At 51.5% G+C, this 69850-nt stretch overlaps 3 protein-coding genes across 4 annotated transcripts; 2 read left to right on the top strand and 1 right to left on the bottom strand.

Annotated features, from left to right (window-relative positions):
* Positions 1–1355: 1355 nt before the first annotated feature.
* On the top strand, positions 1356–20542 carry PLIN3 (perilipin 3). Its single transcript, XM_037505133.1, has 8 exons — positions 1356–1403; positions 4300–4381; positions 8453–8651; positions 8817–8899; positions 12517–12814; positions 17767–17966; positions 19056–19181; positions 19727–20542. Exons 2-8 carry the CDS (start codon positions 4316–4318, stop codon positions 20069–20071), a joined length of 1317 nt encoding a protein of 438 aa, XP_037361030.1. The 5' UTR covers positions 1356–1403; positions 4300–4315; the 3' UTR covers positions 20072–20542.
* Positions 20543–26692: 6150 nt separating this feature from the next.
* TICAM1 (TIR domain containing adaptor molecule 1) lies at positions 26693–38163 on the top strand. 2 transcript variants are annotated; one of them, XM_037505131.2, is made up of 3 exons: positions 26693–26772; positions 32966–33061; positions 35003–38163. In XM_037505131.2, the coding sequence occupies exon 3, from the start codon at positions 35139–35141 to the stop codon at positions 37194–37196; it is 2058 nt and encodes a 685-aa protein (XP_037361028.1). In that variant the 5' UTR covers positions 26693–26772; positions 32966–33061; positions 35003–35138; the 3' UTR covers positions 37197–38163. The 2 variants fall into 2 exon arrangements, with proteins under 2 accessions (XP_037361028.1, XP_037361029.1); XM_037505132.2 differs by lacking the exons at positions 26693–26772; positions 32966–33061 and adding an exon at positions 33579–34117.
* Positions 38164–42932: 4769 nt separating this feature from the next.
* On the bottom strand, positions 42933–51467 carry FEM1A (fem-1 homolog A). The gene has a single exon (XM_037505130.2). The coding sequence runs from the start codon at positions 51104–51106 to the stop codon at positions 49112–49114; it is 1995 nt and encodes a 664-aa protein (XP_037361027.1). The 5' UTR covers positions 51107–51467; the 3' UTR covers positions 42933–49111.
* Between the last annotated feature and the right edge of the window lie 18383 nt (positions 51468–69850).

Below are 69850 nucleotides of genomic sequence, written 5' to 3'. Positions count from 1 at the left end.
CAACAAGACTGGGGCAGAGAAAAGGACAGGGGTTTTTGGGGTAAGGTCATCATCAGATTGAGCAAAAACAAAAATAACCAAAGAAAAGAATGTCCAATTCAATTTAAATTTCAGATCAACAGAATCGTTTTCCAGTATATCCCAAATATTGCATGGAATACATTTATTAGCCAAAAATTAAATTCAAATTTAATTAAGCATCCTGTATTTTATTTGGCAACCTTAGCCTGGGTGACAAACAGGTGATGCCACTTCACCCCAAGGGTTAGATACAGTCCTAGTTGGGTTTTATTTGGTCCAATAGTTTTCTAACAGGTTACTTCCACACTCTGGAATCCCCTTAGATCTGGGAATCTCTGAGGTTTTGGTTTATAGACCAAGAATATAAAGAATACTTGAGGGGGATGGGGGATTACAAGTAGTAGCAGCTTCAGGAAGAGGTTGATCCAGGAGTCAGAGAGTCTGAGGGTTAGTCCCTGCACTGCCCCTGGCTGACCATCTCTGGGTCTCAGTTTTCTTTTTTTTTAATTTAAGATTTATTTATTTATGTATACAAGAGCTGGGGTACAGGCCAGATGTGTGGGAGGGTGAGAGGATCCACCAGAGACAGAGCGGGGAACAGAACAGGCAGACTGATGAAATACACTGCTGAGGGGAGCAGCGGGGGGAGACAGGAGAGGTCTGCTGTGCCATGTGGGTTTCTCCCTGGCTGGCCGGGAATCGAACTCGTGCTGCAGAGGCTGCGGATAGCTTCATAGTGCTGTGCTTAACCCCTTAACCCCGGGTCTCAGTTCTCACGTGTAACATGGGGATGGTAAAGGTAGATGTAGTGTTGGGAAGGTTAAGTGGCCCAAAGTGGGCCATGAGGGCAGAAGGCACCCTGGATATCACTGCACTTCGGTGATTAAAGTTACTCATAACGCTGGGTCAGGTTTGGCTCCAGCAACCCCAGGCCGGGGGCGCAGAGGCACAGGCCTCCGACGCCCCGGGGCCGACATCAAGCGACCATGTCTGTTCTGGCAAATTCAGTTTGGCCACTACAGAAAGGGGGGCCAGGGAAACCCAGATCTCATATCGTATTCCCCTCCAGGACCGCACTGCTGGGGCCCCTAGATGGGGAGGGGAGTCCTAGGCTGGATTAGGGGTCGTCCAGGGGTCCCCCTCGTGGGCGCGAGGGGGGAGCGCGGGGCCCCGGGTCCCGCCCTCTTTGGACTCTCTGGCTGCTGCACGTCCCGAGCCCGGGGGGCGGGGCCCGGGGCGGCACCCCCACCCCCGGGATTGGCCTTCCGGTTAGTCACGACCACGTGCCGGTCCCCGGCGCATAAAACCCGCCCTCGCCCCGCCCGGAGGTTCCCAAGTTGTCCTGAGGCTCTGCGCGCGCGCCCGGAGCGTCCCGTCCTGCGGTGAGAGCCCGGGGTGTCCGCTGGCCGTGTCGGGGCGGGGCCGACTAGTCCTGAGCCCCCCACCCCGGGGAGGGCCTTCGGGGGGTTTCGACTGGGGTCTGCGGCCTGGGGGTGGGTCTTCAGCCCGGGCTGTACCCCGCTTTCTGCACCGCCCCTGGCCCCTGCCAGCCGCCTGCCCAACTTCTGAATCAGGCTCAGACTTTCACACCCAATTCCTGGGACTTTCGCGGCTGGGCGGGGGTCGGGGCCGGGGTGGGGGTAGGGGGTCGGGGTCGGGGGGCAGGGGAGGGGGGTGGGGGGCTGGAATCGGCAGGGGGCGCCAAAGAGCCCGTCGGAACTGATAGTCTCCAGGGTTGAGGGCTGTATCCTTCATCCCAAGTCACAGCCCTTTGAATGGGAAGTGTGCGGCTTTGCCAGCGCAGTTGGGAGGCTGGAAACCTTCCTTCCATCCGTACAGGATTCCACCTCCTTGAGCCTTCGGAGAAAAGACCCCCTTCCCGCTCCGACCAGGGGCCGCCCCTTCTGCCCAGCAAAGCCATCCTCCTCCAAGGGGTCTTGCCCCCGGGATCCTGGTCCTCCCCTCCTCACCTTCGGGCCCCCTGGCTGACTCTGGAGAGGTCATGGGCAAACCCCGCCCCTTCCCTTTGGCGGGTGTGGCCAGGGGATTGCACAAGGCTGGCAATGTAAGGTCTACCCTTTATCTGAGTCCTTGGGACCTTTGTCAGGACTAGATGAGGGGCCTCGGTCCCCAGGAACTTTGGAAGTTGGATCTCAGCAAGCCCTGGCCGCAGCTGGGTGATTGCTGGTGCCACCCAGCCCCAGCTAGCTCTCGCTGCGCTAGCAGCAGGCTGCCCACCCTAAGGATTTTAATGGAGTGCTGAAATCTGCAGTGGCCACTCTTGGTTAAGCTAGTTCCAGGAGGAGTTGATGGACACAGGGGTGGGAGGAAGGGCCTCCATGTCCTGCCCAAGCAAGCTCAGACTCCAAGGAAGGTGAGAAGAATAATAGGACTCAGGTGATGATCCCCAGGGCAGGTGTGCCTCCTGGACCCATATCCCAGTTGGGGGGGTCTCTGTAACAAGCAGGAAGCTCATCCCTGGGTGACTTCACATGTCTGCTACAGTGAAGTGTTCTCTTTGTTAAGCATCCGCTATGTGCTAGGCATGACGCTGAACACCACACTTGAGCTTCTTTAATCTGCAGGATTCTGCCTGGAATAGTTACCCCCATTTTACAGATGCAGCAGTTAGACTCCGGGGTGGGGGACCTGTCTTCCCAGGCTCCCCCTCCTAGTGAATTGCAAACTCAGGGGTAAAAAAACCTGCTTTGAACTCGAGAACCAGTTCTCTCACAACATCAGTTTGCTTGGATCCACTTGGAAATTGCAACACCACCGCCAGGAGCCGGACTCCCTTTCTCTGGAAGGAAATGCTCAGAATCAAGGACGGAGGGTCTGTATAGGCTCACCCCAGAATTGTGTGAGGAACCAGCCTTCGAGGCAGGTTCTTTAGCCTTAGGCTAAGCACCACCTTTAGCCTTGTTTTACAGGTGAGAGGAAGCTCTTTGCACATTGCATGGGTATGGAATCCAGTCTGATCATGCCAGGCTGATCTCACCTCACCTGGCCAGGAAATGGAGTATACTGGTGACTCCCATCTCACCTGAGCCTTAGATTTGCTCACACCTGCATTCGATTCACCCAAACAACCTCCTGAGCTCTTTGGGCTCTGAGTCAGACGAGACCCCTAGTCTGACTTGATTGGGGCCAGGTATGGTAAGCTCAGCGTTTTTGGGGGGAACAGGTAATATTATCTACCTGATTGAAAAATCAGAGACCTGCCCTAGCCACCTGATCTTTCTCCCTGAAAGGTGGGCACTGTTCAGTTTCCTGTTTCTTTAACAATTCTATGCAAATACAAGCAAAAACTTCCTATTCATACTTTTGGCTCTTTTTTTTTTTTTTTAAAGATTTATTTATTGATTGATTGATACATACATACATACAAGCACTGGGTACAGTCAGAAGCGCGGGAGGGTGAGAGAATTCACCAGAGCCAGAGCGGGGAGCAGAGCAGGCAGAAGGACCGAAGTACACTGCTGAGGGCAGCAGCGGGCAGCAGGAGAGGTCTGCGCGCCATGTGGGACCCTCCTCAGGTGGCCGGGGAGCAGCCGGGGATCGAACCGGTGCTCTAGAGGCTGCGGGCAGCTTCGCAACCCAGCGCTCAACCGCTGCGCCACCGGGGAGGCCCTATAGAGGACAGGTTTACTAGGAAAGGAAGGAGGAAGAAAAAGGAGTGGCACCAGCCTGTCACAGGCAGGCAGGAGATTCATACCTTTTGTCTCTTATCAGTGTCTTGGTCTTGTCGATTACATTAACTTTCTATACTTTAGACACCTCTGTCGGCTACACTGTTATCCCCTTCTGTTGGGGCAAACAGGTTGTTTCCAGTGCCTTGTGACACATGTATGCACATCCCTGCCACGTGGCAGCATAGGTGTGGGGTGGCTCCCCGAGGGAGCTTTCTGGGTCAAAGGGGAGATGCCTCTTTGGTAGCTTATTGGCAAACTGCTCGCCACAGAGGTTTTGTACCAAACATAGGTGACTCCCCTGACGGCTGATTGGGTGAACGGTTGGAGGGCTGTGCTCAGACTTTGCCCCTCAAGTGTGACCCTAGAATCAGCTGCTTCAGCTCCACCTGGGAGCGTGATAGAGCTGCACGCTCTGCCTGGCCCCTCTGCCACATCAGCCCCCGCCCTGGAACAGCCCTCCGGTGCATGTCAATGGTTGAGCGGCCCAACTCTAGGAAACGGGGGTTCAGCAGGCAGGTGTGGGCCCTGGCTTCTGCTGGAGGGTGGGACAAGAGTGGTCTACCCTGACGAGTCCATCTATCCGCAGTGCCTGCTTCTGAGAAATGTCTTCCAACGAGGCAGAGGCCACTGCCAGCGCTCATGTGACAGCCGAAGAACCGGCACAGCAGGTGAGGGAGCTGTGGGATCTGTGGAATGAAGCCTGCATGCCAGGGTGCCCTGGCAGGGGGCCAGGGAGCTGCTGGCAGCCTTTGGAGGTCAAAGGTATCTTTTTAAATAGTTGGGGGAAGAGCCATCATACGAACCGCTAACAGGGACCCCACCAGCAGATAGGGATGTGAGAATTGGGAACCTCGAAGGCTCTTCGACTGCAGGGGCACAGCTCTGTGAAACTGCCTGTCTGCCCCCCAGCCAGATGTTCAGTGTCTGAAGTTTCCTTTGGGGTCCTCCTAGGAAGTTGGTCCCTAGTCTCCCTCCCCATTTAAATAAAGGCCCCTTTTAATAAATAAATTTATGCAGGCACATGTCATTCATATACCATAAAATGTACATGATAAAGGGTAAGGCTTTAGGAAGCTTTACCAAGTTGTGCCCCCACCATACAGCTGTGAGCTATTTTTCACCTACATAGAGGGAGGCCCACCCGTCCCCATTACTGCCTCTCCCCAACCTGCACCCTGCCACTGCTCTTGCTCTCTGTCACTGTGGATTTGCCTGTTCTGGGCATCTCACATGAATAGAGACACATGATGTAGCTGGCTTCTTTCACCAAGCACAGTTTTGAGGTTTATCCACCCTATAGCAGGTGTCAGTGCTTCACTCCTTTTTAAAAAATACAGCAAAAATTTTATCCATTTTGAAATGTACATTTCAGCAACACTAATAGGGTCCATTCACAATGATGTGCCACCATCCCACCAAGTCTAGAACTTTTTTACCAACCCAAATGGAAACCCCATAATCCTTGATAGCTACTCCCTTCTCCCTGCAACCACCAATAAGTAGAACCATAAAATAATTTTATAAAAGTGGAACCTTCTACTGTGGGGACCTCTGGTGAGTGGACTCACATGGTATTTGTCCTTTGTGTCTGGCTTCTTTCTTTCTTTTTTTCATTCTTTTTTTTAATTTAAAGATTTATTTATTTATATAAGAACCGGGGTACAGGCCAGATTCACAGGAGAGTGAGAGGATCCACCAGAGACAGAGTGGGGAACAGAACAGGCAGACTGACAAAATACACTGCTGAGGGGAGCAGCGGGCATGACAGGAGAGGTCTGCTGCGCCATGTGAGACCCTCGCAGGCTGGCTGGGATTGAACTGGCGCTGCAGAGGCTGCGGACAGCTCCACAGCGCTGCGCCCAACTGCCTGCGCTACCAGGGGAGGCCCTGGCTTCTTTATTTAAAAAAAAAATATTTTTTATTTGTTTATGCATACAAGAGCTGGGGTGTAGGCCAGAGGTGCAGGAGGTGAGAGGATTCACCATAAACAGTGGGGAGCAGAACAGGCAGATCTACTGAAATACACTGCTGAGGGGAGTAGCAGGCAAGACAGGAGAGGTCTGCCTGCACCATGAGGGTCACCTCCCTGGCAGGGGATCAAACTCATGCCTCGGTGGCTGGGATAGCTTGATAATGCTGAGACTTTAACCCCTGTGCCACCAGGGAGGCCCTGTGTGTGGTTTCTTTCACTCAGCACATTGTCCTCAGGTCCAACTGTCAGATTTTCCTTCCTCTTTAAGGCTGAATAATATTTTACTGTTGCACCACATTTTGCTTATTCATTCATCCATTGATGGACACTTAGGTGGCTTCTACATTTTAGCTACTGTGAATCATGCTTTGTGAACATGGGTGTGCAAATATCATTTCAAGACTCTGCTTTCAATTATTTTGGCTTTCTACCCACAAGGGAAATTGCTGGATCTTATGATAATTCTATTTTTAACTTTTTGAGCAAGCACCATGCTGTTTTCCACCACAGCTGCACCATTGAACCTTCCTTCCAGCCCTTGCACTGGTCTTCCCTTTTCTCCATCTTTACTCTTGTTAATTCTGGTTTTTGATGGTTGTCTAAAGGGCATGACGTGATGTATCACTGTGGTTTTATCCACATTTCCAGAAGGACTGGTGATGTGGCATCTTTTCACGTACCTATTGGCTTCTTGGAGGCTGTGTTTTTTCAATATAGTGATACCCCTTTTTCTTTATCCATTCACTAGTTGATGAACTGTTCCCACTTTGGCATTATGAAAAGGCTGCCACAGACAAACGCTTTTACACTAATGTCGTGCAGACATTGGTCTTTCTGTCTGCAGGGTAGATTCCTAGGAGTGAAATTGCTGGATCATATGTCAACTTATGATTAACTTCTGAAGAGACCATGTAACTTTATGGATAAACCCTGGAGGCACAGTCCAAATCTGTCACTTGCTGGTTGTGTGACCTTGGGTGACTTCCTTAAATCACTCTATACCTCAGTTTACCTCCCATAAAATTGGACTAACTCTCTTCCAGGACTGGAGATTAAGCAACTTAAAATAAATTCTGATAACAGTGAAGTTAACTCTTTTGCCAGGGTTTCTGCGCACATCATCTTTAAAATGGGTAGGAAGAAAGATTTCCCCGTCTACGGAGGAGGGAATGAGGCTCCAAAGGGTTGCCTGGTCATTCAGCAACTCTCCCGTGCAGTGAGAGCCGCCTTTTTCAATATGTAAATGAGCAGGTGTGGCCGTGTGTCAGGAAAACTTTATTTACAAGATCAGGTGTCTGGAATATAGTTTAGTCATATAAAGGAATGAAGTTCCCACACACGCTGCAACCTCAGTGCACTCAGGACTGATGCTCGTGAAACAAGCCAGACACAGAAGAACACACAGAGTGTGACCCACTCCCTGGAGGCCCCTGGAGTCACATCCATAGAGACAGGAGTAGATGGCGGGTGCCAGGGGCGGGGGGGAGGGGAGGGGAGTTGAGTTAGTGTTTAATGGAAACAGAGCTCCACTTGGGCAAGAGGAGAAAGTTCTGGAGCTGGAGGGTGGGGAGGGTCGCACAACGGTGGGAATGTGCTTGATGCCACTGAGCTGTGCCCCTGAAAATAGTGAAAATGGTAAATTTTGTTATGTGGATTTTACCAAAATTAAAACAAATGAAGCACTGGCACATGTGACCGGATGGATGAAACCAGGGAGGGGAGCCGGGTGCAGGGGACCACGTGGGCGACGCTGTTGGCGTGAAATGTCCAGAAAAGAAAATCCATAGGCACAGGCAGCAGATTAGTAGTTCCCGGGGTCGGCGGGAGGGGAGAAACAGATGTGGGGTTTCTTTCTGGGGTGATGCAGAAGTCCTGGAACTTCTGCAGGGGGTGTCTGCACAGCTCTGTGACTACAGACACACCTCAGCTCTTTCGGGTCCGGACCTGTGAAATGAACACCCCCATAAAGTGGGTCACGAATACCAGGGATTCGCAGTCTATGTAGAAGTTAGGTTTCTGCTGGAGTCTATGACGTGTGCAGTAGCATATGTCTAAAAAGCGACGTACACCCTAATTAAGGATGACATGGATGTGAAGCGGACAAGGGCTGTCACGATTAGGGCGCCACCGGCTTGCTGGATGCAGGGTTGCACAAGCCTTCAATTTGTGGAAAAAAAAAAAAAAAAAAAAAGGCCTTGATATCTGCAAAGTGTAACAAAATGAGGTCTGGTCATACACTGAAAACCATTTGGCTGCCTTTCAATTTTTTCCCTTATATTTTTCTTTTTAAAAATGTTAGGATTTTAAAATTTTCTGATTTTTGTTATTCTAAAATTTAAAAAAAACTTTTCTGTCCTTTTCTGAATTTTTTTTTTTTTTTGGAACTATGCGCTTTAAAAATGATGACGTTTTGAATGCATGAGCTGTATCGCCAAGCTGTTAGGGAAAATAAGGATAGAAAAAAATCAGGTGACCTGGGCTGCTGGCTCTAGAGTGCTGCCCCAGTTTGAGCCCTGAGCTTGTGGTGGGGAGTGGGGATGGATTGGGGCTGAGGATGGGTCCTTGTCTCTTGCCCTGCCTGGTGCTCTGTGGCTGTGCAAAATAAATGAAATGCAGGAAGTATGTGACCAAACCTTGGAGTTCCTAACTTGTGCAATTGTGTGGGTGCAGAGTAAGAGTGAGCCGAGCTTTCTTCAGTCTGGAAAGGGACCAAAACTGTGGGGCACCCCAAGTTTCGGTCCCAAGCCTGAGCTGCTTCTTCCTGCAGCCCAGCGTGGTGGACCGCGTGGCCAACATGCCCCTGATTAGCTCCACCTGCAACATGGTGTCCGCTGCCTACACCTCCACCAAGGAGAGCTACCCCCACGTCAAGACTGTCTGCGATGTGGCAGAGAAAGGGGTGAAGACACTCACAGCAGCTGCTGTCAGTGGGGCACAGCCCATCCTCTCCAAGCTGGAACCCCAGAGTGAGTAAAGACCTTCCATGGCTGTTTCAGGGGGTCTGCCCCAACCTCAACCCCTGGCCCTGTTCTCCCAAACCAATACTAGCTAGCTTTCCCTGAGGGATACTCATGGGCAGGGGTGCATACCGGGTAATAATGGCCAGTTTCTGTCTTGCCCGTCTCCTGCAGTTACTTCAGCCAGTGGATATGCCCACAGGGGGCTGGACAAGCTGGAAGAGAATCTGCCCATCCTGCAGCAGCAATCAGAGAAGGTAACTGACAGCCCCAGTTAGGAGCCCTGGGGTGGCGGCTCAGCTGAGCCGGGACCATCCTAGTCCACTTTCACTCTAGTGGACGAGTGTGATAGCTTCCTTCCTGACCCGCTCTGTCTGTCCCTACCCTCCCTGAACCTACTCCCCTCTGGGCAGCCCTATGAATTGTCAAAGTGCTAACCAGATCTTCTCCAACCCCCCTTGTGTTTCCTGCCTTGCCCAGAACAAAAGCCAAAGCACTCCGCCTTGATTGTCCACTCCAGCCACGCTGGCCTCTGTCCTCTTTGCTCATAAGTACCAATCACGGTGATGAAAGCAGAGTCCTTGCCCTTGTGGGACTTTCATTCCAGGAAGTCAGGGAAGCAAAGATAACTAACAGTCCTACCCCAGGACCTTTGCACAGGTGGTTCTTTCTTGGAGAGTCAGTCTTTCAGGTCTGTTTTAACCTCGCCTCCTTAGAGGCCTTCCCTTCTCACTGAAAGAGGTCCCTCTAGCTCAGTCCTGTTCAGGAGGACTTTCTCTGGTGCACATGTTCTTCCTGTGCATCTTCCACTATGGAAACCACTAGCCACATGTGGCTACTGTGCCCTTTAGAATGTGACCAAGGGGCCTCCCTTGTGGCACAAGGGGTTAAAACATAACCTATGAAGCTATCCACAGCCACTGCATCACGAGTTCAATCCCTGGGCAGGGAGATACCCACATGGCACAGCAGACCTCTTCTGGCTCGCCTGCTGCTCCCCTTAGCAGTTCTTGTATGCATAAATAAATCTTTAAAAAAAGAATAGAATGTGACCAAGAAACTCAGTTACTAATTTTAATTATTTTAAATAGCTAACATATTTTTTTAAGATTTATTTTATTTATTTATGCATACAAGAGCTGGAGTGTAGGCCAGAGCTGCAGGGATGAGAGGACTCACCAGAGACAGAATGGGGAGCAGAACAGGTGGATTGACTGAAATACACTACTGAAGGGAACAGCGGGGAGACAGGAGAGGTCTGCTGCACCATGTGGGTATCTCCCTGGCCTGGGATCGAACTTGTGCTGCAGTGGCTGTGGACAGCTTCGTAGTGCTGAGACTTAACCCCTTGCGCTACCAGGGAGGCCCAGCTAACTAATGTATTTTATTTTATTTTATTTTTTTTTAAGAGGCATGTATTTTATTCATTTATTTGTTTGTTTGTTTGTTTATACATACACTGGGTACAGTCAGAAGCGCGGGAGGGTGAGAGAATTCACCAGAGCCAGAGCGGGGAGCAGAGCAGGCAGAAGGACCGAAGTACACTGCTGAGGGGAGCAGCGGGCGGCAGGAGAGGTCTGCGCGCCATGCGGGACCCTCCTCCGGTGGCCGGGGAGCAGCCGGGGATCGAACCGGCGCTGCAGAGGCCGCGGGCAGCTTCGCAACCCAGATCTCAACCGCTGCGCCACCGGGGAGGCCCTAACTAATGTATTTTAAATAGCTAATTTTAACTATTTCAAATGAAATAGCCAAATGTAACAGTGGCTCCTGTGTTAGGCAGCACGCTGCTAGCCTGCCACGTCAGATGTTTTGCTCAATAGCCTCACTGAGCTGTGATTCACATGTATTTAGGGTCTACAGTTCAGTGCTTTAGTATATTCAGATTGCATAACTATCACATTAATTTTAGAACCTCTCATCACCCCAAAATGAGGCCCCAGACCTCTTCGCTATTATTCTCCTTCCCACCAAATACCCCCGCCCCTGACAACCACTCATCTCCTTCCTGTCTGTCTGCGCCTGTCCTGGACATGTCTCCTCAGTGGACTCACACCCCGTGTGGCCTCGTGTGTCTGGCTTTGTTCCCTGAACATTGTGTGCTCTGGGCCAGTCACACTGTAGCTGTGACAGCATTTCTCGCCCCTTTTTTTTTTTTTTTTTTTGGTGGGACCCTCACCGGCAGCAGGGGAATAAACCGGCGCTGCAGAGGCTGTGGGCAGCCTCGCAGCCCAGTGCTCAACCGCCGCGCCACCAGGGGAGGCCCATTTCTCGCCTTTTTAAGGCTGGATGTTACCCCAGTGTCTGGAGGGGCCACCTTCTGCTTATTCATTCGTCATGGACACCTGGGTTGTGCCTTCCTCTGACCACTGTGAATCACGCTGCAGTGAGCAGGGCATACAGGTCACACTGGCTTTTCAGGAACACTGCAGATAGCAGGGGGCTTGGCTGCTTGTCTCCCTGCTGGGGTGAGACTCTGCTATGTGCTCTGTCTGGCCCCCCTCATGCAGCCTGGCCCAGTGAGACAGACGGCCATGCTAGATATGCCTACTCATGTTCCCTAGACGGGGAAAGGCCAGCCGCCACTGCTGTTCCCCCAGGCTTTCCGCTGAGACCACCAGGCGGTGGTGGCCCTGTTGGCCGAGGACATCCAGGCATGTCCCCTGGCAGCATCCTGTCTATGCAGAGACAGACTCAGCTAGAAAGAGTGGAGCAGGATTTGAACCCAGAGTCTCCAGGGTGGGGGTGTGTCCTGGCACTATGGGGTGTTGGGCAGTATCCCTGGTCCCACCCACTCAATGCCAAGAGCACCCCCAATGAAAGAAATGTCTCCCAACATTGTCAAGTATTCTCTGGGGGAAAACCCTCGCCCTGTTGGAAACCATTGTTCTAATTGACTTCATGATTAATGTGCTCCCAGGTTACTGACTTGCCAGGAGTGGGCCCTCATTCTGCCGTCACGATGCAGTGCTTGGGCCAAACCTTGTCCTACGCCGTGTCTTAGTCAGCTCGGCTGTTGTAACCAAGTGCCACACGCGGGTGGCCTCGGCAGCAGACATTTATTTCTTGCAGTTCTGGAGACTGAGAGTCCAAGGTCAAGGTGTGGGCGGGGCTGGCTTCTCCTGAGGCCTCCCCCTTGCTGGCTGTCTTCCCGTGTCCACTCTTGGTTGTCCCTGTGCGCCCGTGTCCTCACTTCTTTTTTTTTTAAAGATTTATTTATTTATGCATACAAGAACTGGGGTGTAGGCCAGAGGTGGGAGGGCTGAGAGGATTCACCAGAGACAGAGTGGGGAGCAGAACAGGCGGACTGACCGCAGTACACTGCTGAGGGGAGCAGCGGGCTAGTCAGAAGAGGTCTGCTGTGCCATGGGGGTAGCTCCCTAGCTGGGGATCAAACTCATGCTGCAGTGGCTGGTAATAGCTTGATAGTGCTGTGTCTTTAACCCCTGCACCACCAGGAAAGCCCCATGTCCTCACTTCTTATCAGGACACCAGTCACACTGGATTAGTATGACCTCATTGAGCCTTACTAGCCCCTTTAAAGACCTCATTACCAAATGAAGTCACATCCTATGCTCCTGGACTTGGGGTTTCAACATGGCTTAGCCCACAGTGGTACCAACAGCTGGAGGCACAGAGAGGGGGTGGCCTGGTTGCCCAAGACATGCAGCCAGAAGATTCAAGCCAGGGGTTGGACCCAGACCATAAGCTCCGGAGGGCTTGGTCTTAACTGAGACACCAGACTTGATCTTGATCCTTGGGGTCACTCTGGAGCTGGAATCCCTCCCTTCAGCCGTCCTGGACGAAGGGGTGTGAGGCCAGGGCACCCGGTGCAAAGGGAGGGCAGAGATGCTAAAGCTGCCTCCCCTTCCTGCAGGTCCTGGCAGACACCAAGGAGCTTGTGTCATCCAAGGTGTTGGGGGCCCGAGAGGCGGTGTCCAGCACAGTGTCCAGTGCCAAGGACACTGTGGCCACCCGCATGACAGAAGCAGTGGACATGACGCGGAGCACGGTGCAGAGTGGTGTGGACATGACCAAGTCCGTGGTGACCAGTGGTGTCCACTCGGTCATGGGCTCCCGCATGGGCCAGATGGTGCTGAGCGGAGTGGACACAGTTCTGGGCAAGTCTGAGACATGGGTGGACAACCACCTGCCCATGACAGACGCCGAGCTGGGTGAGTGTGGCCCGTGGGCCTGGGTCCCCTCTCCGCGCTTTCCAACTTGGGGGTTCTCCCAGTGGCCACCGGGAGGCTGTCACTGGCTGCCCTCTTGTGCCTGTCAGCTGTCCTGGTGTCTAGCCCACAGGGACCAGTTCAGTCTCCTCCCCTTGGGGGCCCCCAAGTCTGTCCTTCCCACAGATGCCATTAGAGGGCACCTGGGAGCTTCTTCACAGTCAGTCTTCCCTGCAACAGCCACCAGAGGGCACCTGCCAGCTCCTGAGTCAGGACCCCCCCCACCTCTGACCACAGCCTCCCAGGGGTCCCACCTACCTCCTGGTAAAAGCCCAAGTGTTCCAGGAGATCCTCTTATATTTGTGGGACTCCCCTCGTTCATCCAGCCTCACTGGCCTCCTTACAGACCCTTGACCCTGCTTCTGCCCCAAGACCTTTACACTAGCTGGTCCCTCTACCAGCAACATTTTTCTCCTAGACATCCAGAGGGGCTTCCTCCCTTCTGCTCTAGCTCTGTGCTCAAATGCCCCTCCCACTGAGGCCTTTGTTCTCTAAAATTATCGCCTCCCTCATGTGTGTGTATCCATCCATACTGTGCACTGACCCTGAATCCCCCCCTCCGCTCCTGCCCAGCTCTCTCTTCTCTTCACTCTCATCAGTGACTTTGCAAAGCGAAGCTTCCGTCTTGGTCACTGCTGTGTCCCCAAGTCTAGAGCGGGGCCCGGCTCTTAGCAGGTGCTCACGTTCTTGAATAAAATCACACAAACCACCACCTTTCTATACCCCTCACCCCCAGAAACCTATTTGTTCATTCAGATGCCCTCACCGAACTCAGGCTGAAATATATGGAAGTCAGGATGCAGGAGAGAATTCAAGGGGAGAACTGGGTAGATGTGTCTGAGGTGAGGTGACTGGAACGCCAGTGGAGGGAGGAGGGACTGAGTCATGCAGGAGTCAGGGAAACAGGAGTCAGCCCTGGGTGACGGGGGTCTTGTGAGGAGGGAGGAGGTGAGGGCGGGGTGGGTGGGCAGGTGCTGCAGGGGCGTGCTGACCAGGCGTGATGTGGGTGCTCACCCTGGGGAGATGGGCGTGGGGGAGGCCTGTGGGCAGCAGAGGGGCAGGACCCCACTCGGTGCTCTCTGGAGGCTGCTGTGGGAGGCACAGACTTGGGGTGGGGGGCGAATGTGAGCAGGGGGACCATGGTGGAGGGGTTCCTGTGCTCCAGGTAAGCAAAGGTGGGGACTGGGCAGGGTGTGGCAGCAGCGAAGAGAGGTTGACAGACTGGGAAGTACTAAAACAAAAGCGGCCGGCCCTCCTCGGGTCTGGCCAGCGGCCTTGACTCCACCTGTGCAGCTGCCCCCAGCTCGCGTGCGATGACTTCCTGCTGGACTTGCAGCTCCAGTCTGCACGTCAGCCAGCCCGAGGGGCCGTGTTACTAGACATGCACTTCTCCCATGGGGGGGTGCACCAGGGCTCCAGCCGGCTTTGGCCAGAGCTGGTTGATTTGAACTAAACATTTGGGACAACTGGGAAAAGTTGAAAACAGATGAGGTCAAGGTTCCCAGCAGCAGCACTGCTGACAGTCAGGGCTGGGTGTCCTTAGCGGGCGTCCCAGCCTCTGTTGGGGGAGGGTTGTGAAGCAGGCTCCTTGCCCCCCCCAATTCCTGGAGCACTTCCACTTGGGACAACCACAGATGTCCCCAGATGCCCCCCAGTGTTCCCCCATGTCCCCCAGGCGGGAGAGAACCACCGCTTTGCCTGTTCTAGAACCTCATCTAAATGGGATCTGCAGGCCCCTGTGCTGGGAGCAGAGCTGATCGTGAGCCCCCACTCATTCCGTGCGCTGCTTAGTACTAAGGATCATTTCTTCCTGTGTTAGCTGGAAAACTTCCCTGGAGAAAGTTTTCTGCAATTTTGATAACTCTGAGTACAGCTTGTGGTGGTTAAATGGCTCACTTCCTCTTTCAATTTTTTTTTTTTTTTTTGGCATGGGGGAGTGATTAGCCCCCTCCAGGGGTTAATGGTGAGGTTTTCCCCACATCCTAGGTTTGAGTGTGTGGCTTAACACAACATATTCCAATTGGGTGCATTTATTTCATTGACACATCATTTGCCCCATCATTTTTCACTGCCTGGAGCTACCTTAGAGTTGACTCTCAAGCCGCATGATTCTCCTTGGGACTTCGCGAGGAAAGTGGTGGTCCGTTGCTGTCTGGAGAAACTCGATGTTCCAGGGCTGAAGGTCTTAGGCCCTGCAGTGGTCACTGGCGCGTACATGTCACTTGTCCTTTGAGTTTGCAAAACATAACTCTGAACCTCTTGCTAGAAGGGACCTGGCTGATGTGTTCCCTGCCTTACCCCAAGTTCAGTGTCTGCTGGCCCGTAGCAGGCGCTGAGACCGAGTGAGACTCAGTGTGGGGTCTAAGCCCCTGAAGGCAGGAGGAGAAGCAGGGTTGCTGGCAGCCATGGCAGAGAACAGACCCGCCTGCCAGCTGACTTTCTGTGCTTGTCCGTTGTGTTCTTAGTCTAGATGAGATCACTCTGCACAGGGTGGCCTGTGGGTAAAGGGATGATGAGCTGTTGTAGGGCTGTGTTAGAATTAGGCCAGGCCTGCTGCTTCCTGGCTCAGAGGGGAGCAGGTCTCTTCCCCCTCCCTCCAGGCTCTGCCCTCTGCATGGGCCATGGGGCCCTGCCACCTTGCTCAGACACGCCCAGACTCTCCGGGACATCCTTGGCCGAAATAACTGGGCTGCTTTCACTTCCATGGGCAGAGCTCAGAATGTCACTGCTTTTGGGTTAGGCTTTGCAAACTTGCCTGTGGTGGGAGAATGGGGTAGAATCTTTTTTTCTCAAAATGGAGGTTTTCATTTTTGCTCTATCTAAATGCCCCCCATTTTGCTTTTTTGGTTCAGTTTTTTAAATGTCAGGGTCAAGTGACTCTTTCCTGACATCTTCCCTGGCCCAATGATTTTGTAAATAAAGTTTTATTGGTACACAGCCACACCCATTCATTTACTTATCACTACAGCCCAAGTCTGAGCTGCCCAAAGTGTGAAGTTTAGACAGCTTTGTTCTGGAAAAGGTATCCAAAGGAGCTTTTAGTTATTTTTATTATCTATTTGTAGCAGATTATGCAGCCTTCTGTAGTAAAGTTTGCTTTCTAAACAAATCTGGAAAAGTTGATTTAAAAGAGATCAAGCAGGACAGGGAACACAAGCATATGCCCAAGATAACTTGAAGATACCCAGAACAGCAGAGGCATTCTGCTGATTGAGTGAGCTCCCCATTTTAGTCACATATCTGGGCATCTGCTCAGGGTTAGACACTGCCCCAAGAACCAAAGGCAGCAGAGTCCTTCATCTAGTCTTCGGCCTTTGCTTGGTCAAGGCAAACCTTTGATCAAGGGAATACAGTTGTTTTTACAAACATTACACAATTCTGGGATTTCAGAGGTTGGTGAACTTGTCCTGTGCAGAGCCAGGCAGTCAATTTTTGGGGCTCTGCAGGACTTACACCCCTGCTGATGTAACAGGAAAGCACAGGCAGTAGGGAATGCCTGGGCGTGACTGTGTGTCAATAAAGCTTTAGAAAGGCAGGTGACATTTCATCCAGAGGCCGCTGTTTGCTCCCCTGCCGCAGAGCACTGGAGAGCCCGTGAGTTCGTAGGTTGGGATTCAAACCCAGATCAGGTTGCTTGCAGAGCTCAACCTATTACTGCTATATTCATGTTTAAATGCAACAGGATAAAATTGTCAGGACAGGAGTTTTCTGTCCCGCTGCCTTGTAATTTTCTGAGCACTTTCCTGGGCCACGTCGTCCTGACTTTTCTTTGCTCCTGGTTAAAATGGTTCTTGTATGATTCAGACTTCTCCCATCGAGTCTCAAGGTTAAGAACCTCATGGGGTCCGAGGGTCTGGCTGCAAATCCTGATTTGTGACCCTGGGCAAATCATTCAGCTACTCTGAGCTCCAGTTTCCTCATCTGTAAAGATGGGGTGATGATGCCTCTTTTGTAGTGTTAAGATCTAATAAGGACACATGTGAAGCACCTAGAACATTGTGGAAGATTGTGCCAGCTGCTAATACAGGATCAGCCATTTTTCTCTTAAGGACCAGATAATGAATACTTGAGTCTCTGGAGACTGAGGGTCATTATATAGATCTTCCTCACCTTACTGTGGGGGTGCATCCCAAATGTAAGTTCAAAAATTGAAAATGCTTTTAGCACTCCTAACCTACCTAGTGTCATAGGTCAGCCTAGGTCAGCCTAGCCCCCTTCAACCTGTTCCATACACTTAACTTTTACCTACAGTTGGGCAGAATCACCTAAAACAGGGCCTATATGAAGTTGTGAACATGTCAAGTCCAGAGGGCTGTTTTGTAGACATGATGGAAGGTGAAGACCTAAAACACAACATCCAAAGCACCCCACCACCACCACCACCACAGTGTGCTGTAGAGTATTGCTTGTTTATGTGCCTAATCATTTGACTGGTTCCGGTGATTTACCATGTTGCTTACCCAGAAAACAATCAAAATATAAAAGCTGAAGTAAGGTTTCTATTGAATGCATATTGGGTTCCCTTCATTGCAAAGCTGAAAGATTGTAAGTTTTGAGTCATCCTAAGTCAGATATTTATACTTTGAAAGCTGTCCTATTTAACAGACATGCTTGGATGTATTAGTGTTTCGTACAAAACTGGAGGGGGGTCGAATGTGGCCTAAGGGCCATAGTTTGTGAACCCTCGCGCTAGCCTAAGGCTTCCTAATTCTGGAAGGCTTGGGCCCTGTTATACCCATTTTGCAGATAGGGAAAACCAAGGCAGGGACAGCCTTTTCTCTGAGGCCTCACAGCTTGCATGAAGGGCCACGAGCTCTGGCAGGAGCCCCCCATGCCGCAGTCCACTCCGCTCTGCTCCAGGCCTGGCCCTCACGTGCCCCTGCCTCCCTCCGCAGCCCGCCTCGCCACGTCCCTGGAGGGCTTCGACATGGCCACCGTGCAGCAGCAGCGGCAGGAGCAGAGCTACTTCGTGCGTCTGGGCTCCTTGTCAGAGCGGCTGCGGCAACGGGCCTACGAACACTCGCTGGGGAAGCTGCAGCACACGAGGCAGCGGGCCCAGGAGGCCCTGATGCAGCTGACGCAGGCCCTCAGCCTGGTGAGCCTGGGCTCGTGGGGTCCCTCCTGCAGCTTCACTAACCAACCCCCCACACCCAGGGGCTTATCCTTCGTGTGCCGCAGGCCTGCCCAGACCGGCCTGGGGCACTGTGGTCAGGTGACTGCTGGGACTGCTAGAATAAACATAGTCTGAGCTACAGGAACTTACAGTCTCCTAGTGCCTGAGGCTGAGAGCCCAAGATGATGCTGTCAGTGGGGTTGGCCTTTCCTGAGGCCTCTCCCCTTGGCCTGCAGGCGACTGCCTTCTCCCTGTGTCCCTCATGGTGTCCTCTGTGCCCATGTGCCCTCATCTCTTCTTAGAAGGAAACTGATCAGATGGGATTAGGGTCCATCCCAGTGGCCCTGTTTTAACTTAAACACTCCTTAAAGACCCTCTACCAATAGCTCCAACCGAAGGTCCCGGGTTTCGGCTCCACTATAGGACTTAGCAGAGGACACATCTGGCCTGTGGGGTGGGGGCTGGAGGCTGGGCTCTTGCTTGGTGCCTCCCCCCCACCCCCTCCACCCCTGCCATGAGCTGGCTTTGCTCTTCCCTACCCTGGTCATCCTGCGGGGTCCCCTGCACAGCACACAAAGCTCAAGTGGAGAAGGCGCTGAAGCACTTGAGTTTTTGTTTAAAGCCAGTTTTATTGAGGTATAATTTATACTCAATAAAAATTACCCTTTTTAAAGTGTGCTGGGGGGTCAGGGGGTTGTCAATATAGACATGTAACTACTCCCAACATCAAGATAGGGGGATTTTCTATTCTCTAAAAAGTTAACTGTTTATTTTTTCCCTCTTTGCTTAGCTTCCTTCTTAGTACTGTCTCCTCCATCTATTTTTGTAAATTGTTTTACTGATGATAAATCCACATGAGATCAGATGTACCGCCCTAACCATTTTTAAGTGTATAGCTCAGTGGCATTAGCTACAACCATCCTCACCCTCATCTCCAGCACTTTCTCATCTTCCCAAACTGAAACTCTATTCCCACTAAACAGTAAACCCCTCCCCTCGGGGTGTGTGGGGGCACCAGGGGTCAAATGCCCAGGCAGCTTGGTTCTCTCTCACGGCACTCTCTTGCCCTAGATGGAAACTGTCAAGCAGGGAGTTGACCAGAAGCTGATAGAGGGTCAGGAGAAACTACACCAGATGTGGCTCAGCTGGAACCAGAAGGAGCTCCTGGGCAAGGAGAAGGATGCAGCCAAGCCAGAGGTACCCCCAGAGAGTGGCAGGAGGTGTTGGGACCCTGAGCGCCATGAACCTAACTGCCTGGAGTGTTTTCTCCTCTCACCTCCCATTATTGCTGTCAGGATGCTAAGACACCTCCTCCAGGAAGCCTGACTTGTTTTCTGCTGTTGGGTGTGTTGGGTGTGTTGCTGCTGAATCTGGAACGCAGGGCAGTCTCAGCCTGCTAAATTCTATGCCTACATGTCGTTTACCTCGAGTCATTTTATTCTAGCTGTCCTAGTGGGGAGCAGTGGTGGATCTTTGTGGGTCTGTATTTCCCTGATGGCTAGTGAGGCTGAGTGTCTTGCACCTGCCATCTGCTTATCTACTTGAGAGATGTCTCTGCCTTTTTTTCACTTTGACTGTAGTGTATCTCACACAGTTCAAAACTCAAAGAGCAGGTGTTCCAAGCTACCCTTCTAGGCGGTCTCACCCACGGAAAGGTTTTTCTGAAGGTGAACGGTAAATCCCCATTTGCTTTTATAAATAAGATCCCTTACACCCACAACAAATGGCCCCTCCCCTCTCAGCAGGTGGAGTCCCAGGCGCTCACCATGGTCCGTGACATCGCCCAGCAGCTGCAGGCCACCTGCGCCTCCCTGGGCTCCAGCATTCAGGGGCTGCCCGCCCACGTGAAAGACCAGGCCCAGCAGGCGCGCCGCCAGGTGGAGGATCTCCAGGCCACCTTTTCCGGCATCCACTCCTTCCAGGACCTGTCCAGCAGCGTCCTGACGCAAAGCCGCGAACGGGCGGCCAAGGCCCGAGAGGCCCTGGACCACATGGTGGAATATGTGGCCCAGAACACACCCGTCACGTGGCTGGTGGGGCCCTTTGCCCCAGGAGTTACTGAGAAAAAACCAGAAGAGAAGAAGTAGGATAGACAGGGAACTCGGGGTTCCCAGCCCTGCCTGACTGGCCACATTATGTCCCAGCCTCCCTTGGAGCAAACATTTCTAACCACTTCTCCCCGTTTGTCTCACCTTGGGAACCCAAGGTCCTCAAACCCAACCTGTCCTCACCTCCTGAGCTGGGGGAAGTGTGTTCTCAAGCCCTGCAGTCACTTGGGCAGTTTCCAGAAAAGTATTCTCTAAAAGTTTCCCAAGTATTTTTCTTACAATCAGGGATATTGTCCTTATGTCCCTCTTCCTTTTGTACGTCATGGCCTCGAGTGTTAGCCTTTTGCAAATGAACTTGGACCCAAGGTCTGCAAGGTGGGGTGGAGACGGAGCTGCTGAAACTCTAGAGCAGAAGGGGCCACGCCTTGGGGGCCTGCCTGGCAAGCCTTGGGGACCTTGGTGTTTCATTGTTGCCTTAATAAATTTTACCTGCAGCCAAGTACAGGCTGTGTGCGCGTGTGTGTGGGGTGGGGGGTGTGTGGGTGTGTTTGTTTCCTAGCAGCTGAGCAGCTGTCTGTGCGGCTTTGTCAGCTGCTGTGACTGCGGCAGGACCAGACCTGCTAATGGGCCTGAAGTGCCTTCAAAGGGCCCATCTTGATTGTCAGACATGCTCACTGCACTTGCTTGGTCTCTAGTCTTCAAATTAGATCCTGGACGTTGCAGAGAAGAGCCAAGCATGAAGGACCTTTCATTCCTGCCCCAGGTACCACGGCCTCACCTTGTGGGTATCCGGCAGAGCCAAGGAGACGGCTGCTCTCCCGCACCCAGCTGCCTCGGTGCGTGGGATGGGACGGCAAGCAGCAACGATCCCTTCAGAAATGTGGCCATTCTACTCCTGGGGCCTAGAGCTGCTTGCCTCCATGGTGAGGGCCCTTGCAAATGGGATATGGTCAGGCATCTGGAGACGGGAGTGATCTGGGATCATTGGGGGCTCTAAAAGTCATCACAAGAGTCCTCAGAAGAGGGGGAACCAGTTGGAGGGGACAGAGATTACAAAGTTATATTGATGGGCAGGTGCTATTCTCTCTGGAGGTGGAGAATGGGGCCAGGAAGCCGGGGATGCAGGCAACGAGCAAAGATAAATCACTGGCCTCTGCAGCAATGGGGTGCGCTAGGCATGACGTTGACTAAAAGAACCAGACAGAAAAGAAGCCAGACTCTGACTGCATCTAGATGAAGCTTCAACACAGGAGAAGCGATGGTGGGAGAAATCTGAAAAGAGGTTGCTTGGTGGGTAATGATGGAAAGGACCTGGACCTTGACCTGGGTGTGTTAACTCCAGGAGCATGTGCCTGTGTAACAGTCCCCTGAGTCATCCATTGAAGATTTGCATGCAGTAGACCCATGAATGACAGGGTTGGAGCTGTGCGGGTGCACTTCTATTTGCGGGTTCCACATTCTCAGATTCAACCAAACCGGGTGTGGCCTCAGTGACTCGGCAGATCTGCAGTATTAAATTTGGAGGACTGATTCCAAGCTGGATGGGGGTCTGCGACATGGCAGGGGTTGGTGCCCCTAACCCTCTTGTTGCTCAAGGGTTCACTGTGCTTTAGTGCCTATGAAGTCTACTTCCACTAAGAAAGAGAAAGTGGTAGGTGGGGCCGAGAGGGGAATTGAACCCCTGTTCTCTTCTGGTGGGAGCACAGACAGACCATTAATTTGGAGAACAATTTAGTAAAAGTGAGACTACTACTCTATCTCTTAGGAGAAGTCCCAGAAGTTCCCCTTCCTTGCAGCTACCCTAGAAAAATACTTATTAAGTCACGTTATCCTATGGCAGTCCCAGAAGGTACATGCCGTCTCCAGGTTACAAGGGAGAGAAACTGAGGCTCAGCTCAGCAGGCTCACCTTGGGCTCCACAACTAGTAAATGTCACAGTGAGGATTTGAACCCAGAACTCAGGTTTCCCCCCACTGTGTTCATATCACCATGATGTAAGGTGGCGATGCCTGTTTTGAGGGTAATAGCATCCAGTACGACCAGCGATAGGGGGCTTGTTAAATCGTGATCCAGCCACGCTTGGAGAGACAGTAACATTTACAGTGATGAAGCTGGGCTACCTGCGTCAGCTTAGAAAATGTCAAAGACACGTTGTCCATGGGCTAAAGGTAAATATCGGTACGATTTGTGTCTGGGGTCAATGAACTACTGGCTTCACGCCAGCTCAGGGCCACAGCCTGGCTTTGTAGACGAGGTTTTATTGTCACCCAGCTGCATCCACTTATGGACGTATCACCTGGGCCTGATTTCCAGCTGCGCCGGCAGCGGCATTGAGCAGCTTTGCCTTCGGCCGTCTGGCCAGGAACAACAAAGATGTTTACTATATGGAGCCTTCCAGAAAAAAAGTTTGCTGATTTGTGGCAAATGCAACTTCAAAAGCAAAACCACAGCAACAAAGTCTAAATATCACATTCATGATGTCAACCAAGAAAAACCTGACGATGTTCAAGTGAAATAATGGTGTTTTTCTTTGGGGGGTGTCTGAGGTTTGCACTTTGGGGAGCACCCATTCAGGCATCAGTCAGCCCAAATGGTATCCCTTTGGGTCTGTGTTCAAGGGAATGTTAAGAGGAAAAGATGGAGGGAAGAAGAATAGAATCAACCAAGAACTAGGATTGATTATAAATTACATTCTAGAGCATTAACTCTTAGTCAAGTTGGCCTTCATTGCCATAGAGTAGAAAAAGGAAAAAAAAAAATGTTTACACAGTTCGCAGAGAAGCTGTGCCCAGCTTGAAACAGGATCCTGCTAGTCAGTAAATATTAATAGATTGTAAAAAGTTAAAAGTCCAGTAAGATGGCTTCTCGGGCACAAGATGGCGTCAGCTCCATCAGCCTTAATGTCCATTTGCACAGTGGACATGTGACGTGAGCAAAGGTGGAAGATGCAGTGTGTAAGCTCCCCGGTGGGGGACGCCCCAGCTCACTCCGGGATGGGATAGGAATCGACCTCCACTGCAATATTTTCTCTCTTTCTTTGAGGGGAAGGCTGTGACTGCACCTGTCTGGGGCTTAATTTATCCACTGCAGTGCAGAGGTCACCTGGAAGCTGGACTCTCTGTTTTCTACCTTCTCTGAACCTTAGTTGTCTCACCTGTTCAATTGTTCAAAGGGCATCTGCAAACCTACCTGGGAGAGGTTCCTTTTTTTTTTTTTTTTTTTAACTTTTCCAGTAAAAATGAAAGAATTTTAACTTCCAAGTCTTTATTTGAGATGCAAAATTAATGCAACCTGGGCCTCCCCGGTGGCGCAGCGGTTGAGCACTGGGCTGCGAAGCTGCCCGCAGCCACTGCAGCGCCCGTTCGATCCCCGGCTGCTCCCCGGCCACTGGAGGAGGGTCCCGCATGGCGCGCAGACCTCTCCTGCCGCCCGCTGCTCCCCTCAGCAGTGTACTTCGGTCCTTCTGCCTGCTCTGCTCCCCGCTCTGGCTCTGGTGAATTCTCTCACCCTCCCGCGCTTCTGACTGCACCCAGTGCTTGTATAAATAAATAAATAAATAAATAAACAAATGAATAAATCTTTAAAAATAAATAAATTAATTAAATAAAATAAAAAATTAATGCAACCTATGTCAGAACATCTAATGGACAAAATTAACTGTGGGTCTGCTAGACTTAAGCGGCCTGCTCAGCCACCATCATGGTTCCCTGCAGTTCTGCATTCCTATACAAGGTCAGAACTGTCCAGTCACAGTCGTATGAGCCACACCTTGCAAGGTGCCTTTCATATCAAGCAAGAGCAGAAAGCTTGATCACTCTGAGAAGGGTATGCATCAAGAGGTATGACCAGGAACGCCTGGGGGGCTGAGGACAGATGCATAAACTTACTCCCGACTCATACATCAGGAGGTATGACCAGGAATGCCCGGTCTCGGGGGGTCAAGGACCGATATATGACAAGGGACCCCAGAAGCCGATCAGTGGAATGCCTTGCTGATAAGATTAGGACTGGGGTCTGGGGTGTAGTTTCGATGACAACACTTGGTCATCAAGCTGATAACATGGTCAGCAGACTCGTGTCCCCCAAGCCCTAGATGATATTCCTGAGTTTCACCATCCTGTTCTCCTTGTCCTCCTAACGCACATAGCTGATGCTCTGTAATATTTCTATCAATAAAAACAGCCAGGATTTTGCTTTCAGCAGCATCCTGCCTTGTGCAGCCTGCTCCATGACTCCCATGCCTTTATCAGTGTGGTGTTGCCCGACACAACAATTAACAACGTAATTCTGTTACATTAATTAACCCACTTATTAGCAATGTTAGCAATGTTTCAAATGGGGGCGCTTCTGCTGGTCCCTCAGGTCCTCGGGCCCCTGACGGCAGCTCTACTGCCCAGCGCCACCAGCCACCGTTGTCATGCAGCGGCCACGGTGCCAGTTCCCCACGGCTCACCTCTCCATCTTGGTTTTGCCACAGGAAGAGCAAATGAATTTGGCGTGTTGCCTGGTTTCAATTTTCTTTGCCATTTTCCTGGGGGAGGCACTAGAACAGGTTCTGTATTTACCCCCATCTGGACCTTGGTGTGTCTGGCAACTAGGTCAGCACCCAGTAGCCCAAGTGTTGTTTTAAGACGTGGGTCCTGGGGTCTAGCACCCCACCCCTACAGAAGGAACAGGGCTTGGGGGCTGGATCATGAATGCCCACCGTTGGGGAGGGTAGAACATTCCTCTGGTGGGAGAGGGGTTCCAGAAGCCCACAAGAGCTGTCTGGCACAGGAACAGGGACCTGGTGGGCGCTCTGAAAATAGTTGATGGAGAGGTGTGGAGAGGGGCCTGGGAAGATTCATTTAATGACCTCTCCCCTCTAAATTTTCTTTCTTCCTCCCCGATGTATCCCCATAGCCGATATGTGCCTGGCATACAGTAGGAGCTCAATAAACTTTCTCTCTCAAGGAGGCAAGGGACTAAGAGATCCAGAGGAGGGGGGCAGTTAGCAACCATGTAACTTCCATTTGCCTCCCCTCCCAAGATTCTTCAAGGATTTGGGAGGACCTGATGATAGAATTTAGGGTGTCTAAGAACTGATGGGAAAAACATAACACATCTTTATTTTCACTGACTCCTATTGATTTGTACCATTTCCTCAATTATGAATAAAGGGAACAGGACTAGTGACTCTGTCCTCAGTAGAAAACCACAGATATTTTCATATTGCATTGCTGCCAGCAGCTCGAAATACGCTGACACTCGTCACTGTCACCAGGGTTATTAGCTCTTATTATTTAATGTGGCGATAAATATAAAAATATATCACTAGGTGTTGATTATTGGCTTTGGTATAGTTCTATTCCAAAGTGTATTTTTAAAGGTGTTATCTTATGAGTATTAAAAAAAAAACTGTGGCGCAGGGGTTAAAGACAGACTGTCAAGCTATGGCCAGCCACCATAGCACAGCCAGTGTGAATTCGATCCCCACCAGCCAGGGAGCAACCCACATGGCGCAGCAACCTCTCCTGCCTCGACCGACCGCTGCTCCCCTCAGCAGTGTAGTTTGGTCAGTCTGCCTGATCTGTTCCCCGCTCTGTCTCTGGTGAATGATTTTACTCCCCCTCCTCGCACCTTTGGCCTACACCCCAAGTCTTGAATGCATAAATAAAATAAATAATTTTTTTAATTTAAAAACTGTGGTTAAAAAAAGCAACATAAAATTTACCTTTTAACCATTTTTAAGCATAAAGCACTTTCTAAGAAAAAGCATTTTAAAGTCTTCACGATCCATCTACGTTGTAGCTTGTGTCCCGATTTCTTTCCTGTTTACGACTGAACGCCATTCCCTTGTCTGGATGGACGCCTTGTGCGGATGGATGCCTTGTGCTGATCCATTCATCCAAAGCTGGATAGCTAAATTGTTTTAAAAAATTTTTCAATAAATGTATTTCATCAGAATGGACTTTCCTGTACTCTCTGCATCTGGACTTACGCATCTAAAATATGGAAGTTAGAAAAGGGCCCCCAGCTTCTCCAGGCGTCCAAAGGGGCCCAGTTAAGGCATTTGGGGTCTCTCTTCTATTTAAAAAAATCACATTTTATGACTGCGCTGGTATAAAGACGAATGTAATCCAAGCTGGATTATAGTCATGATTTCCTTCTTGGTTTTGAAAGAAAAACATTCAGGCTGGATATATCAGGTCTGGGTCCAGGTTAACTCAAAAAGCCAGGCAGGCCCCTGGGAATTTTGACAGGTAGCTGGCGGCTTCAACACAGGCCCTGCTGCTCCTCTTCCAAAGTGCTGCGACCCGCCGGCCCTTCAGAGCGCCATGGTCCCTTCCTCACGATTTCCTCCCCTGCCCCTTCCGTGTTTCCTGGAAAGCACAGGTAACTAATGATCTCACCTGAAGGCTGTGGGTACTTTCTATTAGACGGTGCGCCCCCCAGGACAGGGGTTTCGTCTCTTCTGGGGCCCTCCCCGGCATCCAGTGCGCGCTCCCGGTAGGTGCCCAAACTTGCTGAACTTGGCAGCCTGCCCGGAGGCGGGGGCGTGTCTGCGGGGCGCGGGGACTTTCCCCCTTGGGCTGAGCGTGACCTCCCTTCCTCCCTCGGGCCTACGCGGAAGGGGCGGGCACAGGCCCGCGGGGTGGAGGAGCCCGCGCGCCCGCTGCGCCGCGTCCGTGGGCACAGCCCGGGCCTTCTGCTGCGCCCCAAGAACTCCAGCGGCCTGGCCGGCGCCCCCGGGATCCCTGGTAGGTGGGGAAGGGGTGAGGCCGGTGGGGGAGGGTCGGGCCAGACCCGCAGGCCTGCAGGTAGCCGGTGCAGCCAGCCTGAGCAGGCGGCCGGTCGCCGCCCTTCGAACTTCTGACATCCGCGAGGAGGGTTCGATACTCCCCTCCCCGGGACGCGCCGGCCCCCTCCCCGACACGCTGGAGCCCTTTGCACCCCCAACACCCGGAATTCCTCCACACCCCTGATCCTCGCCAACACCCTGATTCTGTCCAACACCGCATATTCCTCAACACTCCCCACTCCCCGTGTGTCTGATTTCTTCCCAAAGCTGGGGGCTTTGCCTCGGCTCCTGGGCCTCCTGCCCCGCCCTCGCCCCCATCAGCCCCCATCCACAGCTCCTCCCCCTCGGAATCGTCACTTCTAGAAACCCTCTCTCACCGTGGGAAGTTCTACCCACCCCCACCCCCAACCGCGGGCATCTGAGATCCAGTCTCCAACCCAGCCCATTTCTTCTGTAGGAAGAATGTGCTGGAGCCCAGGAACCCCAGCAAGTGTGCCCAGTACTAACACCCACCCCACCCCCACAGCTCAGAACCTGGTGCCTCGGCCATCCTCATGGCACCTCCATTTTTTCCTTCTCCCTGTGGCTGAGGCAGTGGACTGGGGGAGGGGCACCCCAGTGTGACCCAGGTAGGCTGCAGCTCTGGGCAGGGGAGTTTGAGGGTGTGTAGATGTGTGGGGGCAAGCTCCCCAACCTGTCCGGGGAGGCCTCTGTTCCTTTTTCTGAACAAGGAACATTCATTCATTCTTCAACATTCTTCAAGAAGCATTTATGGAGCACTTGCTGTGCGCCAGGGAACACTGCCTAGCACACAGTAGGGGTCAAGTAGGGCCCTCCTGGAGCCCACAGAAAGAATGAGCAAAAATTGAATGGCCAAGTGTAAGGGCAGATACCAGTGGTTTCCCCATTGACCTGGCTTGAGGCTTCCTTAAATCCAAACCTGGGGGCCTCCCCGGTGGCGCAGCGGTTGAGCGCTGGGTTGCGAAGCTTTGCGAAGCTGCCCGCGGCCTCTGCAGCGCCTGTTCGATCCCCGGCTGCTCCCCGGCCACGGGAGGAGGGTCACACATGGCGCGCAGACCTCTCCTGCCGCCCGCTGCTCCCCTCAGCAGTGTACTTCAGTCCTTCTGCCTGCTCTGCTCCCCGCTCTGGCTCTGGTGAATTCTCTCACCCTCTCGCGCTTCTGACTGTACCCAGTGCTTGTATAAATAAGTAAATAAATCTTTAAAAAAAAAAATCCAAACCTGGGAGGGACTGCACATAGTAGGTGCTCAGTGAGTAAGTGCAGGAGCCCTGGAGCCAGGCTTCTTGGTTTCAATCCCTGCCCCTTGACTTTCCACCTGCATGACCCAGGGCAAATCCCTCTACCTCTCTGTCTCCCTTTCTCATCAGTAAACGGGCAGTCAAATGTCCTAACTCCCGGGGCTGTCATTTGCTTCACATAGTGCCTGGCATACAGCAGGTCCTTCATAAATACTTGCTGAATAAATGTCCCTAATACACACTTTTTCTGAGACAGGTTGGCCATGAATCACCTTTGATGTTTTGTAATATTTCTTAGTTAACCAAAATAGGTGAATTGTGCTCCTGGTGGGAGCAGATTAGATTTATTGACTTGTTGGGGAGAGGATGCAGAAGTAGGAAACATTTATTGAGTGTTTACCGTATACCAGGTGCTATTCTATTTGTTCGTTGATTTATTCAATTAGTATCTATTTATTTATTTATAAAGATTTATTTATGCATACAAGAACTGGGGTACAGGCCAGAGGTGTGGGGGTGAAAGGATTCACCAGAGACAGAGTGGGGAGCAGAACAGGCAGATCCACTGAAATACACTGCTGAGGGGAGCAGTGGGGAGACAGGAGAGGTCTGCTGCACCATGTGGGCAGCATCCTGGCCGGGGATCTCCACTCGTGCTGCAGTGGCTGAGGCTGCTTCATAGTGCTGAGGCTTAACCCCTTGTGCCACCAGGGAGGCCCCTGATTTATTCAACTAGTATTTATTATGCAGCTACTATGTACCAGTCCCTGGACACTCAGCTGTGAACAATGGGGTTCACTCCCTTGGGAAGCAATGGATATTCATCAAAGTAAATAAGTAAAATTGATAGTGTCAAATGGGAAAAGTTGAAAGGGGGAAAATAAAGTAAGAGTGTGTGGGAGTGGGCTGTAATTTTAAACAGGCTGCTAAGGTCAACCTTGATGGAGAGATGGCATTTGAGACCCAAAACTGGGGAGTGAACGGGCATAAGGAATCTGGGGAGAGGTGTCCCAGGCTAAGGTAGCAGCCAGTGTAAAGGCTCTGAGGCAGGCCTGGTGTGTTTGAGGAACGGGTGGCTGGAGGTGAGGTCATGCATGTCATGGGGGCCTCTAGGGTGAACTGTATTGAATGAGTCATGCCTGCAAATGCTTGATTGTTGCCTTCTGATCCCAAGCCTGTTCCTTCCTCTCCCCTCCAACATTCAGGCCTGAAGTCCAGGCCTTCTCCTTGCCTCCTTTTGCTCTTCTTCTGTCTTAAATTATCCACAAATCCAGCCACTCCCCTCCTTCCTGGAGACCATCATCATTACTCCCATGAGCCAATGAATGATCCCCTCCAGCCCCCGCACCCCCTCCCAGTCTGTCATCCCCACAGGAGCCACCCGAGGGCACCTGAATCAGCCCCACCCCTCCTGCCCACGGTCTTTCTGGGGTAAAAGCCCAGTGTTCCCCGGGGCTCCACTTCAGCCCCCAGGGCCTCCTTCCTGTCCGCCCACCACACCAGCTGCCATCCTGCCCCCGGAGGGCTGTGCCTTCTGCCCGGAGGCACTTGCCCCAAGTCTCACCTGAGCTGCTACCCTACCTCCTTCAGGTCTCAGCTCAGATGTCTCCTTCAGAGGCCTCCCTGGACCCGCAGGCTTTTCTCCAGATGCCCACTGTCCCGCGACCGCGTTGTCTTCCCGGCACATCTCATTCTCCACAGTGGGCGGATTTCTCACTGAGTACGGGTCTCCCCCCAGTAGGCTGTGCGCTCCCTGGGGGCAGGAACCTGCCCATCGAGTCTGAGGCAGCGCCTGGAGCAGCTCGAGCTCGTACAGGTGTTCAGTAGATATTTATGGGAAGAGGCCGTCCGAGAGTATAGGAGGGACTGAGTCGGGGAGAAGAGAAAGGGCGTGTTCCAGCGATGGTTAAAAAGAAGAGATCAGGGAGAGAAAACATAAACCCTGCCAGTGTGTAGTCTTTTTTTTTTTTTTTTAAAGATTTGTTTATTTATTTATTTATACAAGCACTGGGTACAGTCAGAAGCGCGGGAGGGTGAGAGAATTCACCAGAGCCAGAGCGGGGAGCAGAGCAGGCAGAAGGACCGAAGTACACTGCTGAGGGGAGCAGCGGGCGGCAGGAGAGGTCTGCGCGCCATGTGGGACCCTCCTCCGGTGGCCGGGGAGCAGCCAGGGATGGAACCGGTGCTGCAGAAGCTGCGGGCAGCTTCGCAACCCAGCGCTCAACCGCTGCACCACGGGGGAGGCCGAGTATGTAGTCTCATGCTTTATTATAGTATAATCCTGAGCCCCTGCCTGCTCCGGCCACTGTCCTAAGCTCTTCATTCAACTTTCATCGCGAATCTTGGGGACAGACTCACGTTCGTGTCCACTGCCACCTCCACGCTGGCTTTACAGTGAGGAAACAGCCGGAGAAGCGAGTCCCACCCACCGGCAAGGGGGCAAAGTAGGGGTCCACACTGCTGTGGGTGCTTTTGTGCCACCAGACTCCTACCCTTCAGGGTGGACTTTGTCCTGGAGGCCAGGGAACGTGGAGCAGAGAGAAAGGCAGGTTCCCCAGAGTTGGGGTGTAGCTAGGAGGGGCTATGAGTGGACTCGGACGCACAGAGGCCTGGCATCTGGGGAGGGGGCAAGGCTGGCGCAGTCACGGAGTCAAAGTGCGGGTCTCTGAGTGGGGAGGTGGACAGGAGTGTTATTTAGATACAGTAGCGTGTTGCTTAGTGACATGTTCTGAGAAACACGCCATCGGGCGACTCTGCATTGTGCGAGTGTCAGCACATCAGGACACAGCCGGGATGTCCAGCCACTGCCTCGACCACCCATGGCATGCTCTGTGGCGCAGCCTTGGGATCGCTGTCCTGGCTGCCTTCCTTGCTGATGGCCACAGGCCTGGTCAAGGTCACGGCCTTCAGTGGAAGAGCAAGTTGAACCCCAAGGCCGTGTTCCCACCAGCCGCTCTCGCTTGCCCTGGAGGCAACTTTCCGGGGTGGGCACAGTGCAGGGGGCGGCTTTGGCTCTGGGACAGCAGCAGGCCACACTGTTTTGTCAGTGGCTGTCTGAATTCCGAGAGAATCCAGAACACTGGGGTTTTACACAGAATCTCTTTTGTTCAGTATTGGCAACTAATTCAAAAACCATTTGCTTCTCACGTTGCTGCCAGTTGGATAGCCTGGGAGTTGGCGAACATTTTTCCCTTTTAGTATTTTATTGCCATCTAACCTGAATTCTGAAGAGGACCCAAGGCCCAAATATTGAACTTGATGAAATTTAAGAGTGAACACAGCCTGAAACGACGTGACGTCTAGCCCACTCACGCCCCGTTCCAGGCCCTTCCCTTCACATTTTATCAGCTGTGCCCTTTGTCCACTCAGAATTGGAGGGCAGTGGTCAACGAATCTGTGACGAAGGGGCAAAGAACATACGCTGGAGCAAGGAAAGCCTCTTCAGTAAAGAAAACTGAGAAAACTGGACTGCCACCTGCAGAAGAATGAAACCAGATTGCCATCTCACACCAGACACAAAAACAACTCAAAATGGCTAAAAGATCTGAATGTAAGACTGAAGCCATAAAATACATAGACAAAAACATAGGCAAAACACTCCATGACATACAACTCAGAAACATCTTTGAGGACTCATCTCCAGAAGCAAAGAAAGAGAAGGAAAAGATAAACAGCTGGGGCGACATCAAACTAAAAAGCTTCTATACAGCAAGAGAGACAATAACCAAAACAAAGACTCCCTACGGGTTGGGAGGAAGAAACCTGCACTCCATACAGGTGATAAGGGACTGATTTGAAAAGATCTAAACAGAGCTCATAGGACTCAGCAACAACAAAGCAAACAAGTCAGTTAGAAAATGGGCAGACGAGCTAAAAAGACACTTCTCCAAAGAGGAAATGCAAATGGACAGCAGGCTTATGAAGAAATGCTCAACACCACTTATCAGGGAAATGCAAATCAAAACGAGATACCACCTTACACCAGTGAGAAGGGCCCATATTAAAAAAACTGGCAACAGGGCCTCCCCTGGTGGTGCAGTGGTTGAGAGCTGGTCTGCGAGGCTGCCTGCAGCCTCTGCAGCACCGGTTAGTTCCCTGGCCAACAGGGAGGGCCCCACAAAACAAAACAAAGCAAAACAAACAAACAAAAAAACTGGCAACAACAAATGTTGGTGAGGATGTGGAGAAAAAGGAACTCTCCTGCTTTGCTGGTGGGAGTGCAAACTGGTCCAACCACTATGGAGAGCTGTGTGCAGGTTTCTCAGAACACTAAAAATGGATCTGCCTTATGGTCCAGCGATTCCACTCCTAGGAATCTACCCAAAGAACACCAAAAACACTAATTTGAAAGGAAACCTGCACCCTTGTGTTTATTGTAGCACTGTTTATAATAGCTAAGATGTGGAAACAACCCAAATGCCCAAAAATAGATGGCTGGATCAAGAAGATGTGGTATATGCACAATGGAATACTACTCAGCAATCAAAAAGGATAAACTCCTGCCATTGCAGCCACATGGATGGAGCTGGAAGGGATCGTGCAAAGTAAATAAGTCAGAAGGAAAAAGATAACTATCAGATGGTTTTCCCTATGGGAGGAATATAGAGAAACCAAACAAGAGTCAGGAAAAAGACCAGCCTCACAGGCTGGCTGCAGATCTGAGGCAAACAGCAGGGCAGGGAGGGGTCAGAGCAGGGGTGGGAAGAGCACAAGGGACTGTGGTGATGGGTGCCGTGGTGGGTGGTAGGAGAACTACAGGGACAGCCCCTGAGAAATCAAACACTGTCCCAAAACGAACAACGATGTAAGAAAATAAATGTAATTATAATGAAAAGAAACAGCAGCAAAGTTGGGGGGCACACGCCAACACATGTCTGTTTTTTCTTTTTAAGTTCCATACCCAGCTGTTCCCAGGAGCCATCAGGAGGAGGAAGGAACATTCGTTTCCAGGCCAGTGCCGTCGAGGGGGATGCTGGACCCTATTTCAGGTCATTATCTTGATAATTTCAAAGAATTGGGATTTGTGGTCACACCTGAATATAAGATCATCTTTTTTTTTTTTTTAATCTCTTTTTGTAGCTAAGAGAAAGCTCATTTAAGATACAGAAGTTCCCACCTTTGAGTCTTGGCTACTGCACGTATTTATTTATTTATTTTAAAGCTCTATTTATTTATGCATACAGCGGTGCAGGGAGTGAGAGGATTCACCAGAGACAGTGGGGAACAGAACAGGCGGATCCACTGAAACAACACACTGCTGAGGGGAGCAGCGGGGAGACAGGAGAGGTCTGCAACGCCATGTGGGTCAGCTCCCTGGCCGGGGATCAAATTCGTGCTGCAGATAGCTTCATAGTGCTAAGACTGAACCCCTTGTGCCACCAGGGAGGCCCCCTACTGCACACCTTTAGACAGGACAAGAGTGTTCTAGTTTTGCAAGCCAGTCCTCTCTTAGGGTAGAAGCCCAGGTTCTCCCCACTGTCCTTGAGGCCCCCAGGACCTGCACTGTCCCCTCCCAGCCTCCACCACCTCCTCTCTGCTCTCGCTCACCCCGCAGCCACCTGGGCCCCCTCGCCGTTCCCTGTGCGCTTGCTGGTGGAGGGCTCCATTCCCTGCCGCACGAGCTGCCAGGAAGGCTGCTCCCAGCACAGCGTGGCAGAGTTACCGCGAGGACAGCCCGTGTCTCTTACCACCCGAAGTCATCAGTGACTCCAGCCATTGCTGCCTTGTGCTGTCAATCACATAAATGCTGGCACTACAGCGAAAGGGTTACCCAAGACTGTGAACGCCAGGAGGTGGGGGTCATTGGAGACCATCTAGGGGACCGACGACCTCCCTAGGAAGGGATGAGGACCCCAGGGACGTCTAGTCACAGGGCTGCCAACTTTCCATAGGTCAATGCAACTCGATTTACGGAAATAATCCTGTAAGTGGGCTTCTCATTACCCTGGCGGGCCGTGTATTCTCGTGTTTAGGCAGAGAGCCGCTGGGGCCCGACTTCTTGGTTCAAGTCCTAGCTCTGTCACGCACCGGCTGTGCACCTCTGGGTAAGCGATTTCATCTCTCCGGCTCCCTTTTGTGGTGTGTAAATGGGGAAATGCCATTCACCCCCGAACGCCATGGGGTTAGGAATGGTGATATTGGAGAAAATTGGTGTGTGACTATTGACGCCACAAAAACTTGACCACCAATAATAGCCCGCTGGTAACCAGAAGCCTCACCAAAAATGTCAGTGAACACATTTTGTATGTGCTATGGACTGGGCTTTACAATAAAGTAAGCTAGAGAAAAGAAAATGTTCTTCAGAAAACCATGAGGAGGGCCTCCCTGGTGGCACAAGGGGTTAACACGCAACCTATGAAGCTGTCCACAGTTACTGCAGCATAAGTTCCATCCCCCGGCCATCCAGGGAGCAACCCACATGGCGCAGCAGACCTCTCCTGTCTTGCCTGCTGCTCCCCTCAGCAGTGTATTTCAGTGGATCCGCCTGTTCTGTTCCCCACTCTGTCTCTGGTGAATCCTCTCACCCCCTGCACCTCTGGACTGTACCCCAGCTCTTGTATGCATAAATAAATAAATCTTAAAAAAAAAAGAAAGAAAATCCTGAGGAAGGAAAACTGTATTTGCAGTAGAGTGCTGTATGTGTTGACAGCATGAGTTCACTAGTCTGTTTATGAGAAAATCCACGTAGAAGTGGATCCACACAGTTCAAACCAGTGTTGTTCAACGTGAACGGTGGTCGTGCCTACCTCTTGGGTGACTATGCTTTGGCGATGGGAGAAACAGATTGTGAGGTGACACATTTCGCCCAAGATCACCCTGATAGGTTATGACACTTGAAGGCAGGCAGGAAGGCGGGGAGTGGAGGGAAGGCCAGGCCACCTCCCAGAGCTGTCTCTTTCTTGTGGTAACTTGTCTCTCCTGCTTCACAGGTCTGCTCTGGTTGCCCCCAAGACACCTGGTGTGGTGAGCAGGTAGGGGACACCAGGTGCCAGGAAGGGGGGCAGTGTGGAATATGCCTCCACCACCCAGCACTTCTGCCTCTGCAGGCCACGCCCACTGGTGCCCATGGCCAGCAAGGAACCATCGCTCTCGGATGCCTTTGGCATTCTGGAGGCAGCAGGCGAGGGCAAACTCATGCATCTTAAGCACAAGCTGAAGACCCTGCGCCCGGGCTGCCCGAGGGTGGGCCTTCTGCATGCCATGGTGCTGCTGAAACTGGGGCAGGAGACGGAGGCCAGGATCTCCCTGGATGCACTGAAGATGGACTCGGTGGCCCAGTTTGTAGCCCGCCAGTGGGCTGGTGTGGACAGTGTCGAGGCCTCAGAGGAGCCCTGGGATATGTCCTGGGCCATTGCTCAGGTGTGCCACCTGCTCGCGGAGGAGAAGTTGTGCCCGGCCGCCACACGGGACCTGGCCTACCGGGCAGCCCTCCGTGTCTTCAGCTCCAGGGAAGACCACCGACTGGGGGATCTCCAGGAGGAGGCCCGGGACCGTTGCGGATGGGACATCATCAGGGACCCGGGGGGCTTCCAGCCCCTCCATTCTGATCTGGGGTGCCTTCCACCATCCTCAGCATCACCCTCCAGAACCCGCAGCCTTCCGCAGCCCATTGAGAACCTGTCAGGGTGGAGCAGAGGGGGCTCCCTGAAGTCCACAGACAGCCCCGCCTCCGTGGTTAGTGACTTGGAAATTAGCCAGTCACCCACCATGCCCTTCCTCAGCCTGCCCCTCAGCAACCCTGGGCCCAGCAAGCTGTGTGTGCAGCCCCAGCCCAGATCGGTGCCCGAGCCTGCCTGCCAGCAACCCGAGGAGATGAGCTGGCCCCCAACAGTGGAGCCTGCCAGCCCCCAGGCACCGCCAGACAGCCCACCCCCCAGGCTTCCTGAGGTGCCCCCAGATGCCAGCCTTGTGGGCCTGCCCTATCCCTCAGAAGCTCCAGAAAGGAGTCCCCACTACTCTGTGGAGTGCACAGAAGTACCTGTGGCCCCCAAATCTCTCCCCTCACCCCCCAGAAGCGCTAGGTCTGTCACGGACCAGACACCACTCCAGCTTCCTGAAGAAGACACTACTCCCCCCACGGCCCAGCCCTGCCCATCTGCTCCCTTGGCCCCCCAAACATCCCCTCCCTGCCCTTCCCCGTCAGCCCCTTCTTCAGCTCACCCAGGATCCTCGAGGCCCTGCCCTCCACCTTCCAAGGTGGAGTTGCCGGAACAGAAATTCTATAACTTTGTGGTCCTGCATGCCCGGGCCGACGAGCACGTGGCTCTGCGCGTGAAGGAGAAGCTGGAGGGTCTCGGGGTGTCGGACGGGGCCACTTTCTGCGAGGAGTTCCAGGTGCCGGGGCGCGGCGAGCTGCACTGCCTGCAGGATGCCCTCGACCACTCGGCCTTCACCATCCTGCTGCTCACCCCCAACTTCGACTGCCGCCTGAGCCTGTACCAGGTGAACCAGTCGGTGATGAGCAGCCTCAGGCGGCACGACTGGCAGGACAGCGTGATCCCCTTCCTGCCCGAGGAGACCTCCCAGGACCAGCTGAGCCCCGAAACCTCCAGCCTGCTCAACAGCATGGTGTGGCTGGATGAGAGCTCTCCAGTCTTCGGCAGGAAGGTCGCCAACACCTTCAAGTCTCAGAAGCTGCAGCTCCGCCGGGACCTCTGGAGGAAGGAGCAGGACACCCGGGCCCTGAGGGAGCAGCAGCAGCGCCTGGAGCAGGAGCGGCTGCGTGTGGGCAACCTGAGCTCCGCCTACTCCTCCTACATGCAGAGCCAGCGCGCCCTGTGGGCACAGATGGAGCAGTTCCAGGCCACCTTTGCCAATTTCATGCCCTTTGGGGCTCAGGCTGCTTCTGGGGCTCAGGTGCCCCTGGGAGGCCCGCCACCTTTTCCCACCTGGCCCAACCTGCAGCCACCACACATGCCTTCCTGGCCAACTGGCATCCCCCCGCCGCCAGCCTTCCAGGAGCCCCCCACCTTTCCGCAGCCCTCGCCTGTGCCCCCTCAGAGCCCTGGGCAGCAGCCTCTGATCATCCACCATGCCCACATGGTGCAGCTGGGACTCAACAACCACATGTGGAACCAGAGAGCGACCCCGGTGCCTGAAGACAACATTCAGGAGGCAGAATGACCGAGTCTGGGGCTGATGACCTTGGCGCCGGCCTCGGGCCTTGGAGAACACCCCATCTCCAGGGCGGGACAGCTGGTGGGGCATGGGGTCTTCTGCCACTCTCAGGACATTGCTTGGGAGACCTTCATCTCTTAGGAAGTCGTGCAAGATGGGCTTCTAGGACCTTCTGGCTTTGGAGTGGCCAGAATTGGACATGGCATTGACAGATTCTCTCTCTGGTGCCGGGGCACCAGAGGTGGCAGGCAAAGGTGGCCTGGATGGTGGTGTTGGGGGAGGGGCTGGGTATTTTAATTATAATAAATATTTATTGACTGCTGCTCCAGGGCCACTGTCCTCTGGGAGACCTCCGTGAGTTGTAGCGACAAAAACATGGCTATGTTGCCACCCCCCCTACCACCCAGCTGCATCTCTTCCCTCCTCCAAAAAAAGAAACCAGAAGGAAGAAGGTTGCTTCTCCCTTGAGTGGTGTGAGCTGGAAGTTGTGCACTTTTGTTCTTATCTCATTGGCCAGAACTGGTCACAGGACCTCTCCAACCACAAAGCAATATGGTAAATGTAATCTTTTAATGGGCCTTGGGCCTTGTTAAAAGTCCTATTTCTAACCAGGGAGAGAGGAGGATATTGGGGGACATTAGCAGTTTCTGCTGTTGCTCTTTTTTTTTGAGGAGGGATGGAGGGCGTTTACCTTGATGCCCCACCAAAGCTAGGCAAGCGTCTTCACTCTGCAGGCTCTGCTTTCTAATCCGGGTTCTTGATCTAGGTCGATCTGGGTTTATGATGCCAGGTTTCAGACCATCAGCGTCACGTGCATAGCACCCCAGGGAGTGAGCACGTGCCCTTTCAGGTGCGCCCCGCCTGGAGGGGAATCCTCTTCCTTGGGACTGCAGATCTTCTGAGAATGAAAGAACTGACATTTGCTGAACTGTCACCATTGATCAATTCTGAAAGCTTTATTAAAACATTTTAATCCTCAAAAATGACCCCCCAGGTAGGTGCTGCCATTGTTGGGTCCATTTTACAGATGGGAAAAACTGAGACCCAAAGAGGTGAATTCTTACTTCCAAAGACACACAGATGGGAAGTGAGGTGATTATAATAGGAGAAACTGGGGCCTCCCTGATGGCACAAGGGGTTAAGTCTCACCACTATGAAGCTCAGTTTCTCCTGTTATAATCGCCTCACTTCCCATCTGTGTGTCTTTGGAAGCAAAGAGGAAATGGAGGAAGAATTTTTTTAAGATTTATTTTTATTTATGCATACAAGAACTGAGGTGCAGGCCGGAGGTATGGGGGAGGGTGGTGCTGAGAGGACTCACAGTGGGGAGCAGAACAAGCAGATCAACTGAAATCCACTGCTGAGGGGAGCAGCAGGGAGACAGGAGAGGTCTGCTGCGCCAAGTGGGTCAGCTCCCCTGGCCCGGGATCAAACTCATGCCACAGTGGCTGTGGACAGCTTCATAACGCTGAGACTTAAGTCCTTGTGCCACCAGGGAAGTCCATGGAGGGAGAATTTGAGCAAACTGAGCCTGGATGCTCAAGCCCCCGGCTGGGCTTGAGTCTGTTTACTCTTTACTCCATTTTACTCCATGACTGTGAAGGGCGGACGTGGCGTGAGTCACCCAGGGCAGCCAGGTTGCTTGCACCCTTTGCTCTTTTAGTCCCTGACTTAGTTGCTATCAGGGCTCAGCTCCGTCCGCCTCCCCGCCCCCACCCCCCTGCTGAGGTGAAGTCTGGTAGACTGCTGCAAGTTAGATTCCAGGATGGGGTGTGTGGGGTGTGGATGTGGAAACGGTCTCTGAGCATTGAGGTGTTGTCCAAATACCTAGGCAGTCACGGAGAAGTGACCTTCTGCCATCTGAAGGCACCCACGCTGCCAGGACTATCTCGGACACTGGGGTACGTGCACTAGGGGTAAAGACAGCTCTGCTCTTCGCTGATAATTTATTGCCTCAATTTTTTTAGTTATATTCTTGCTCATTTTGCTTTCTTGATGGCTTCCCACCACACCCTGCCTGCCCTGAGAGCTCTGGGTGGAGCTGTCTGGGTCACTTGGGTGTTTTCAAATCCCAGCACAGGACAGGGCACATAATAAACGCTCAGTAATTGAACCCCTTTGGTGAACAGTTTCTGAGCGCCTGCTGCGTGCACGCCTGTGCTAGGTGCCAGGGGCACAGACCTCTTGCCTGCCTTCGTGGAGTTCCCTGGTCAGTGAGTAGGAAGGACATGGACTCGCCTAACCATTTACTCAGCCGCATTTACAAAGCTCCTACTGCATGCAGCCCAGTGGGTGCAGTGATGGCCGAATGGTTAGCCCCACACCCCAGGACAACTCTGTCCCATCCGTTCAGGGCTCCTGGCTCAATGATGGAGACAAAAACAGTTTTGGGTGGTCAGGTCTGTGATATGGGAAAAGTAGCCCAAGGGGGACCCCTGAGCAGCCTAGAGGGATTAAGCTTCTGGAAAGAGTAGCTAAACTGAGGTGTAAATTGGAATGAGCTATGGACTAGGAAAATTTTCCTAGAAGCGGGCACAGGCCTAGAGGGGATATCAGGCAGGGAGATGGAGCAACTTGGGGGAGGGGGCCGCAATCCCCCAGTTAGGGACTTAGTCACAATTCCTGCTGCTCCAGCACCCCCTGGTGACCACCACCGTCTAGGAGGCCAGCCCACCTCACGTGGCCACATGGGCAAGCGTGTGGCCAGGGAAAGTCCCTTGACCCCTCTAGGAGGAACAACCTTCAAGAAAAATAGGGAGAAAAATTAGAAAAATTCCCCCTTCTTTAAAAGTTGTAAAATGTGAATAGCTAGCAGATTTCCCAAGGTCAATATGTGTGTCCCTGCGCGTAATGTCTTGTGAGCTGGTTGGATGTTTTGCAAATATTCCCTGGGCACAGAGAGGGCAGTGCCTTGCCTAGAGGCACACAGCAAGTGAACAGGTGCAGCTCAGCCAGGGCAGAAGGAGGGACACAATGTTTGGATCTTGCAAATCTACGTTTCTAGCGTGTTCTGGATGCCCCCCGTCTGCCAAGACAAGAGGTAGGTGACGGCATCTGCTCACTGTGCCCCCCATTTTCCCTCCTCCCAGCAACGTGGCACTGCATGCAAATGCACAATCGACAGGTGTGTATTTAATATCCTTTTTTGAACAAGAAATACATTCTTATGGTTCAAAATTCAAACTAAAAGTACCAAAGAGCAGTTGGGGTTAACTGGCCTTCCCCCCCTGTGCCCAGCCACCTAGCTCTTCCCAGAGACAACACTTGCGATCACTCTGCTGCCACATGGGTCTCCTCACTGGTCCTCTGACACACCACACCTGATCCTGCCCCGGGGCCTTTGCACAGGCTGTGCTCTCACCCTCCCCCAGACACCTCCTTAACTCTAAGCTCCCTAACGCCTGCAGGACACTGCCCAAATGTCACTTTCTCAATGAAATCTTTGAGCACTTAAAAATTGTTTTAAATTGCCCCCACCCAACTCCCACTCTACTCTGATTTATTTTATATAAGACAGCTAACAACCATAAATACTTTGAGAGCATTTCCTTCAGGCCAAGGATTGGTCTAAGAGCTTTCCATGGAATCTTCACCAGACCCTTACAACATACTTCAGAGGTGGGTTTCATTATTCCCATTTTACAGAGGAGGAAACTGAGGCTCAGAGAGGTTAAGTAATCTAGCTAAGGTTACACAGCTTATGACAATTATGTTACTTTTTTAATTAAAAAAGGAAACAAATTTAAAGAAAAATATGGGAAATAGTCTGAAAAGATTATTAAAGCAAATTAACTCCTGAAAGAGTTCTATGTTGGTGATCACATTTATTGGTTGGAAAAAAATATAAATGCTGTAATTTAAGAATTTCAGACTCACACCCAGTGTGGCCTTTTGTGTCTGGCTTCTCCCCAAGAGCATCACATGAATATATGTTCTCATATTCACCCGGATCTGCTCCATCCAGAGCATCTGTCACTCTGGCACAAAAGCGTGCCCTCCTTTTTCATGGCCTCATAGTTTTCCACCAGAGGATCCCTTCATAACCAGAATGAAAAACACCCTTGGAATCTGTGTTGCTAGAGCAGTGGGGTGCCTTGCAATCAATGAAGAAGCAGGAAGAAAATATGAGAAATTCTACTTTTCTTTGAAAAGATGCTTCTCTGATTTTCCCATCCATAATCAGCGGTTGCCATAGAATGTCCAGTCTCTCAGGTTAGAGAGCTTTACCAACACATGGAGCGCAGCAGTGGGGCTGAGGGCAGTGCCCACACTGGGGTTTGCAGATGGCTGGTGAGGAACAAGCTGGTGTCTGTTTATTCTCAGTTTCTTCTAGAAGCATCTGCTTCCCCTAGGCCTTTGCCAGGGTTACCCTGACACTGAAGACAAAGGTTAGAATGATCCAGTCCCAGCCACACAGGGCCTGGTACAAGGAACCAAAAGTCCAGCAGAGCCAGAAAGGAGGAAGTTTGTGCAGGTGGCAAGGCCAGGCCCTCAGAGCCCCTCTGTCCTTATGAGATAAAGAGGGCCTCTGGGAAGGTAAGGGCAACCCAGAGTGGGCCAAGATGGGACAATTTCCTGCAGGGTTTTCCCCAGAATGTAATTTATGGAAGTCCTCCAGCCCAGCCCAGCCCCTGTACCCTCACCACCACACTTCCCCTCAGAGCTTCAGAAACCGCCCTCGTCAAGGTCAGTGGCAACTTCATGTTAAGCCCAGTGGTGACGTCTCAGTCCTACGCCTTCTCTAGGCAGTGGCTGACTCGGCTTCTCTGCCCTCCTCCTGGGAGCTCCTCAGGGACCCCCACACTCCTCTGGCTGGCCTCCCACCTCTCTGCCTCCCTTCCCCTGTCCCGCACTCACACTCTAGGCTCTTACCCCTGCCTGCACCTCAGATGATGCCCACAGTCCTGTCTTCCCTTGAGCACCACACTTGGGTCCAGCTGCCCTTGGCATCTCCACACAGAGGGCCTTGGGGGTCTCACATCCAACATGCCACACTGTGCCCGCCCAACTGGCCTCCAAACTTACTTTCCCAGTCACCCCATGTTTCCGGTGGAAACTCCTTGTACCTGCTCAGCTAGAATTTAGGAATCACCGTGGACTGATCTGTCAGCCAGTCCTGATTCTCCTTTCAAAAATATGTCCATGATGTGCTCATTTCCCCTTGCTCTTGTACCCCTACTGATTCCGCGCCCCCATCCTTGCTAACTTGGGCCAGCACAGTCACCTCCACCCAAGTTTCTGTTTCCTGCCTCCTGGAGGGAAGAGGGCAGGCAAGGTCTCTTCTCCCCACAGCAGCCACCAGAGGGCTCTGTGGCCGTCCTCCCTGTCCTCACCTTCCCTCTCCCATTCACTCAGCTCCAACCACACAGGCCCCACTGTTCCTCCAATCCGCCCTGTTCCTGCCCCAGGGCCTTTGCATGGGCTGTCTTCTGCTTGGAATGCCCTTCCTTCAGATCCCTGCCTCGCTCCCTCCTCACCGCCTACAGATTTTTTTTTTAATTTGTTACTTTTTTAAAGATTTATTTATTTATTTATACAAGCACTGGGTGCAGTCAGAAGTGCGGGAGGGTGAGAGAATTCACCAGAGCCAGAGCGGGGAATAGAACGGACAGACTGATGAAACACACTGCTGAGGGGAGCAGTGGGCGCGGCAGGAGAGGTCTGCGCGCCATGTGGGACCCTCACCGGTGGCCGGGGATCGAACCAGCGCTGCAGAGGCTGCAGGCAGCTTCGCAACACAGCGTTCAACCGCTGCACCACTGGGGAGGCCCCCTCCTACAGATCTTTCTTTAAATGTCACGCTCTCACTGGAGGCTTCCCTAAACACCCCATTTAAAATTCATTTATTACAGCACCCAACTCTGCTTTATTTTTCCGTAACACTTAGCATTTTAGACAAGCTCACTGCCGTGTGCCTTTCCTGTGGACGGGAATTTTTTATGTTGACTTCACTGGCGGATGCCAGTGCCTGGCACACAGCAGGTGCTCCAAAAATGAGTTTGAATTAATGCTCAAGTCTTTTTCTTTAAATAGCCTCTTGACTGCACATTCGCTTCCTGCCTGCTGGTGAATGTTCCATTCATTTCTTCATTCGTTTATTTGTTCACGGAGCAGTATGCATGGAGTACCTACTGCAGGCCAGGGACTTGGGTCTCAGGTAGAGACACAGGATTAGGTGTTTGCAACTGGGGTGGTCCTGGGTGTGCCGCGTGCTGCGGCACACTGTGGGGGCTAGGAGGCCTCCTGGAGAAAGAATAGGGTAAGACAGGCCGTGGGTACACCCCAGGCAAAGCCCCGATGGTGGGAGGAAGCTTGGCGCCTCCGGAAGACAGGTGTGGCGGAGCTGGACACAGGGCGGGTGTCTTCTGGAGAGTAGACACCTAAGAGGACGTGCTTTTCATTTGCGGAGATTCGGAAGGTGCCGTGAGCACTCATCGCCACGAGGGGGAGCCATCTGCCAGCAGTTCCAGGCTGTCCCTGCTGGTGGCTGAGGCTGGGGTTCCTCCCAGGAGTCCAGAGGGATACGACCCCGAAAGTGCCAAAGTGGCACCGACAGCCCCTCCTTTCCACTTACGGCTTCTGCAGATGGCAGCAGCAGGGTCCTTGCATATCCTCATAAACTGGGTCTTTGGAAACCTTCCGGTCTAACACTGCTGGCGGGGGAGCCCGAGGTGGGCCGACACCCGCTTTAGGTCACACAGCACATGCCAGCCCGCCGCAGTGCCTCCTCCCAGCCCCAAATGCCCCTGGGTTGGGATCTTTTATTTTTAACCTGCTCAGTGGACACTTGACTTTTTATAGTTCTGGGAGGCTGCCTGGGTTTCCAATTTCCAAGGGAAGTTAAAATTGTTCTCTTCCCCAGGAGCTGACAGCTGGGGTGAGGTGGGGGGGAGGGTCTTGCCCAATCTCCTGTGTGCCCTGAGGCTCCCCCTGGGGTCCTTCAGCCCCTCTCCGGGCTCATTTACCCCTTCATGCCTCATTAGCAGCAGCTGGTACCATGACCCCACTCACGGGTGAGAAAACTGAGGCTGTGGCGGGGCAGTGGTGTGCCTAAGGCCGCATGGCCTCTGTCCCAGCCGCCCCCCACACGGCCCAGCCGCCATGATCCTTCTGGAATGAGACTGGGCTGAACCAGAAGATTAACTGCAAGTTGGGGGCCCTGATCCCCCATGTGCTGTACTCAATTTTATTACTTTTAAATTTTGATTTTTGTTTTTTAAGTTTTGATTTTTACCCATTGTCCATTTCTATGTCACTGATTTCCACACTTTTATTCTCTCCTTGCTTCCACTTACTTTGGGTTTAATTTGTGCTTATTTTTCTAACTTCCTAAAGTGAAACTTTAGAGCAGGGGTTGGCACGCCTGGTCCGCAAAGAGCTAAACAGAAACTATTTCAGACCTTGGGAGCCAAGCGGTCTGTCGTGTGGAAGCAGCCCCCGGGAGCCGTGCACACTCTGCAAGGAGGGCTTGGCCCACGGGCGCAGCCTGCAGGCTCCACACTGATTTTCCCTTTTCCTCTGCTCCAGTGTGAACATTCAGGGCACGTGCAGTGCTTCAGTGGCACTGAGCGCTTTCACATTGCATTACTGAATGCTCAGTTCAAAATACTTTCTAGCTTTTTCTGTGACTTTGACTGAACCTGGGTCAGTTAAAACCCCACTGGCTCCATCCAAAAACCTAGGTCAGTGTTGACACCTCTTGTTTCTTTCTCTAGCCCCAAATCATCCGTCTTGCCAGCCCGAAGAGCTACAATTGTCAGCTTCATTCTATTCCAGCTCTTACTCCCCCACATTCATCTGGAAACCTCTGTAATCCCCCAGTCTCCACCATCTACCCCAGGCTCCTGCCAATCTCTTCCCTGACACAAGCCGGAGGCTTAGATAGGGTCACTTCTTTCCTTAGCTTGAAATTCTGTAGCACCTGCCCGCAGGCCTAAAGGCCCACCGGGGTGTAACGGTCCTGTGCCAGCTGCCTCCCGTCTCCCATGCCCCCCACGGGTCACTCTCTCACTGCCCTGGCTAGGCAGGCCTCCTGACAGCCCGAGAGATCACTTATTCACTCCACACACACTACTGTGCGGCAGGTCCTCTTCAAAGCACTGGGGACACAGCAGGAACAAGCTTGTGCAGGTGACGTTCCAGGGAAGGGGATAAAATGAATAAACAAGAAAACAAGGAAAAGGCAATTAGAGGGGTTCGGGTGATAAAGGCTGGGAAGCAATGACCCCAGGGGCACGTTCAAGACAGCTGGGGCTGTGCTCCTGGTGACCCAGGAAGGCATCCGGGGGTTGGTGACACATGATCCCTCCCTCACTGCTTCACAGGCGTCAAGGACACGGGGCAGGAAGCGGGCTGCACTGGGGGATCGCAAACGTCCCATACAACAGTCAAGTCAGCATCTCTTCTGTGACTTATGGGAAATACAGGTGCCCAGGTCAGGGGCGGGGACATTCTAGCCCTGCAGGGTCTCGCCTGGCACACGCATGACGAGCACTTGTCCAGTCCTAACCAAATGGCCCGCAGGAATCCACACCCCGACCCCACCTTTCCCCAGGGACACAGCGCCGCGCCCTGCTGCAGTGGGGCCCCCGAGTGCAGTGGTCCAAGGGGCTGCTCATCTCGCCTTTCTGGGCTGACGTGGTTCCAAGCTGCGCTATCTTTAACCTTGGGCCCTGTAAACACCGCTCAGATGACAGTTCTGGAATCCGGTGCGGGCGGCGGGTTGCCGGTGGCCAAGCCATCAGGGACTGCTCTGTTACCCCAGCTGCGGCCCCCAGCAGAGGCAGCCCCAACTCCCCATGAGGCACTCGCTCACTCACCCGCTCCTTTACTTGCTCAAGACGCTGGTCACTCAGCGAGGGCCGAGACCCTCAGAGCGCCCCAGCTCTGCGGCTTCAACCTAGCAGACAGCTCCAGGCAGCCTTGTTCCGTGGGGGCAGGAAGCAGGGAGGGGAGTGGCCGTGAGCGGGTTGCATACCTTTGGACACCTCGAACTCGGGTTTCTGCTGCCACCCTGACACCCCCTGGCTGGGTGAGCTCGGGCAAGTTTGCTCGGCGGTGGCAACAGCCGTGGTCATCTGGCAGGGGCCGTGGGGCAGGCCACGGGGCCTGTGCGCGCGTCCCCTGATGAGCGGCAGGCAATGACCGCACTATTGCGGCCCCCGTGCCATCCTCCACAGCATCGATAGCCCCACTTTGGGCCAATCCCGATTTCCCTTGGGTTACAGGTTTTGGGGAGGTGGCCGCCTCCCCGTCCCCTCCAAGGTGACTCAGCGCAGGCTGAACTACACCCCCACTCCTGGGCGACAAGCAGACCCACAGGAGCGCGCCTTAGGCTGACTAGGATGAAGATCCTCTCCCTACTGCTGCCTGTCACCCCGGGGCCCTCGAAGGAAGCAGGTCACTTGTATGTTGACAGCTGGAAGAAGCCTCACCTGAAACCAGCTGAGCTTGAAGAGCTTTCAGTGGCAAGTCCAAGCTAGTCACAATGCTCAGGTCTGCGTTTTCAGAAAGCATTTGGGCTCGATCAGTTTTCCTCATTGCAAGTCTTTTGTACCAACTCTGAATCACCTCAGGTTCCCCCACCTGCAAAGCACGAAGGCCTGCCCTACAGGGCCGCTGTGAGCAGCGAGGTGGCCCATCCAGGCGCCTCCCGGGCGCCTGCTGAGAGCAGCGCCAGCTCAGGAGCCACTCCTTCAGGGCGACGACATACTCAGGATGCGGCCTTGGGTGTGGCTGTTCAGAACTGTTGGGCCCCAGTGAAAACGGAACCTTCCAAGCCCCAGCACTGCTGGGAGGGTCCTCAAGGCCCAGCCCCCACCACCACAGGAGGTGAGAACATGGGCTGTAAGTGACCTCAACAGCTGGCTCCATCCTGCCCCAGGAGCTGAGCAGGCTTGGCACAGCAGGAGCTCAGGAAACACAGGGAACCAACTAATGGCAGGTGCTTTCAGGTGGGCTGGGCTCTGCTGGCTGGAGAAGACCAGAACAGCAGCCATGAGTGCCATGGCAGAAGCGGGGAGGGGAGCCAGCGCCAGGAAAGCCAAGTTCACGGACAGGCTGCTGGGGCCAGGGCCGGGCCAGGCTCCCTCACCGGGTCTCACGTGAGGCAAGGCTCAGTCAGGGGTCGCCTGCTTCCCCTCACCTTCCTCACCTTTGAGGAGGGCCGAGACAGGCCCTTTCTGCGGCAACCCTACCAGAAGGCAGGGGCTTGGTTTTTACCTTTATTTTTAAAACGGTAAAATGCCACTTTCCAAATACAACCTTCCACAAGGCCCCACCACACGAGCAGAAACTCCTGTGGCTAGAGCAGGCGGCTGGGGGACGGAGACACGGCCTGCCCCAGCAAGAACCTACCCCAAGGACCGCCGGGCCGCTCTCTTCCAACGGCGTCTTTTTAACGACTTAAACATCAGCCCCGAGACGCGCGTCAATGGCCTCATTGCTTTATTCCATGCTTTGGGAGGGTCGGAACTGTGTTTTCCCATCTCGCCGGAAGGTAAAATGTGGCCTTGCCAATAAATACCAGCCTAACTAACACTGCAAATCCAAACTGGACCTGGTTGCCACGGAGGGGCAGGGGACCCCGTCCAGGGACCTCTGGGTTCCCAAAGGCTGAGGAGTCACAACGCTCCCCCAACGCGTCTTCTCTCCTGAGCTGTGGGGGCAGCTGCGCCCATCCCCTCCCTAGTCTCTGCTCTCCAAGGAGGCCAAGACTAATCTCCTGCTGCCTGCCAGGCGCTCGGAGGGTCAGAAGCCTCAGGGAGGCCAGCTGTCTAGCTCGGGCACTTTATACCCCAGGTGCCGGGAAGCCAAGACTCAGTCCCACCTCAGCCGGCCACTAGTTCTTGACATTCACGTAGCTCATCTGTTGACTGCTTGGGCTTTTCTCGGGAAGACCTGGATTTGGGTCCTTGAGCAGCTACAGTGGCTGGAGCCACCGGGGAAGCCCAGGCGTGTATGAGAGGCTGAAGCGGCCTGCAGCTTTAACTCAGAAACTGTAAAAACTAAACGCCAAGGGACCATGCTAGCTGCTGCGCAGCAGACGCTGGCGTCACGCCTGCTCCTTAGGCGCTGTTCGGAGAAAACTTCTCTTTCTAATGAGAGTGGAGAGTCAGCAGGTCCAAGCCAAAGGCAATCGAGTGAAATTTTAAGAAATGCAGTCACTCCTGAATTAGGGATCAACACCATTAACTTTTTAGCCCCCTCGCCAAGTTTTTCACACAACAAAGCTCATTCTTGATGGCCCTGGCCATCTCAGGCACAGCAAAACCCTCACTGCATGAAAGTAACTGATCAAGTCTGACAATTTAAGGAAAAGAAAAATTATGGCAGCAAAACTTCAGGACTCCTGTGCAACGCTCGTGACCTGCCCACTGGTTAAATAAACAGAACACCAATCAACTGAAAGCTATGCAAGTGGCAGACTGCCCTGGGCAAGACTCCCACCCTCGAGGCCAGTGACTGGCAGCGAGGGAGGAATCAGAGTGCAACTGAGCTGGAAGAACTGAGAGGTGGTCTTGCTTCTTGTGACTTGAATGTCCAACCTCGGGAGTCTCCAGTCCTAACACTGCATCTTGTGGTTGGATTTACCCCGCCACGTGAGGGGCCAAGAGAGGCCAGACCCAATTCTCAGCTTCTTCCCTTGTTTCCTGCAGGGTAGGAAGGCAATGGCTTCAATCCCTCCATGCTAGGTGAGAAGGCAAAGGCCCCCAAACCCAAGAAGACAGGAGGGGCGGAAGGCTGTGTCTTTTCCCAAGTCGGGGTGGGTGTGTGGGCATCACGTGATCCTGATGGCTCCTAGCACCAACAGCTGCTCTGGAGGCAAAACAGCCCTTCTCCCATTTAGTGCCATCGGAAGTGCTCAACAAGAGGTGAGGGTGTTGGCCACACCCTCTGCTTTCTCCCACCTGGGAACCCTGTCAGTGCAGCTCGATGAAAGCCTCCAGCTCTTCCGGGATGAAACCTTTGTAGGGGATCTTGTTCTTGTCAAGGGCGCGGGCTGCAAGGCACTGCAGGGTGAGATAATTGAAGGGCTGAATGGTGCTCTTGGCGAGCAGCTTCTCATCCAGCAGCTCATAGGCTGTTTTCTTGAAGGCATTGGTGGCATCCATGTGGGCTCCAGCCTCGATGAGGGCGTTCATGATTCCCGGGCAGTTGTTCTGGGCTGCCACGTGCAATGGGGTGTTGTTGTCAAAGTCCCGGCTGTCTGGGTCAGCCCCGCAGTCGAGCAGCACCTTGACCACCTGGAGGGAGGGAAACCTGCCCACTGGGTATCGGCCCACATTTGTGGTCTCCTTGTCCACAGCCATGTGCAAAGGGGTGAAGCCGTTCTTGCCGCGGGGGGCACACTTCAGCAGCCGGTAGACGGTCTGGTGCTTCAAGTGCTCCTGCTCCGGTGTGCACTCCACTTTCTCCAACAGGTAGAGCAGGTGGAGAATGATGGCCAGAGCCTTGGTGAACTGCGTGGAGTCCCCAGGCTCTTTGGGTAGCTGCAGGGCCCGTTCCACTTCCCGGACCCCTTTGCAGAGCACCCCCATGAGGTCTGCAAAGCCGATCTGGGTGCCCAAGTTGCCCTTGGCCGCCCGGTCCTGGAGCACATAAGAGAAGAGTTCGGCAAAGGAGAGGAAGCTACTGGCTGTCATGGGGCTCAGCGGCTCCAGGTTGTTCTGCTGCATGTCCAGGGCATACTTCCACAAACGGATGCAGCGCTCAAAATTGCCAGAGTCAGCGTACACTGCACCCCTGTAACGGATATAATAAGAAGTGTCTGGATGAGAAGGACCCAGAATGCGCTCTCGGATCAACAGCGCCTGCATGCGCATCTCATCCGGGTCGGTTATAAGAGCTTCCAATTCCTCTGCTGTGTTCACCTCCCTGGAATAGTCATAGGCCAGGACCAGCTGTGGGGGCTCTGGTTTGGGCAGATAGGCACCCCCCTGGTGACGCAGCTCCATAGCCCGCCTCCAATGTTTCAGGGCCCCAAGCAGGTCCCGCTTCTTATCCACGTAGGTGGCTCCCAACAATTCCAAGGCTTCCACCGCAGCTTCCCGGCTGGTGGGGCAACAACTTTCGTAAGTTTCACCACTGAGTGGTTCCTCTGGGAAGGAGCTGCAGCAGTGGGCGCCCTGGGGTTGCGCACACACCGGGCCGGTGGAGGGTCCTTCGAGGGACAGCCCCGGCCGCGCTTCCTCCCCAGCAGGCTGCTCCTGGATGAGGTACTCCACGATGTTGGTGTGGCCCGTCACGCTGGCCGCCAGCAGCGGGGTCATGCCGTAGCCGTCGCGTTCCATGCGGGCATTGCACCCGAGCAGCAGCTGCAGGATCTCCAGGCTGCCGGACTCGGCGCAGTCGTGCAGGGCTGTGTTGCCTTTGGCGCTGCGCCGGTTCACCTGCGCGCCCTGCTCCAGCAGGTAGCGGGCGATCTCGCGGTGGCCCTTATAGCAGGAGATCATGAGGCACGTGTGCCCGTGCCGGTTGGCCACCTCCAGGTCGGCCTGGTGCTCACCCACCAGGTAGCGCACCACCTCCAGGTGCCCGTCGAAGCAGGCGGCGCGCAGGGGCGTGGAGTTGGTGCGCGTGGTGCGGTTCACTGAGGCCCCGCGGCGCAGCAGGCTCCGCACCACGTCCAGGTGGCCGGCTGCCGAGGCGGCCCACAGGGGCGGCGCGCCCTCGATGGTCTCGCCATCGAAGTGGACCGACCCGCCCGCCTCCACGCTCGCGCCGCACCGGTCCACCAGGTACTCGACCACGTCCAGGTGGCCGTAGCGGGCGGCGATCAGCAGCGGCGTCCCCCCGCCGGGCACCTCACCCGTCAGCTCGTCCAGCTCCTCCCGGCTCCGGCCGCTGAGCAGCTTCTGCAGCAGCTGCAGCTTGCCGTCGCGAGCGGCGTTGTACACGGCGGTGCGGAGGTCCATGGTCCGGGTCTCCGCCAGGCCATGGGCCGGGCGCCGGGGGACGGGGAAACGGCGGACTAAAGCCTGGAGGCGGCGACTGCAACCTTCACCGTCTCCCCCGCCGCCATCTTAGGGGTTCTTCGGGCGGAACAAAATGGCGGCCGGGGCCTGGTGCTGTTGGGGAATGGGGTTGCGCAGGGAAATGTAGTCCTCTGGGCCGGCCCACTCCATAGGTCTTAGGATAGAGAAAGTTTCGAGACTCCACATCCCAGAAGAGCGCGGGGCAGTCGTGGTGAACCGGGAGCACGGTGCATTGTGGGAATCGTCCCAATCCTAGGTGATTCTGTTGGATAAGGGCCACTTCCGGACTACACTTCCCGTCATGCAATGTCACCGCGATGGTTTGTGGGACTCCAGGAAGTTTGCGTACGTTTTTCCTGTGTTTGGGTCAGTGCCTCGCGAGCAAGACTACATTGCCAAAAAGGCATCGCGAGTGACTCCGCCCCAGCTGGGGAGGAGTCTTCAGGACCGAGTACGAAGACTGAAAGAGAGAGCGGTGGGGTCTGATTCCGGTCTGATCAGTTAGTCTGATCGGTTAACTGGCAGGGGGCGCTGGGGAGAGGTGGAAAGCCGGGCAGAGTTGAGGTCTGTAGGGGAGCAGGGAGTAAGGTCACTCTCCAGAGCTTGTTCACACCTTATTCATCCGTTACTTCTGCATTCGTTCACTCAGGCATATGTTTATTTACTCACTCTAATACACTAAATGCTAAAAAATTAACTTTCTGGACTCTAGAAATATAGATTTATCATGGAACCGAGGGTAAAAAATTGCAGAGCTTATGTAAAAAACTGCTCATAATATTTACTAATATAATTTTGAGATTTCTACATGGAAAGGGACTATTTGAAATAAAGCAAAAAACAACAAAAAGCAAAAAGCAGCAAATAAAGCAAAAACATTAAGAAACCTTTTCCCAGGCCTCCCCGGTGGCGCAGCGGTTGAGCGCTGGGTTGCGAAGCTGCCCGCAGCCTCTGCAGCGCCTGTTTGATCCCGGCTGCTTCCCCGGCCACCGGAGGAGGGTCCCACATGGTGCGCAGACCTCTCCTGCCGCCCGCTGCTCCCCTCAGCAGTGTACTTCGGTCCTTCTGCCTGCTCTGCTCCCCGCTCTGGCTCTGGTGAATTCTCTCACCCTCCCACACTTCTGACTGTACCCAGTGCTTGTATAAATAATAAATAAATAAATCTTTAAAAAAAAAAAAAAAAGAAACCTTTTCCCCTTTTTAAACAATTCTTATGGTAAATTACATCTTTTTGTGAATAGAACTGAAAACATTTGCTTTTCTCTACTTAACACCAAAATATTTTATTAAATATTAATTTCCTTCAACTTCAATACCTTCAATGCAAAATAAAGATTCATTTGCATAAGCCCTTGGCATCGGACCTGGTAACTTTTCCAATATCATTGGGGCGTGGCCTCCAAGCCCCCAGCAAGTCTTCACTCTGGGCTGCTTTTGCTCGTCTTTCTCCTCTTCTCTCTCCTGTTCTTCTCCTGCTTCTGCTTCTCTTGGTGACTATCTCAATACTGAGTCATGGCCCACAGAAGTAAACAACACAACTTATAAAAATATCACAAATGCAGGTGCCCCATCAGGCAGGGCAATCCTAATGGCAGGAGGGCAGAAAAGCCCGAAAACCATTTATCCCTACACAATTATCAGCCCAAGGAAATAGTGTAAGTAAAAGGCAGGGTCAGCTTTTGAACCCAGTACAAAAGGAAAATGTGCAACCCCTCCCTTGTTCAAAAAAAGATCAAGAATTGTCCCTGTGGAGATAGCAGAGCATTAAACCTGTGCTGGATGCAAGCTGCAAGTTGACACCCATGATGATGATGAAACCTGAGCCCCATACCCTGAGACCTTTACCTCAACCCTCCCCAACCCCTCCATTTTCTCCTGCTGCCTGCCCCTGAGTTACTGAGAATTATGGGAAAGATAAAGGATGTTGGCATGCCCAGGAAGGTTCAAGTGTTCTCTTACACCTCCCTCACTTTTGCATGTGCTTTCCCTCTGCTTGGAACACTGTTCACACCCCCTTTGCTTAGCTACCTCTTGGACCTTCTTAAAATCTCATTCAGGACTCTGGTCTTCCTGGGGGATTCCTGGACCTCCTTCCTCAAAGATCCCCCCTCATGACCATATTGAAACATGACCTTCTAAGGGCCCTGGGCCTCCTAATACTATACCGTGGGGCTAGGGCTGCAGCTTGTGACTTTTGGGGGGTGGGTGCCAAATGTTTAGTCCATAACTCGCTCCCAAATGGCATTCTGAGATTAAGGGGTTGATAACGAAATTCCTCACTTGCTCCAAATCAAGGAGGGAGAAGGACTGTGAACTCCCAGGAGGGAAGGGTCAAGGACAATCCCTCTCACAGGGAGTAGTTCCATCACTTGGGTCAAGTAGCCATTCCTGACCCACCCCACCCCACCCCCGCCCTAGTCTTTGTTGATTAAGAATAAATTTGCCATATACTTTTGTGTACGGCACAGGTCTTTCTTCATGTGAAAATCCATGAATTTTTATGTACAGGTCTTTGTGTGAAAATATGCTTTCCTTTCTCTTGGGTAAATACATAGGAGTGGAATTATTCCTTAATTTTTTTATTCCACATATAAGTACGATCTTACAATATTTGTCTTTCACTGACTTATTTCACTTAGTAAAATGACCCCAAATGGCAGAATTTCCTTCTTTTTTTATGGTTGAATAGCATTCCTCTCTCTCTCTCTCTCTCTCTCTCTCTCTCTCTCTCTCTCTCTCTCTCTCTCTCTCTCTCTCTCCACTTCTAAAAAAGCCATTCACCCATTAATGGACATTTATGTTGCTTCCATGTCTCAGCTATTATAAGTAGTGCTGCAATGGGTGCAGATAGCTCTTTGGGTTAGTGATTTAATCTCCTTTTGGAGAACACTCATAGGTAATTGCTGAGTCATACGGAACTTCTCTTCTTAATGATTTGAGGAACCTCCGTACTATTTTTCCAAAATGGCTGCACCAATTTATACAAATACAACAGCAGGCTTCCCTTTTCTCCGCATCCTTGTTAGTACTTGCTATCTCTGGTCTATATGATCATAGACATTCAAAGTATATGCTGGTATGGTGATATATCATTGGAATTATTCTTTAATTTTTGAGGCATTTTTTTAATTTTTCACATATTCCCCTTTCCTTCCCCAGCCAAACTGGGAAGTCCTTGAAGATTCAGGCCAGCGTGTGTCAAGTTGAGAAAATCCAAGTTACTGATTTTTTTGAGACTCTCTGAATGCTCTAAAATGAAGAAATGCTCCGGGCCTCCCCGGTGGCGCAGCGGATTGAGCGCAGCGCTGTGAAGCTGTCTGCAGCCTCTGCAGCGTGGGTTCGATTCCCAGCCAGCCAAGGAGATACCCAGCAGCAGACCTCTCCTGTCTCACCCACTGCTCCCCTCAGCAGTGCTTTTGGTCCATCTGCCTGTTCTGCTCCCCACTCTGTCTCTAGTGAATCCTCTCATCCTCCCACGCTTCTGACCTGTACCCCAGCTCTTGTATAAATAAATAAATCTTTAAAAAAAAAAAAGAAGAAATGCTCCCAAATAGGATTTGATAGCAGATTTGAAATGTTGGTAATAAAGAGATTAAATTGTTTATAATACACATACATGTACACCCCACAAAGGAATTTTTTTTTTTGCACGTAAAGAGCTTAAGATAAAATATTTTCACAATTTTTCTACAGTGAAATAAGAACATTTACAAAACAGAACACTAAACTCAGTGATGATTTGAAGGTTGCCTGTATGTTTGACGGCCTAAAGGCTTCATCATGTTTTAAACGTCACTCCACAGATGGCAATGTCCTACAATATAATTGTCCGCTCACAAGGTAATCACAATATTTATTAAAGAAATTAATTCACTAGAGGGAGTGAGGTCTGGTAATGGGACAACAGCTTAAAGTTGCATGTTAAACAGCTTCTCTTGAGGCTGCAGAGTACACCTGGGACTAGGTATGAGAGCGTTTAGGAACATTTGAGGCTCAGCCAGATGATCACCCGCTGTACATCTCTTTGTGTACCCTTACAACGTTTTGTGCTGCTGAGCAGCTAAGTAGGCTTGGTTTTTTTTTTTTTTTCTCCTTCAATTGAAAACATGTTCTTATCTGCCTCTCAACACAACTAAGGGGTTAATTCTGGAACTTGAATTCTCCAGTTTAGCAACTAGTCCACTATCAATCAGCTGTGGGGCCTGTGCCAGTTGTTCAACCTCTCTGACCTCAGCTTTCTAATCCATAAAATGGGAGTTCAAGTTTTATGGCACAAAGGGAAAAATATGTCAATATGAGCTTTGTAAATACAAATGTGCAAGGTGTTGGGGAAGGCAGGTGAACACACACCATAGCAATATTGCAAACCTCAATGAACGATGAGATGCCTATTAAAAAAAACAGGGCCCAGCAGAGGAGGATCCCCGCTGTTGAGCCCCTCCAGCTGCAGTCCCACCATTGCCGCCGTTATCGCCATCATCACCATCATCATGATCAGCGGCACTCTAGTGACTAGGTTTCAATTTAGTTCATAAAAGCATGGCTTCTTATTCTAGAAGGCTGGAACGTTGGACGCAACAGCTGTGGGAGGAGTATTTTTTCCTTTTTCAGGAAGGGGGCTCTGATACCCTCCAAGGGGACTCAGAAATGACTGGGGTTTCCATCACAAGTGCCACAGTCCTGGTGAGAAATTCTTAAATGTCTCCCTTGCCACGGGGCACACCCAGGCCACAGCCCCCCTCTTTTCCCAGGCTGACTGGAGAGTTTTGGATGTCCAGCCCTATTGTGTTCCCCATTTCCTCCCTCTGCCCTGCCTGGCCCTCACCTTCCACATCCTTCCTCCTTTATGCCCAAACAAAATCAAATTTAGCTAGACAAATAAACAATCCCCATCAGCTCACACAAATTCCCCTGCAGCTCACACACACGACTCAGGACGTTGGGTCCTCGGGGGTCACCATGAATTGATTTCATCCAATTAGTCAAGTCAATTTCCATTTCAAAGTCCTGTTGCTATTTATTTGGGGTCTGAATAAAAATTTTCACAACACAAGATGAAAATCCCGAACAAGGAAAAGCGTTGACCCCATTTCTGTGATACAAAATGCCATAAAGAGAAGGGGGCCAAGACTTGCAGACATGTTGATGCTACAAGGTCCTCATCATGATCCTTGGCTTGTGACCCCTGAGAATTTCTCCTACTATCCCCTACTTCTGGGTCAGCCCCAGAAAATGCTTTAGGCATTCAACGTTATTTATTTGACACCTACTAAGTGCTAGGCACAGGAGCTGAGTGAGGGGATATGACTGTGAATAGAACAGATCAAGTTCCCGTTCTCATGTAGGTGATGATCAGATGTGCTTTAGAAGATATGGTAATTATGTGATGTGTGGAGGTGTTAGCTAACGTGGTGGTCATCATTTTGTAATGTACACGTATATCAAATCAACGCTGGGTACACCTTACATTTACATAATGTTATATGTCAATTATATCAGGATAAACCCGGGAAAATGGAAGCAGACTCACACAGATACATACAAAAAGAAAAAAAGAAAAGTTACATTTTTATTTTTTTATTTTTTTTTTTTTTAAACAACCTATGTCTATCCCATTTTTCACTCTTTATTTTTATTTATTTATTTATTTTTTAAATAGAGGCATGTTTTATTATTTATTTGTTTGTTTGTTTGTTTTCGTTTTATACATGCACTGGGTTCAGTCAGAAGCGCGGGAGGGTGAGAGAATTCACCAGAGCCAGAGCGGGGAGCAGAGCAGGCAGAAGGACCGAAGTACACTGCTGAGGGGAGCAGCGGGCGGCAGGAGAGGTCTGCGCGCCATGTGGGACCCTCCTCCGGTGGCCGGGGAGCAGCCGGGGATCGAACCAGCGCTGCAGAGGCTGCGGGCAGCCTCGCAACCCAGCGCTCAACCGCTGCGCCACCGGGGAGGCCCGAAAAGTTACATTTTTTAAAAAAAGTAAAGAATAGATACCTTTGGCTACAAGTCAATCCATCAATGATAAATTCTCTAGTTTAATGTGCAATTTAATCATCAATTTAATTCTCCAGTTTAGTAAGAAATTCAAAGTAGGTGACACCAGGTTGTCCATTTAGCTCAGTGATTTCAACAAGAACCTAAATTTTTCTAACATCCAGAGCTTTGTCATCCTTAGTCTCCCTCATAGGGTCACAATAGCTGCCATAATTCCAAACATCACACCCTCACATGACATTGTTTCACAGAAAGGTAATTTTTGTAGAAACCCTCATTTCTTCTAGCTAGTTAAGGGAGTGGTGAAGGTTTCTCGTGAGCCTGCAGGGCCATGATTGAGCTCAGCTGGAACCAACCCACACGCCCAAGTGACCATCTCAGGGAGAGGTCTACATGGACACCTTGGGGAAGCCTATCCCATAGTGATACATATTCAAATGCTCATCACCTCCTAATTTATTACCTATTACCACAACCTATGCTTCCGGTGATGTACGCCCGCTGTATATACACTGCAGGTGAACTACAGGTGACCCTTGAACAATATGGGTATCAATACACAAATTACAGTATGGAAATGTATTTTCTCTTTCCGACGATTTTTTTGAAACAACATTTCCTTTTCTCCAGCTTATTGTATTACAAGACTATATATGGCATACAAATATATGTTAATCAGGGGGCCTCCCTGGTGGCCTAGAGCTTAAGTCTCTGTGCTACCACCACAAAGGCCCGGTGCCTGAGTTCAATCCCCAGCCAGGGAGATGACCCACATGGCGCAGCAGACCTCTCCTGTCTTGCCCGCTGCTCCCCTCAGTAGTGTATTTCAGTAGATCCACCTGTTCTGCTCCCCACTCTGTCTCTGGTGAATCCTCTCACCCCCCCCCCACATCTCTGGCCTGTACCCCAGCTCTTATATGCATAAATAAATAAATCTTTAAAAAATATATACGTGTTAATCAACTGTTTATGCTACGGGTAAGGCTCAAGTCAATAGCAGGCTGTTAGCAATTCAGTTTGGGGAGAGTCAGAAGTTCTAAGTGGGTTCCCTAGGAGGCTGGGTGCCTGTAGCGTCAGCATCTGGCCCTCCCCACCCGTGCTCTTGTAGCCCTGCGCTTGGCCTTGTTGCAGAGCACCCCATCTCTTCCAACGTCCTTTGTACCTCCAGTCTGGAGACTCTGCAATTCATCCTTGGGAGAAGGGTTTGCATCACGGATGTGGAAAAGCTCAAAGCCAAACTCTCCCCGGGCGCCCCGAATTCGCTCTATTTCCCCATCAGCACTGACTGCTAACCCACTCGAGAATCCGCACTCGGAGGGCGTTTCTTCTCGTCCGCCCTGCTGACAAGGTCAGCCCTGACAACGTGGGCATTTTCCCCCGCCTTGTGCTCACTGCTGTGTCCCTAGTTTCCAAAGCAGCGCCTGGCACACAGTAGGCACTCAGCAAATGTGAGTGGCAAGAACCCGGGAGCAGGGGTCCCGGAGGCAGACTCCCCGCAGCACCGCCTGCCCGAGGAAGACGGGGAAGCTTCCCTGCTGCAGAGACGCTGCTGCTTCTCTTCATCCCGAGTTTCTCCCGCGGCCTGGCAGGAAGGCAGCCGGGAGCAGGCGCGCGGGGGGGCGGCTCCCCGGCCGCGACTGTCCCTCCCCTGTTCCTGCGCCCCAGAAGCTTGTTCCTCTGCTACCTGCTCGGCCCCCGGCCCCGGCCCAGGAGGCCACAAACGGCGCGCGGCCATGCGCGGGCACACCCCGGCCGCCCGCCGGGCGCTCGCAGCGGGGTGGCATTAGCAGCAGCTTTTCCCCTCCCGCCGCCTAAACGGAGCCGCGGATGCCGGGCCACGGCCAGGCCACCTGCGCGGAGCCCGCGCCCCGGGCGCGCCGAGGGCCCCGGAGACGCCGCGGCCCACGGGGGCCCCCAACCCCGGCGGCGGGGAGGGGGGCTGGGGGCTCTCATTCTAGCGCTTTAGAATCTTTTCATACAAAAATCTTTTAAACATTCAGGAAAAAACAAAAACAAAAACAAAAACCAGAAAAGAAGATAATAGATCCGGAGACTTCAGATCCAAACATCAGGCAGATTTCATTTAGGCCATAAATACTTGATGAGGTTGCGTGTGTTGGCTGTTTCCAGACACAGCGGAGAAAAATAGACAAACTCCTTATCCCAGACTCTAGCATAGGTGAGGGAGGCTGGTGAGAAAATTAAAAAATAAGTGTATCCCTTTGCCAGGGCTGTGTTATGTCGGCCTGTTGTGCACACCCCGCCCCCCACGCTCCCACCCTCCCACCCCTGCAATTTCATATGTTTGAAAATCTAACCAGAAAAGGTGATGGTGTTAGGAGGTGGGGCTTTTGGGAGGTGATTGAATCATGAGCGTCACCCCTCCTGGATGTTATTTGGGTTAGTGAGAGCCCGCGGGAGGCTCTCTTATCTCTGCTCTGTGAGCTCTCAGAGCAAAGATTTCATCGACAGGCAGAAGGGAGCCCTCAGCCATCTGTACTGGCCTCTGATCGTGGACTTCACAGCCTCCTAAACGCCAGGAATAGAGTTCTGTTCATAAACCACCCAATCTGCTTAATTTTTTTTTAAAAAAGATTTTATTTATTTATACATACAAGAACTGGGGTACAGGCAAGAGTTGTGGGGGGTGATAGGGTTCACCAGAGACAGAGCGGGGAACAGAACAGACAGATGTACAGGAATACACTGCTGAGGGGGACAGCGGGTGAGTCAGGAGAGGCCTGCCGTGCCATGTGGGTATCTCCCGGGCCGGGGATCAAACTTGTGGTACAGGGGTTGTGGCGAGTTTCATAGGTTGCGTCTTAACCCCTTGCGCCACCAGGGAGGCCCTGTGGAATTTTATTATAGCAGCCTGAAGGGACTGATACAGGATGCCCTAACAAAACCCCACAAGAGGGGCAGAACAGCAACCGCTTCCCCCCACCCTACCCATTCTGGAGGCAGGAAGGCAGGAAGTCCCGGGTCAAGGACTCTGCAGGACTGGCTTCTCCTGTGGCCTCTCTCCTTGGCTTGCAGAAGGCAATTCTCTCCCTGGGTCCTCACATGGCTCTTCGGTGTGTGTGTCTGTGCCCTAATGCCTTTTCATAAAGGCATTTAACCTTAATTAACTCTTTAAAGATCCTAGCTCCAGATAAGTCACATTCTAAGGTCCTGGGAATTAGGATATCAACATACGAATGGGGGGTATAATTCAGCCCATAACAATGAATAAAATAAAAGATGGGTCACGTAGTTATAAAAGGACTAAGGGAAAAGCTAAAGCAGAGAAGGTCGTCAAATGGGTTGTGCGGAGGGGATGTTGAAGTTGAAATCTTCACTGGGTTGGTATTTTTGGATTAAAGAGGATGAGAGGTGTGGGCAGTCTGGGGAAAGAAGGAACAGATTATGCAAAGGCCCTGGGGCAGTTCTATGCACCGTGTGTTGGAGAGATGGAAGGAGGGACCACAGAATAGGTGGGCAGCAGAGCAGGGACTCAAGCCCAGGCCTCTCACTGGACCGCTCCTCCTCCTTCTCCTCCTGTGCCTCCTCCTCCTTGTGTTTGTGACACTTTTAAAACATGGCTCCCAAATCCTCTGATCCTCCTTCCATGGAGAGATGTGGCCTATGTCCCCTTCCTTGACTATGGATGGACACATCACTATTGTACCCCATAAAGTAAGGCAGAATTGGCTTTGAGTTCTGAAACTAGGGCATAAAGGTGACCAACACGCCCCTGGTTCTCTTGCAGTGCCCACTCTAGGAAGCAAGCTACCACAAAGGAAGCCAACAACTCAAGACCACCGTGCTGGCGAGACCACGTGCAGACCCTCCAGCCACCCTGGCAGCTAAGCCCAGCCTGTCTAGCAATGCCCTCCAGGATCTTCCCTCAGTGAACAAATCCATCTTGGACCTTCCAGAACAACTGGCATCACCCACAGGCAACCAAAAGAGCCCTCAACTGAAATCTGCCCAAAATCTTGACCTAGAGAGGCTGGGGTATAGTAAAAAAGACGTGTTTGTTCTATGCCTGTATGTTTTAGGGCAGTTTGTGATGTGGCAATAGTAACTGGGACAGTGTTAAATGCTAGCTTGTGGCTTTAATTTGCATGCCTGTGATTACTAACCAAATCACACAGTTCCCCAAGAGTTTGTTTACTACGCCTGTTTCCTCTCCAGGGAACTGCCTGTTCATTGGGGAAACATGCCATAGTTTAGTTTCTAAGAAACTGACTCAACGTGTCTCCTCTTCCCTAAAGGGATCAGATAGATTTATGCTGCTTTAGCATAGCCTGGGGTATTGCTATGTGTCTTTGTTTCATTAATTTAATCATAATTATTTGTACTCTAAGCATTTACTCTGAGCTGGAAGCTGGGGATGTAGCAGTGAACAAGACACTGATTTTGGAGGACAACTGTAGTCAGGCTGTGCGGTCAGGGATGCAGGAACCCATCCTGTGTTGGCTGACACAGTCATGTGTTGCCTAACAATGGGGACACGTTCTGAGAAATGCGTCATTAGGCAATTCTGCCATTGTGCAAAAGTCATGGAGCGTAATTATACAAGCCTGGGTGATTCAGCCCGCTCTACCACCAGGGCTCTATGGCACAGCCTGTTGGAACCACTGTTGATATGTGTCTGTCATTGACCAAAACATTGTTAAGTGACCCACAACTGTAGATTGTATCTGGCTGGGGAGAGAAGAAGAAAGTTGGGAGATGCTTCCTTCATAAGCAGGGAATTTTGGGGTAGACTTGTGGAAAGAAGCTGTGTTCCAGATCATTCTATTTTTCTGCTACAGCTTACTAAACTACTTCAAGCTTGGTGATGCCTGTAGATTGAATTGTGTATGTCCTCCAAAATTTCATGTGTTGAAGCCAAGTGGCCATGTGGCTATATTTGGAGATAGTTCAGGCAGAACCATGAGCCTCAGAAGTCACACAGACTCAGTCCTGCCCCATTCAGTCTGCTGGGAGAGAGTCACAATGTCTGACCCACTTCGAGGGGAGAGAATAAGGTGCCACACTCTCAAAGGAAGGGAGACAGATGTAGGAGGGACGTTAATAACTCTGTCGGTGTGTTTTAAAACCACATGCGGGAGCAAAGTCCCAGAGGATGGGCCCACTCAATAGCTCCCTGAATCACTCCACACCCACGAGACAACGTTTTAAGGGACTTCACTGCCAAAGATGAGGGGACACTCCATTCTCTTTAAAAGTCCCTTAATTAATTATGCTTGGTTCTTTTTATAACCTAATGGGTGAATGATTCAGAGCTAACCGCATCAATCCAAAGGAAATTTCAACAAAATCCTCATAATTTCCCCCTCAAGATAAGACATTGCCGAGTAATAAACAGACGTTGTCCACACAGTTTTTTTAGTTGTCCAAGGGGAAAATGTCTTTTTTTAATTACTGAGGACTGAACTGTGAAGACATTTCTCACTCCCACCTTGATATTTGGGGATCGAGACAGGAGTCTTCTATTGTAGAGCACTGAGGAAGTGACGGCTTCTCGAAGCTTCTACAAGCAGAGGTGACTGACATTTTGGTGCCCAATGAGATCTATATGTATAGTTTTTGTCATTGGTGTTGGTACCTTAAGAGAAAATCCTTGTTAGCCTGACAGGAATTTTATTGAGTGGTCAGAGTGCACAATTCTTATGACAACTAGCAAGAGTGTTTTGTGTCAGCAATTCTTTTAGTCAAAAAAAAAAAATTAACCATGTTCAAGCGTGTCATTAAACATAAAGTAAGCCACGCCAGAGTGGACTATTCACTGGCAGTTAATGCATTTGACATAGAATTGTCAGATGGCCCAGTGATTCCTCTCCTCTGGGCATACCCAGAAGCCCATAGGGTATGTCATCTGAATGGTGGCCTGTCACCCGAATCTAGTTCCAAAATATTTTCATTCCTCTTCCCCTGCCCAGTCCCTGGCACCAGAGGGTATACTCTCTGTGGCTGTGCTCGTTCCGGACGTTTCTTATCAGTGAACTCACACTCTGCATGGCCTCGTGAGTTTGGCTTCTCTCCCTGAGCATTGTGTGTTCAGGGTCCCTCCCCGTGGTGGCAAGTGTCAGAGTGCCCCCTTTTTTGTGGCTGAGTGATGATGCTCCCATGTGGGGAAGGACCACATTTTGTTCACACACTCACCAGCCAGTGGGCATTAGGGTTGTTTACACCTTTGCTTATTGTGGACAGCGCTGCAGTGAACAATCATGTGTAAGTATTTGAGTCTCTGTTTTGAACTTTTTACGTGTGCCCATAGGTGTGGACTCACTGGGTCATATGACAATTCTATGTTTAAATTTTGGAGGAGGGCCTCCCTGGTGGCTCAAGGGGTTAAGACGCAAGCTATGAAGCTCTCCGCAGCCACTGCAGCACAAGTTCGATTCCCCCTGTTGGCCTGGGAGCAACCCACATGGCGCAGCAGACCTCTCCTGACTCGCCCACTGCTCCCCTCAGCAGTGTATTTCGTCAGTCTGCCTGTTCTGTTCCCCGCTCTATCTCTGGTGAATCCTCTCACCCCTCACACATCTGGCCTGTACCCCAGTTCTTGTATGATAAATAAATACATCTTTTAAAAAAATAAATTTTGGAGGAAGCACCAGCTGTTTTCCTGCATCGGTGAGGTACAGTGGGCACACAGTAAATGACACAAATTTAAAGTGCTCAGTGATGTCACCGATTACTTCTTCTTTTCAGAGTAAATGTGTTTCATTTTCCTTTTCTCACAGCACTGGCTGGAACCTCCAACACAAGGGGGAATAGAAATGAAGGCGTGGACCTGTCTTGTTCTCTGTCTTAGGGGAAAGCGTCCAGTCTCAGACAGTAAGTAAGCTGTGTGCTGTGTTCTCCAGGTGTCCTTTATCGGGCTGAGAAAATCCCCTTTATTACTAGTTTCCTGAGATTTTAAAAAGATCAAAAATACATGTTGGATTTTTTCTAATACTTCTGTGGCATTTATCAAAATGACCATGTGTTTTTTTTCCTTCTCTTTGTTAATATAGTGAATTACATGGATTGATTCTTAAATGTTAAACCCACCTTGCATTATTTATAACTCCTTATTTTTATATAATTTCAAATTTACGGGTGTCCCGGTTGGCCTAGGGGTTAAGTCTCAATGGTGTCACCACTGTGGCCTGAGACCCACATGGCATGGCAGACCCCTCCTGTCTCCCCGCTGCTCCCCTCGGCAGTGTATTTCAGTGAGTCTGCCTGTTCTGCTCCCCACTCTGTCTCTGGTGAATCTTCTCACCCCCCGCACCTCTGGCCTGTACCCCGTTTCTTGTATAAGTAAATAAATAAATCTTAAAAAAAAAAAAAAACCTGGCCTTTTATTTATTTATTTATCTATCTATCTATTTATTTATTTATTTTTTAAAGGTTTATTTTTCTATGCATACAAGAGCTGGGCACAGGCCAGAGGCGTGGGGGGTGAGAGGATTCACCAGAGACATTGTGGGGAGCAGAACAGGCAGATTGACTGAAACACAATGCTGAGGGGAGCTGCGGGCGAGCCAGGAGAGGTCTGCTGCACTATATGGGTCGCTCCCTGGCCAGGGATCAAACTGGTGCTGCAGTGGCTGTGGATCACCTCATAGGTTGCGTCTCAACCCCTTGCACCACCAGGGAGGCCCCAAAGCTGGCCTTTTAAACTGTAAAAAAAATACAGATTCTTGTAACATTATATAAAATAAAATATTATATCACACACACATATACAACGTACATATAAACTTTTCTGAAATATTGGAGAAAGTTAGTGTCATGACAGCCTTTCCTCTTAAATACTTGGTGATCATCTCCTAAGAACAAGGACATTATCTCCTAGAACCACAGGTCAAGGATGAAGGTCAGAAGATTGAACACAGATATACACTATCCTCTAACCCACCCAGATTCCAGTGTTTCCCATTGTCCCAATACCGTCCTTTATAGCTACTATTTTTGGAAATCAGAGACATTCTCAAGCCTCTCATTCTTTCCTTCTCTTGACAACTGGTTTATCACTGAGTCTGAAACAGGTGGGATAAAGCAAGAGTAGATATTTTCTCCAACTATCACTTTCATGTTGACTGTCCAATCTGCCTTCTCTGCCCAGAGGACCATGTTCCGTAAGCTTTCTGGGCACTGTCAGTTCAAAAGTCTCCCTTGCTCTGTTCAATCCTATTAACAATTTCCATTCCAGGACCTCCTCCATCCCCTTGGTTGACTAGACATGTGACTGGGAAAACCTGGGGTCAGGCAGAAGCCTCTGGGACACCCTCCTTGTGCCCTGTGCCCCCACCTTGCTTTGCATGTGTGCCCACCATGTGTGCCAGGTTTCTGTCTATCCCTCCCTCACCAGGCTGGGGCCAGCCCAAAGAGAGGGACCCCTGGGTGTACCAGCAGGGATACCAGTAGAGAACCAGCACTGACCACCCACACAGCTCCCCATGTTGGTCTCAACTGGACACAGAGTGGGCTCCTGAGATCCCAAAAGGTAGGGGTGGAAGGGGACAGATCCCAGATATGGGTCGTGGGAGGAAACTCAGTCATTTCCTTGTGATGCTGCCTGCCTGTTGTCATGGAAACCCAAGCCACTCTCGTTTGAAGGGCCCATTAAGGTGCAGGATATAATCAACGCTGTCTCTGGTGGACCCCCACCCTCCCTAGTGGGAGGAGATCACCATCAGAGTCGAGAGGAACGGCAGCCCTGCAATGATGTAGCATCTGAGGTCTGTCCTTGCCATCCCTCCTCCAGTGCTGGCTGGAATGACTTCTTTCATCATCAGAAGTCTCTACTCCTGCCTACATCTGTCTACAGGATATCCATGTCATCTCTCTTGTGGAGATGACAGAGACATGTAACAATCACCACATTATCTCTGCATACCAAACTCTGAGAGGCAGTGGTTCAACTGCCTCCAAGCTGCCCATATTTAAATTCTGTCTCTGCTACCCAGTGGCTGTGCAACCTGGAACAATTTACTTTGCCTCTCTGGGCCTTAGTTTCTGCTCCAGTAAAATGGACATAATAGAAGTGATTAACACATAGGAGGAAATGTATATACAGCTATTAAAATAATATCTGAATAAAGAAAATAAAAAATATTCACGTGTTGCTTAACAACAGTGACAGGTTCTGAGAAATAAGCTGTTAGGTGATTTTATCATGCAAATGTCATAGAGTATAATCACACAAACCTAGATAGTACAGCCTACCATACAACTAAGCTCTGTGGTACAGTCGGTTGCTGACTGAAACATAGTTAAGCAACACATGACAGTTTATCTATGCAGTGGAATATTACTCAGTTATGAAAAATGAATGAAGCACTGGACACTACAATTTTGATGAATCTTGATATTTGGTCAGAGAAGGCAGACACAAAAGGTCAAATGATGTGTGATTCCATTTACAAGAAATATGCAGAATAGGAAATCCATAGAGAAAGAAAGTGATCAATGGTTGCCAGAGGCTCCTGGGAAAAGGGAACAGAGAGTGACTGCTTAGTGGGAACTGGATGCTTTTGGGGGTGATGGAATTTCTGCAAGTAAGCAATTATCATGATTGTGTAACATTGTTAATGCTCTAAATGCCACTGAATTGTCACTTTAAATGATTAAAATACAAATTTTCTGTTACATGTATTTGTTTTATTATTATTTTTTTTTTATGGTGGGACACAACACAATGACACTTGAAAAGAAGAAAGGCAGAACTCTGCCACTTACAGCTCCAAACAAGAAAAGAAGATAGGGGGCCTCCCGGTGGCGCAGCGGTTGAGCGCTGGGTTGCTAAGCTGCCCGCAGCCTCTGCTGCGCAGGTTCGATCCCCCGCTGCTCCCCAGCCACCGGAGGAGGGTCCCACATGGCGCGCAGACCTCCCCTGCTGCCCGCTGCTCCCCTCAGCAATGTACCTCGGTCCTTCTGCCTGCTCTGCTCCCTGCTCTGGCTCTGGTGAATTCTCTCACCCTCCCGCGCTTCTGACTGTACCCAGTGCATGTATAAACAAAACAAACAAACAAACAAATAAATAAATAAAAACATGCCTCTATTAAAAAAAAATTAAAAAAAGAAAAGAAGATAGGGCTTCTTTGGGGCACAGTGTGACAGCAAGCTGGAGCTGGAGGGGAAAACTTGTGTGTGACAAGCTGGTGGAGTTAGCTAGGTTTACTGGGTTTCCTGTGGATTTGCTAATTTGAACAATTTCCTGGGGTCTGAGGCACAGTGGCTGTCCCTAGGTTCCTGGCCCTGGGACAATGACAGTAGGTGCTCAGCATCCCTGGAGTATGAGGTCTGATAAGAAGAGTCGTTTAGCTGTGGACTTAATCAGTTGTTCAAGAGGAACTGATCATATTCTGGTCATGGCCCCCCAAAAGAGTCAGGACTGCATAAAAAAACCACCAAAATTAAATTATAACATTTGGCCACCATTTAAAAAAAAAAAAAAAAGACAGCCCCTACCCCATCAGGGCTGGCATGGAAGAGCTTTAAATAAAGATTAGGCAGTAGGGACATTGCAGAGTACAATGTCCTCAGCTCTAGGATCTTATCAGTCATTCAACAGAGTTATTTGAATACCAGCGAATGAAAAGAATTTGAATTTGCCTCTAATATCTCAATAGGTAGAGGTATGAGTGGATTTGAATTGATGATTTTTGAAGATTGCAACAGGAGGCAGTTGTTTCTCTCCTGAGCTGCTTAGTCCAGGAGGAAATGACAGGGGCATTGTATTCAGATGTCTGTCAACACATTGTCTATATGACTGGGGCCAGGCTGCCTGCCTTTGCACTCACAGCCTGTGTATTCCTAGGAAAGGGCACTGACTTCAGTGTGCGCAACCATAGTATGTGGGAAACGAAACAGACCTTACAGCGCATGATGCAAGAACACACGTGGGGGCCTTCGTGCTGTGCAATATCCACTTCCGGTTCCTACCTGACCTGGCAGCGGAGGGGTCACACCTCCCCTCCCTCGTGACTGCTAGGGCCCTGCGACCAGCTCTGCCAATGCGTTGTGGGGGAAACATCACACTTAAGAGCTGGCACAAGATCCTACAGCGTTCTCTCTGGCAGGAAAGCTGGCAAGAGGGTTGGAGCTTTGACCCACATGACATCAGCCCCAATCACATGGCCAATGATGCCATCAGTCATGACTATACAGTGAAACCCCAATAAAAACCCTGCACATTGAAGCTCAGCGGAACTTCTTGGTGGGTGAACACACTGTGTGCAAGAAGGGGGACATCTCCTGGCCCCATGGGGCCAGGGCAAAGCGACTCCCTGTCTGAGACCCACCCAAATCTCACCTCATGTGCCCAGTTAATGGCTTGATTTGTATCTTTTAAAATAAAACTGCAGTTATAAGCGAAGCATGTTTCTGAGTTCCTTGAGTTATTCTAGTAAGCCATAGACCCCCAGGGAGTCATGGGTCAGAAGTGTGAATGGCCTGAGATCATTGAACTTGGGGTTGGCATGGAAAGTAAGAGAAGTCTTATTGGGGGCCTGTGTCTTCACCCTTTGGAGTCTGTGCTTACACTGGGTGGTTAGCATCAGCATTTCATTGCATATGTGAGGTAGAAAGGGATTTATTTCTAACTTTTCCCCAGAAGCCATCAACAGGAAATGAGGTCTAATTAGTTCCTCTATTCAATTAGACAGCCATGTCAGAAAAATACAGTAGGGAAAGAATAGGTCTGAATCTTCAGGTTCTGTGGCCTCCCAAGCACCTGGGGTTTGGGTACTGGAGGTGGTCGGAGATGGTTAATTGGTTGCTGTGCCCCCAGCACCTCTGAGAGTGGTGACTCATCTTTGAAGGTGCTTCTTGCCTCCACCATTCTATTTGAAGAAGGTACCAAGAGCTCAGACACAATTGATTAAATGTCAACCGGGTATGTACTGGGTGCAGCACTGAATGGGCATAGGGAAACAAAGATGATCCTGGTGTGATGAACTGAGCTCCCACCACCACCACCTCCAGAGGTTTTTGGCAGAAGTAAAGTGTTTGGGTTTTTTTTTTTTTAATCAAAGAAATATTCCTCTAACTAGAATCAATGGGGAACTTGTCAATATGCAGATTCCTGGAGCTACCCCGCCTCTGGCTTGTAGAGAATGGGAGAGTCTTGGGACTCTGCATTCTCTATAAGCTTCCCAGGCAAGTGTCCTCATATTAAATTGAAGAATCCAAGCATGAGGTGGTCCTGGGTGGGCTGAAGTTGGGTGGACCTGGTGGGGGAAGTGGTAGACAACGATTCACAGCGTGAAATGGCCAGATTGTGCAGGCTATGTGAGGATATTTGAATTTTATCCTTCAGGCAATGGGAGTCTTGGAAGAGTTGAAGGTAAAGATGGTCTCAATCAGACCAATGCTCTAGGGAGACCGCTCCCTGTGTGTAGAGAATGCACGGGCTGTGTGTATGCTTGAGGGCAGGGTGGAAGGGCCCATGATGAAGGCAGAGAGCTGGAGAAAAGAGAATGGATTTGACGAGGATAACTTGCCTTTGAGGATATGGGGGTGAGGAGGAGGAGGGGAAGCTCTCGGGGATGTGGGGAGGCTACCACATTGGTGGAGATGTGGAAATCAGGGCAAACTGGAGGTTGGGTGGACTGGGTGTTCAATTGAAATTACTAATTTGGAGTGATTGTGAGATACCTAGGGAGGGACACTTATAGAAATACCGGGTTAGAATCACCTTTTTTCAC

Source organism: Talpa occidentalis, unplaced genomic scaffold (genome assembly GCF_014898055.3).
Source record: "Talpa occidentalis isolate TD23 unplaced genomic scaffold, MPIMG_talOcc4v2.1 talOcc4.12, whole genome shotgun sequence".
Classification (NCBI taxonomy): Eukaryota; Metazoa; Chordata; class Mammalia; order Eulipotyphla; family Talpidae; genus Talpa; species Talpa occidentalis.
This window is presented reverse-complemented; position numbering and strand designations above follow the sequence as displayed.

Excerpts from the sequence above, each read along its gene's own strand:
- PLIN3 (XM_037505133.1), top strand. The coding sequence starts at position 4,316 with ATGTCTTCCAACGAGGCAGAGGCCACTGCCAGCGCTCATGTGACAGCC. Across the intron at positions 12,815-17,766 it reads CATGACAGACGCCGAGCTGG|CCCGCCTCGCCACGTCCCTG; the intron begins GTGAGTGTGGCC and ends CTCCCTCCGCAG. Across the intron at positions 19,182-19,726 it reads AGGATGCAGCCAAGCCAGAG|CAGGTGGAGTCCCAGGCGCT; the intron begins GTACCCCCAGAG and ends CTCCCCTCTCAG.
- FEM1A (XM_037505130.2), bottom strand. The coding sequence starts at position 51,106 with ATGGACCTCCGCACCGCCGTGTACAACGCCGCTCGCGACGGCAAGCTG.
- TICAM1 (XM_037505131.2), top strand. The coding sequence starts at position 35,139 with ATGGCCAGCAAGGAACCATCGCTCTCGGATGCCTTTGGCATTCTGGAG.